Source organism: Sebastes umbrosus, chromosome 14 (genome assembly GCF_015220745.1).
Source record: "Sebastes umbrosus isolate fSebUmb1 chromosome 14, fSebUmb1.pri, whole genome shotgun sequence".
NCBI lineage: Eukaryota > Metazoa > Chordata > Actinopteri > Perciformes > Sebastidae > Sebastes > Sebastes umbrosus.
In genome coordinates, this window is record NC_051282.1 from 17,344,450 (window position 1) to 17,396,717 (window position 52,268).

Here is a 52,268-nt window from a genome sequence, read left to right on the forward strand (position 1 = left end):
GGCTTAGTGGACGGTTCCATGAGTGCTGCACCTGCCACCGTGGATCTGGACAAGAAGAGGGGACAGATTTTACATTTCTATAAATGAGAGGCCTCCATGGAAAAGCAGAAAAACTATTATTAGGGCGTTTCCACTGCAGGGGCCTTTCTGGGTTTCAACCAGAAGAACTAGGGACTACATTTATTTCCTGAATTTAAGTTCTTAACTCCAGTGCAAAGTAACACATCAACAGGGAGAGATGAGCAGCACTACTTTACAAGCATCCAAGCTTCCCAATACTCATTACTACAGATTGCATAAAAAATCTGCAACTAAATTAGTAGGGACTTTTCTCTCTGGAATATAGAGAAAGAAACAACTGCTTTTGTTTTTTTCCAGAACTTTTTACTTTCTTCTTTAGTTAACATTATACATACAAAAAGCATCACACATGTAAATAAAGTTCAATCTTAATAATTCGATGCTCTCTTATTCCTGCAATATTGACACATTACACCGGTGGGTGACAGCAAGAATAAACCACTTATAAAGGTAAGATTTGCCCTCAAAAAGTCATCATATTGCACGTGCACAGAGTTAAGTGGGCTTCCCTGGGCCATAAGCACACTTAACTCCAGCAAGCATTAAATGATCCCTCAGGTGCAATAGGATGACTGTCCTTTCGAGGGCAAGCCTACTGGATCTTATGCAATAATTACGTTTATTCTAGTGCAATAATTATATTCTGCACAACAATGTGGTGGCCAATGGACAGAGAAGTAAAAACAATAAGACAAAAAGGCAGGAATCTTCCAATCTAATATACTTTTATGATCAAGTAATAAAAGCCGAGTCAGTCTGCAGAGCAACTGAAAAGTACTCACTGGGTTTCCCTTCTCATACAGTTCTTTTCAGTTGAACATTCCCACATATGCAAATAGGTGGACCTCTACACCCAGCGGTGTAAGAAGAAGGCCAACAGGATTATTACAGACCCCAACCACCCCAGCCACACACTGTTCTGCCTGCTTCCGTCTGGCAGATGGTACCGCAGCATCCGGTCCCACACAACCAGGCTCAGGGACAGCTTCATCCCGCAGCCCATAAACACTGCTGAACTCTTGAGCTCCATGAGCTCATCACTTGTCACTTTACCTTTATTTACCTTTACATACTTTACATCCAGTACCGTTTTACAAACTGTTGCACCTCTACACTCCTGTCTACACCTCTGTATATATTTAGAACTTCTCATAAATAGGGATGCACCAATACCGATAATGGATCAGATATCGGACCAATACTGACTCAAACAGCAGGATCGTTTATCTGTGACAATGGGGACGATATATTGAATTCAATTCTATGTTTATATACTATATACATTATAGACTGGAAATGTAATTCCTGTTTAATTTTGACCAATGTGTTGCTATATTAAAAAAAGTTTACAATTGAATTATAATTCCTTTTAATTTTGAAGTTTTTTTAACCAAGTTGGTGTACGATTTATTATTTTAATAATAAAATATAAAACTCAATAAATGTATATCTATGTATTTATTTTTAACATTTTGTTTTAAAAAGTTAAGAAAGCGATATTGAAGTCAGGCCTGATGTTATCTTACACATAAAAGATTGATCCCAGTCACTTCCAGACATTGAGGCATACAGATTATTAATTAATTGGTATCTGATCGGTAGTTGTTATCAGCTGATACCTGAAGCCCAGGTATCACTATCGGTATCAGGACTGAAAAAGTTGGATCAGTGAGAGGCCTCCATGATATAGCAGAAAAACTATTAATAGGGCGTTTCCACTGCAGGGACCTTGTCTGGGTTTCAACCAGAAGAACTAGGGACTACATTTATTTCCTGAATTTAAGTTCTTAACTCCAGTGCAAAGTAACACATCAACAGGGAGAAATGAGCAGCAGTACTTTACAAGCATCCAAGCTTCCCGATGTTCATTACTACAGATTGCATGGAAAACCTGCAACTAAATTAGCAGGGACCTTTCTCTCTGGAATATAGAGAAAGAAACAACTGCTTTTGTTCCTTCCAGAACTTTTTATTTTCTTCTTTAGTTAACGTTATACATACAAAAAGCATCACACATGTAAATAAAGTTCAATCTTAATAATAATTCTCTCTATTAATTACTACATTCCTGTTACACCTCTGTGTACATATAATACTTCTCATCATGCGTATGCATACTACATCCTGTTTACACTCCCATCTGAAATATTGTCTTCCACAAAATTACAAATTACATTTACATTACTATTTTATATTTACTTCTGTTTATATTTATTTCAACTGCACTATTTTATGCCTTAGATTAATCATTTTGCTTTTACATTTACTTGTGTGATTTCCCCATTTATATATATATACATATTGTATGAGCATTAATGAAGGAACCTGAGACCAAAGGTTTCCATTGACAATGACTTTGCTTTGCTGGAATTCACATAATGACAAATAAAGAAAATTGCAACCCTACTCCTGAGTTACATGAAGACATGAAGCTACTCAAATGTGAAGGTAGGCCACTTGACTTATATGTCTTCGGAGATTGACAGGTATTTGTCCATATACTGCCTGGAAATTGATGAGGTTGGTTTTTTACAGCACTTATTCCAGCCTTTTAATATTCTTTATATATACATATTTTATGAGCATTGTTGAAGGAACCAAAGATTTCCATTGTGTTGAGTCTGGAAATCTCAAGCCTTGGGCCAGGAACGGCAGAGATTCCAGCTCAATGTTCTTCAATGTTCAATTTTAATGGTGTCAGAAAGTCAACACAGGTTACTCAAATGAATCACATGATGCTGTACAAGTATTTTGCAAGAAGCAGAGTTTTCATCGTGTTTAATATCAACAGACACAAACACAACCAAAACCCGAGAAGGTCCGGACACATCTGTCCAGACGCAACTGCCCGCGTTCTTTACATCATAACCTTATATACTTGGAACAAAGAACTCACCCCTCTTTTCCTGTCATCATAAATCGTAGTATTCCTCAATTCTACTGGTCTCTGTCTTACTAATCAGCATATACCCTCTGCCATACATATGACCTTGGTACCTCCTCTGCCAGATTCCCTGTTTTGGGCCCCCTGCAGCTGCGAGGTTGCTTGGAATTTACATGTCATCACTAGAGCTGTGAGTTACAGCACTGGGGTCAATACAGCACCACCATGATTATATGCTGTTTCAGTAGTAAAAACAGTGTTATAGGATTAATACTTTTATCATTGTTTATCACATTTTTATATAGTTAACAAGGGATTACTTCCACAATTGACTGCTGATTTGCTGGAATTGACATAATGACAAATAAAGAAAATTGAACCTTGATATAGCCTCCTCCTGTTGGGTGTTTGCTTCCACTTTCGTTTCTACAGTCTCATCCTGTTTACTGGGTTGCTCAACTGCAGCACTTCTAGTTAAAACATAGTAGTGGCAGATATTTCCTCTCTATGTGACCCGAGTTTCAACATCCCCTTTGGGGGTTCACTCAAGGCTACAGTTGTTCAGACAAGAGGTTGCATATAATAATAATAATAATTTAAATAATAATAAACTTTATTTGTTTAGCACCTTTCCAAACATAGTTACAAAGTTGTTTACATAAGTTAAAATAGTGCAAAAATCTAGATAAAATTAATACAGAATAAAAAAATAAAAACATAGGCCAAAATAAAATGTTGAATTTAAGACTTTTGTACAAAAAGTCAACAATAATGAAATTTAAAACAAGGGATTGCTATAAAAAAAAGGCCTTCCTGTAAAGGTAGGTTTTGAGGCATTATTTAAAAGAAGAAACAGAGTTTACTAGCCTGAGTAAAAGGGAGATTACATGGATAATGTTTAATAGTACACAATGACATAATGATATCACCATAACAACAACAGCTGAACTGCATAGAGTCAGTGCTAGCTAAACGCTCCAGATAAACGTCAGTGAGCGATTTAATCTTGTTAAAATAGCCTCAACTAGCTGCTATCTAGCTAGAAAGTGTGATGTGGACTGACCTGGTGGTTCACGGCAGCCAGTAGAATCGTGAGATCGCTCAGATAAACACAAATATGACGTTAAATGAGTTTGAAATGAACTCACAGCATGCTAACATAACCCATTTGTTGTATTTTGACGGAAGTGACGTATAAACAGCCCCGCCCACACACACAATGTGACGTCACGAACATTCTTCTTCGCCTTTTCCTTTTTGTGCAGTAGGAAACTCTCTGTGGCTCTGAGTGCTGCCTCCTACAGGTAAAAACATTGCAGTTATTATTTTATATATTGGTCCAGACAGAGCATCCAAACATTAAAAAAAAAATGTTTGTTCATGTTTGTTCATGTCACCAATTTATTATAATGTTGCAAGTAGGCTGAGGTAGATAGATAGATAGATTGATAGATAGATAGATAGATAGATAGTAACTTTATTGATCCCGAGGGAAATTCAAGTTTCCAGCATCACAGTTCCATAGTGCAAAACATGTTAGTAAAAAGGCAGTGAAAAAGTTAGAAGTGTAAAGTACAAAAAAATATACCAGATATAAAAATACAAGGAGATGAAGAAAACTGTTAAAACTGAATATAGTGCAGGGTAACAGCTGGGATACAAGACTATTAAAAAAATTAATATAGTGCAGAAGAGACTGTTAAAAATGAGTATAGTGCAGGGTAACTCCAGTAGCTTAGTCTATGAAAGTGCACTGTGTGCGTTATTATCTAGGTAAGTTCATTTGCACCTGTTAATTCACAGTGCTTTACATGAGATATAAAAAAAGACATCACATGAACACTAGATATACACAAAATACGATGGAAAATGGTAAAATATGATTTTAAAAGAATAAGACAAAACAGAAGATAAAAATGTGCTAAAACTGAATGAAATTGAATACTAATATTTAAATTTAATATAAAGATATAAATCACAGCCCCAAATAAAGGCAGTTGCACACAGAAAAGATTGGTAACACTTCATTTTACAATTCCGCAACTTTCAGGGTAATTAGGTGATAATTAGTAAGTGACCTATTTGAAATTGCATTTGAATTACTGCCAAATTACCCCAATATTTACCTCAAAACTTATCGAAAATGACTTTATTTAATAATTATATTCCGCTATTTCCAAATAGCTGGTAATTTATTTAATACTTTTCCAAGAAAAGAATACAAAGTTAATAGAAATGCTTATTTCCATGTCTGCTGGTAAACAGATGATAATAAGCAAATAACTTCTTTCAAATTTCTTTAAAAACTCCCTGAATCATTACATTAGCTACCAGGTTACATTTGTGTAGACAATAAGTCACACAATGGTGAGATTCTTGCCTGATCAGAAGTGTCTTCTATTAGGGCCCTATTTTAACCATTATATGCTATTTTATCATATAATAGTTAAATAATGTTTATAATAAAGTAATTTTCGATCAATTTTTAGTTAAATATTGGGGTAATTTGGCAGTAATTCCAAAGAAATTTCAAATAGGTTACTTGCTAATTATCACCTAATTACCATGAACTTTGGGAATGCAGGCCTCAAGAGGTCTGGACAGTTCATAACATTGCAGCCAGTTTGAAATGTATCAACCATTCACTGCTTTATCATCAAACAGTAGTATTGTAAATCAATTCTTTGGCACACAGGAAGCCAGCACAGAGATCTGAGCACAGTGATGTGAATGGACTTGTTATCTGATCGACTTGTCTGATCGACTTGTCTGATTGACTTTTTAGAGAGACCTGTAAAGACACCATTAGCAGTGTGAAGTCTGCCAAAGATAAGAGTTGTTCGAACTTTTTTGCTTCACAATATCTTTCAACAATTATGTTAGAAAACTAATTCATTGAATTACAAATGAATGTGCAGCCCTACTGTGAGATGACGGTTGCCTAATATTCTTTTAGCTAAACTGGTAGCTTTCTATTTATTCTTGTGCATCCAGTGAATTCAATTATTCCATTTCTGTGGCTGCACTCCTATGGTGCAAGCTGCTGGTGCTCACTATAAAACAAAGGCATCTAATAGATGCTCACATTGAGAGTAAATGAAGCTTGGAGGTATGAGGTCATCACTGGATGTTATCTTGGTATAAACCTTTTAACCTCACTCTTTGAAAGTGCTCCACCAGTGGCATTAGTCATGAGAAAGGTCATCTGTTATCGCATCTGCGTCAGATCCATCTAAAGGCCATCCTGAGGTAGACAGAGCCAGGGACCTTTTTTAAGTGTGAGAATCTACACAAGACTTTTAAAATCGTGACTCGCAAAGAACTAGCATTACACAATTAACCACTGACTTTTAAGATTACAATGACAGAGACATGATCATCAGTTTTGCTCTATAGATCAGCTCAAGATCATGATTTAACCGTGGAGCCAAGACTGGTCTGATGCTCAGTCTGGTGAGGACAGATTTAAAACCTAAACATGAACACGTTCCTGACATTATGTGGACAGCATTAGGAATGATACGGCTACAAGACTTACTAGACAACAGCCCTCACTGAATATTGACCTTGAGACAGTGAGGTGATGTCTGAAACCTGCCCCAAAGGATCAACCCGATCAATTCCCTGGAGTATGTTACAGTTTGGTAGAGGCCATGAGAAAATAATGCAAGATGTGTCGATTCGATGAAAGCAAAATTTAGACCCATGAAGTGTTGCAAAGAGTTGGAAAATTTCCAAGGGCAGTTAAGCTCAGAATTTTGACATTTTTGCACAATTTCAATATATAAATTGTACCTTTAAATAGTGAACTCATTTGGCATGGAAATACACATAAAAAACAATATGGCATGTTTTGGTTAAAAGTACCCTATGCCCAGTTAATTAAATTGTAACCATGCACTGCATTCAGCAGCACACTCTTCCATCACATGCAAGCATCTCATTAATTAGGAACCCTCTGCATGCACAGTGCATTCTCCCATCACATGTGAAGCCCACACTGCTGCCAACATTATACTGCACTGTGTGAGCCAAAGGAAGACATGCTTTCATGTAAGTTTTGATTATAGTACTGGAGTGAATATATTTTATATTTCTCATGATATATCAGTTAACCTGCAGATAGATATAGCTTGATTGAGCATGCTAATTGAGGAGTTTTGATTAATCTATTTCCACGCATTCTTCATTATGAAACATTTATTTTATAAATTTGCACATAGCCCACATTGTCAGCCTCCAATTTTCAAAGCACCTTTACCCATTAGTTAACTTGCTAACTCACCATATGGCACATATATAACATTTTTGACAAATTAATGGATTTAGTTGGGAAATTAAATGTCTGTTTACAAAATGGTAAAAGGTGTGTTTCTATTTGCACATGACATGGTAAATACAACCTGTGCAAACAACCCCTATATTTTATTCCCCTTATTTCCAATAAATTCCTGTTAATTCCCATGAAAAGTTTCTGCCTGATTATTCCCTGAATTTTGCACTGAGAGACATGAAGACATGAAGCTACTCAAATGTGAAGGTATAGGCCACTTGACTTATATGTCTTCGGAGATTTACAGGTATTTATCAAAATACTGCCTGGAAATTGATGAAGTTGTTTTTTTAGAGTACTTATTCCAGCCTTTTAATATTCGGCCCAAAACTTTATAGATGAATGAAAAAAAGGAAATATAGCCAGGTTTTCTCTCCTTTAATGTTTGAAACAGAGCTCTCTGCAAGAACACTGGTGATTTCTAAGTGCTGTTGACCCAGATCTCCAGAAGATGTCAGCAAATATCTAACAGTAAGTACAGTAGATGCCTAATCTTTATCAGAGGGACGAGGTTATAAATTGTAACTTAAAGGGCCTTGAGATGGTATATCTATAGTAGGCTATGTATAGTTATACTGAGTAAAGTTACATATAAGGACAATGGTGGAGTCACTGTCATTTCGTTGCTTAGAAAATATATCTTCCAACCATGATCTTAATGACATCTAAATGAACATCAAATATTGGTGATTTGATACTTGAAACACTGAACCTGGTTGTCAGGTTTAGCTGGTTTACGTGTCCATATTCTACCATGTAACCTCTTCCCCACAGCACTTGCCCAACCCCTCCGAAACCACAGAGCTGAAAACAGAAGCAGAGCCTAATTACTACAGCAGCAATCAGCATGCTAACCTGCTGTCAGATCAGCACAATGCACCAGCGGCTAACCTGTAGTTGTAACACACCGGCGCACTGTTTCTGTGGGTCCAACAATAGCATCTAGTCCCCTGTGGCACTGCCAGCTAGTCAGCTCAGCACAGTGTTCAGCAAAGGGCTTCAGAGCTCATCACACTCAAAACCTCCCACAGAAACAATGCTCCGTATCAATTTAACCCAAATTCTAGGGAGGGCAACAAGCTGTGGGCTCAAGCAGCTTTTCCATTTGGGCGTCAGTAAGCATGCAGGGCCGCTTCCGTTAACCTAAGAAAAGTTCATCTGAGGGAAGGTTTATGCCCAAGGCTACCCTGGGTGCAAAAATGAAACCTCTCATACACAGAGCTTTTTTTATTCTGACTGAGCAACGTGGCCAAATTAAACTGACAGGATGGCTTCGTGAATGTTTGCGTGTGTGTGAATGTGCATGCGTAGGCACCCTTTTACTTTGCAACTCTGATGCTTTCTGCCGCTCTGAGGGATATACTGTGCGTCTCGCTGCTTTGAACTTCAACACACACAACGCCAGCAGTTGCCAAGCAATTACAGAAAGCCTGCTCTCTGGGAGTGCCTTTTGGAAAACCAGACAATGTTTTCTGTTTTTTTATTTTGTTTGTTTTTTGGTCAGAGAATGACATAATAAAATATGAATGAGAAATATGGCCGGTGCCTTGGCTGCTCCATGTCTGCGAGGTCCAGGTGGCGTGGTAAAGACAATCCGTCTCCTGACCGTGGTACCCAGCTGGGACGCTGAGGGCCAGATGGTCTGCTCACAACAGGTAATCACAGCCAGCATGCTGATACACTGACATCCACACAAATGGGTTACCAGAGGTACCCAGAGCATTTGGGATGCCGCGATAGTACCCTCCTCTGCCCGTCTCTGGGGCTTTTTCTATCGAACCTGGCACCGATGCGGTGCAGTAGAAGTAGTGAGTAGTGAAAAGGGGCTCAAATATGGATTCTTACTTTAGCATTCCTTATCTGAGCAGCCATGATAGCAGAGGTGTAATGTCAAAGGATGTTTCACAGAAGTTTCTGTTTGTTAGGTGGATATCATTAAGTTCTTCCATGAATGCAGTTTATAGAGAAGGTCAGATCCTGGGGCCCAGCTCCTGTATTAAAACACTGCTCCCCTGCAGAGGCAAGCTACTTTAATACTCCCACTGGTTGAGGTTTCCACTTGCATGCATTCATTGAATTCATTATTTTGAAAGGTTTCGGGTATTATTTATAGTGTTGGAATAAAATGTTAAAAACTGTATACGTGGCATAATAAGTGGTCTTATAAAAAGGTCGGAGTCCCTTTGCGCAGTGCTTTTTAAATGAGAAAACAAAAGTTGGGAGCGCCAGTCACGAAAGGTTTTCAGCGAGTAAGTGGTGCAGGTAATGTCATGGTATAAAGTGAATTTTAAACATGTTACATAAAGATGTGATGACATAAAGAAACATGCAGATGGCAGATGTCAAGGCAAATGCCAAAGTATTACCCAAAGCTATTCTATTCGTCTTTAATGAAGCGAGGGAATTCATTATGATTATGGATAATAATCAGGTTTATTAGCAATAAGAGCTAATGCCTTGCTGTCAGCTTACTTTAGATAAATCCCTCCAGTGTGATACAAACAGCTCTATATTGCACACACCTCCCCCAGTCTCTAACTTGCTCCCCCTCCCTCTCTGCCTCTTTCAGCTCACTGAACTGAGTGAAATGTCTTTCCGACTAAATGATTTTTTTTTTTGCACGGTGGGAACGTTGCCATGGAGACAGCAGCCCCCTCCCAACCCCTCCTTCCACTTTTCTCTCTCAACAGTCTACAGCATTAAAGCTGTGCTAACTGGTGCGTTGTCACGTGTGAATGTGCACGTGTGTGTTTGTGTGTCTCGCTCTTCTTGAACTGTTAACACTGTCAGTATGCTGCAGGTGCCCCATGATGAGTGTGTCTATATATGGAGCTATCCTCCTCCACCTCCTGTCTCCACTTCTACACACATCCTGCATGCAGCTATCCCCTATCTTCTCCAGGTTTTCCCATTTGTGTCCTCCTCCTCCTCCTCCGCTCTGGCATTCTCCCGCTCTTCATCCTCCTTCATTTGTTTAATCCTCTCCTATACTCCTCCTTCTCTGTCATTCCCCTGCACATCTGAGATCGGTCTTCCTCCTCCCTCTGCTGAAGCGCTGGAGTTTCAGATTGCTACTGGTGTGGGTCTACGCTTTAACAAAAGATAATAACCACATGACAAATATAATATGAGTGTTTTAAAAATAAAAAGGCGACAAAATAGAAGTAGGGAGGCCAGATGGAGCAAAGCACACAGGGCAGGCAGCCGTGCTCTATTTTGCATTTAGGCAAAATGCGGCCACAATAAAGAATTCATGACAAAGTGGCTGAATAATTACACACGACTTAATGCACAGCAGAAACTCAAGAGAGCTTAGTGATAAAAAAAGTTAGGCTCAGGCTGCTTCTGTCCAGGTAAAGTGTCTTACCTCCCATGCTTGAGCCAAATATAGACTGTGTACATCGGAAATGCCCAGGGCCCTGCATATTATATATAGCACGCTGCCTGGGATGTGTGACAGCAGCTCCACCACCTCTCCTGCCTACCCAATGGATTAAAAGAAGTCAGAAACACCAAGCTGGATGATACATATCCTTTATTTCCATTATCATTGCTTCAGCCACACCGTTACTTACACATTCACCGATATCCTGCGACCTGGTACAGCTGTCCCGACTGAAACAATCGCCCTGACTGAACCCCTCACTCAAATTCTCAGCTTTAACCAATAAAAAAGTAAACCTCTTGAATAAATTATATATAAAAAAAACGATTGAAAATCAAAAAGAATACCAATTCGAGAAAGATAAATACAGCATAAACAATGTTATTTCATCATCGTTGTTTTTGACCACAGAGATAAACAATTGCTAGGTCTCCATTTAGTCGTCATTAGTAGTATTAGTATCAAGTTCATTGTCAGATTTTGCTTAAAGCATCACTTATATAATTTTTCATTGCATCAAGTTGACATCATTCATGTTAATATAAGCATGCAAACATGTTTCCCCATGACCATTCAGAACTGCACTAACACGAAGACAGCGAGAGAGAATAGAGAGGACGGAAGGGGGGCGTCGTACACAGAAAGAAAGAAAGAGGGCAAGATGGAGGGATGTGAGACAGCAGAGGGAGCTGGAAGGAAGGTGGGGGGGGAGAAAAAATAGAGCGAGAAATGGATAGGTGAGGGGGAAGGTGGAGGAGTGGAGCGGGAGGAAAGGTAAGGATTGCTGGAGGAGAGAATGAGTAATCAGACAGTAATCAGACAGACAGAAACAGAGGGAAGAAGAGAATAAGGGAATGTGCTGGTTGCACTATGAGCGTTGTAATCTATCACCAGGCAGTAACACAAGGGCTAAATAGGGTAGACACAAGCAGAGAGAGAGAGAGAGGCTGGGAAAGAGAGAATTATGGGGCCTCGAGACCAATGGATCAATACCATATCTACTTATACAAGCGGGTCGATAATCCCAACGCTGACAAACCACACGGAATACTTGCAGGTATGTTGCGGGATGTGTCACCTCCCATATACCTGAACAAGCAAGCCGGTGAGTCTCACTGCAATTGCACGGACCAAAGGTAAAGAGAAAGGAACTAGATCCCTAGCCTGAAACACGCACACACTCCTCCACAGACGTGTGTGTGAGTGAGAGAGGATGAGAGAGAAATGGCAACAATAGCAATACAAGTAGCTGTAGTGAGGTGTTGTACTGTTGTTTTGCTGAGGTTACAGTAGTAGTCGTAGTAGCGGTGACAGACATGGCTTTATAAGTCTGTATCGGTTTACACAGGAAGTGCAGAAATTCCAGGCGCTTGTTTTCTCACAACACCTCCTCCTTGTTGTCTTGCTTTAAGGGGATCTAAATTTGTCATGATCTGTAGGCCGCAACAAAATGAGTTTTTTCGCCTTCACTTTTTTTTGTGTTCCTTCTCGTAAACACACCCAACAATTCAGTTTTCAATCACTGTGCCATCTGGTTTTTCCCTCGGACATACGGTACACAAATTACTGAAAGAAGTACACAATCAACACAGTTACTTACATCAGGCAAAGGGTCAGAGAGGAGAGGAGGGTTGAATGATTGGCAGCTGATTTCAGAGACGACATAGACAATACAAACTAATGTCTATGAAAGACAGTGTTTCCCCACCTAGTGCAATGAGGCACGTATAGTACACACACACATTCTCTCACACACACACACGCACACACACCCAAAATGGCTCCTTGTAAAGACACGGGACAGAAGACACGTTTGGCTCCGAGACAAGCGTTTCTGTGTCTGTAGATGCCGGGATTTGAGGAGTGAGGGAAGCGAAGACAGAAAAAGGACGAGGGAGGGGGTGAGCACAGAAACGTGTCACACACAAGGTCACAGTGACACACAGGCATACGCACACACACAGACACGCACAAATACAAAACAAACACACCCACAAACACGGAAACACACACTAATAAAAGCAACACGCACGTGTGTGTCCTTCTAAAGTCTTGTCAGGGACATGATGTGGACTTGAAGATAAATAATTGTCTCAGTTGAAGCTGGACGATGACTTCTTGAGAAAAGAAAAAAAAAAAAGTCCTGGAGTGGTGATATCCTTCCCTGTGGGATACATCCTCTTGCGAGTGCACTCCAAACAGATGCTGGTCCGATCCTAAACGCAGGTTTCATTCAACCTGTGTAGTCCTACATTAGGAAACGTCTGCCAGTTTGGCCAGAAAGCAGAGGACGATCAAATAGTCCATGTCTCTTGGAAGCTCACACCATCGCATCCTCAGTGGACTGTAAAATGGCATGAATAAATTCCTTTCCTGATGGCTTTATGTGTACTTTATCACACAAACAACAGAGCAAAATAAAATAAAAAATTGATACTGATGAGCACCATGGTGGTGACAAAAAGCACGAGGAAGAGGGACACATTTCAAGGTTGCGTAACATGCTTAAACCAATGAGTTTGTCCTAATTTTTCACTCCTCTGACATCAATAAAGACCACTGGACGCTTTGTCGTCTTTCCTCTGGGGAAAATAAGCGAGTTAAGTCTGAAACGAGGATGCGGAGCCTGGAGAAGGCATCCAAAATGGCCGGGAGAATCCACCTCCAATGTTTTGTCCTGGAAAGTACTACATGAGATGTTTTCCCATACAGTACGGCATATACTGTACACCAATATTGCAAAGAAAAATATCGACATAGTGATTTTCTTCTTTTATAGTCTGTACAAGGGCATGAACCTTTGGTCCTGGTTGAAATGACCATTCTAGGATGGCTTTCTTTTTTTCTTCTTTTTTTTTTGGTTTCCAAGAGAGAAAAGTTTGTCACATCACACTCCTCCTAGATGAAATACTACACTAATCTGAAGCACACATGAACTACGCACATACTACAAACTCTGTGTTTATTCGTGTGTGCATGTGTGTGTGTGAGTTATGTGTTTGTTCCCTTGCTAGATCTCAAATTTACACCCGAAATCCGTCCTACTGTACTATTTAGTATCTGCGTGTGTTTGTAAATGTGTAGTCTGATGCTCAAAGTGTAGCTTGTGATGGATGTTGTTTGTTCGGCACAGGACTTGGAGGATTCATTAGCAGGAGCAAAACAGCACTAGCAGTTGGACACTAGCAGTGTCTCCGCGTCTCTCTTTCTTTGATGGAGAGAATTATTCACAGATGAGAGGAAAGAAAAGGAAAGTCTGGAGCTGGAGAGATGAGAATGACCTGAGGAAAGAGGGGATAAGGGAGAAGACGCAGATTAAGCAGAGAGAGACGGTAGGGGGTGAGAGAATACATAAACAGTATGCAGTACTGTAAGTGTGGAGGGAGGAGGGGGAGATGCATTGCATAACCCATAACATCTAGATTATACAGATGCTTCTGCCTTAGAGCTCTTACATCTGACAGCACCACAGCCTCCACTTTATCACACACTCGCAGTTAGGTCATGCCTTTAAAGACTTTCTGTGTAAATCTGACTTGAGAGCATCTGCTGCACAGTACGTGGATGTTCTTTAAGATTCCAGCACAGCGAGTCCTGTTTACAAGCAGAAATCAAGGAGGTATTGGATTGTATGTGGAATAGTGATATAAATTCCGATACACTGTTGCCTAGAAAATAATCCCACAGTATGTGTGAAAGCATGCTGATAAGATAAAAAAAAAAATATGTCAGATCTAAAGAAGGAGAGGCTCACAGTTTTAATCGGAGTGAGGACTGTCCACCACGATGTGCGGCTTAGGGGAGGACGCTGTAGCAGTCTTCGACACAAATGTACCGATTGCTTTTTCCTGCAGGGAAAGAGATTTTGCTTATGTTAATTATGCATAACAAAATAACCACTTTTTATACATTCAGTTGAAATAAATTAAATGCTAATTAAATATGCTATAATACTTAATGTTGATGTTACGCTAGAGTACCACCACTACATGTACTATTATTACTTCTGTACTTAGTGGTGGAAAGCAAGTAAGTATATTTACTCAAGTCCTGCACCTAAAAGAACAGTTCCATATTTGGACTGCTTATTCACTACCACTTTCATTTTTGTACGGTAAATATGAAGCTTAGCTTAGCACAAAGACTGGAAATGAGAGGAAAAAGCTAACCTGGCTCAGTCCAAAGATAACAAAATCAGCCTACCAGCACCTGTGAAGCTTATATAATTAACACATTATATCTCATTTGTTTAATCCGCACAAAAACAAGGGAAAAATGAAATGTTGTGGTGGATTATAAGATAAGCAGCTGCTGGCGGTCGCTTCATATTTATCCTACAGATACAGTATGAGAGTGGTATCGATGTTATCATCTAACTCGCTGCAATAAAAAGCAAATAAACACTAAGAACTATTCCTTTACATACAGTTTTGAGTAGCTCCACATTATGCTACAATATTTCAGAGGAAAATATAGTATTAATAACTCTTCTACAGCTAATTACCTTTCCTTTGATTAAGGTTTGGCATGCAAAACACAATTAGCTTTTAAAATATGATTAATCTTTATAGATTAATTACCCCAAAATATATAAAGTAATTAAAATGTGTTCCACATAACGGCCTATTCTCCTTATTGAGTACATTTAATTTGGAAAAATTAGTACATTTTTCTTTTAATCTGAGACTTTTACTTGTAATAGAATATTTAAAATTTTTGGAACTGCTTCTTTTTGTTATGTAAAACACCTGAATAATTAATTTATCACTGCTACTTTAAGGTTTCTGTACCATTACTTCTATACTATTATCACTACTGCTATTCTTCAGGTGTCACTATTGCTTCTACCACGACTTCTAATGATAACCATAATCATTTGATAAAATCATTTTGGTTATCAGGCCCAGAACCAACAGAAGAACTGAACATAACATATGTGGTAAGAGATCATACTCATGACACATGAATGCACATACACACTCACACACACACACACGAACAGACACACACATGAACACACGTGATCATATGCTCATTACCTCCACAAGCTGATGCCAGTGCTCTATTGGTTTGCGTGGATTGGCCAGCATGGCCGTCCAATGCTCCCTCCCTGGACCTTCAGCTTCGCTTCCCACACGACACATCCCTATAACCTCGTTATGACCAATACTGACATGCAGCAAGGGATGGAAGCAAGGACAGGAGAGACAGAGAGAGAGAGAGAGAGAGAGAGAGAGAGGATATAATAAAGCAGGGAGAGAGAAGGGGAGACAGAGCTTGTAAGAAACAGGCAGAGAGAGTCTCATTTATCAACCTTGAGTACTGGGAAAAGAGTACAGCGTCTGAGGAAGGATATTGAATAGCAGCTCACAAATACACACAGCCCTGCATAAAAGCTTGATGTCAGCGGGGAAGCAGGCACGAGCACAAACATACAAAAGCACGCACCTATGGAGATGCCAAATGGAGGGCAGACTACATAATAGGGAGGCGGTGCATCTATACACAAACACATCAACCAGCCAAGTGTTGCTGCAAGCGTCAGACAGACAAACACTGGCAGGGTTACACTTCTTCCATCACCATTAGCATAAATCATGCTTATTCATGAGGTGCCCGTCTATGTAAAACAGAGAACGTCCACCAGGAGGCTGACTCATGAGGGGGCCCTCGTCGTGTTCAACACAGCCGCAACACCATGAATGTGACGACCCAAAAGCAACAGCAAACATCACAGCGCTGTGTGCAAACACACATTCAATAAGCAGCACACTTCACAGTAATGATCAACTTCATCATTATAATAACACCTCAGCTTGCTCACCAGTCATAGTCCATCACGGCAATGATGATGGATACACTTTCTATATTTTCATTGGGAATGTCAAACACCAGCGCCTCGTTGTACGTGGGGTTCAGTGTGTTCTTCTTAATGGAAGTCTTCCTCTTTTTTAGCCTTCGCCCGTCACAGATCAAAGAGGCCTTCACGTACGGGTCTGAAGGAGAGACGAGAAACAGAGGGAGAGGAAGACAAGGAAGATGGGAGGCATGGGAAAAGAGGGAGGTAGATGAAAGGGAGTAGTGGGGGAGAAAAAAGGAAGGAAGAGAAGGAATGGAGATGAGGAGCAGTGAAGAAGAAGAAAGAGAGAGGGATATAGAGAAGGAGGGGGAGGAAGCAGAGAGAAAAAGATAAGGGGGGACTCCTGCAAACGCTGTTATGTATTATGCTCACAGGTATCCGCGTCTGTAACACATAAAAGGCATGAAAATCAAGTCACCTTGGCAAAGCTGGATTAAAAACACAAAGGGAGAAAAGCAGCACAGGTTGAATCACTTCGGTTATCCATTCAACATGTGCAGCTCAGTGACAGCAGCCAGGGAAAACACACACACCCACGACTCCATTTTTATGCTGTATTTTAAAGCATCTTTAAGGTACTGCAATCATCTCGGGATCACTGTGGCAATAATTACAGCGGGCAGTCATCATCATTTCAGATCTCATTTAATCGACGAGGGCTTTGCCGTTGGAAACAAGTCTTTAAGTGAAGGATAACTAAAGAATAAAACCTTTTATATTGCCTTTATTAATTTAGTATTAGCTTGAGCATTCACATTTCTTGACACCAGTCTCCCGGGTAAAACTATTATTGTTTTTGTCTATTTCTGCCGACGTAATTGGTGCTGCACCTGCAGCTGATTGTGCTCGCAACAAAACATATTGTAGCAAATTTTTACTGGTTGTTGTGTTTGTAAGTAATAAACTTTATAGCTTCGGGTAGTATATTCATAATGTATAAACTCCACCTCTACTTCTTGAAGGAAAAATCTAACTTCAGATTCTCTAACACAGTTAGAAACGATCAGTCTGGCAATGCTAGATGCACTTCAGGAATTATTTAGCAAAGATTTATGGTAATTTACTTTTTTGCATCTTCCCTTAACATGCTTCATCTACCTCTACTTCAGTTAGTGATTTATTCAGTTTGGAAAAATGTCTTTGCTAAACTTTTTTTGCGCAAACTTCAGAAAGAGGAAACAGTAATGATAATAAAAGTAAAAGCGAGAGAGTTTTACAGCAAAAGAGGGGTTGAAATCCTCAGTCAAAGTGCAACATACTATATCTTGCAGCTGAATTTCATTCTGGTTCGTTGAGGATGCTGTTGGTGGAGGAAACTCTGCATCATTTGGTGCTAAGAGTTTACTTGTGATGGGTACATATGAATCATAAAATTATCAATCAGAATAAAATATAATGAAATAACTCAAAGGAATCCACATACATCACCGGTGGCTGTTTATAGACAGTGTTAAAGGTGTTCTCTGTCATATTTTTCCTTTTAATGAGTTTCCAGTCAGACTGCTAGCTGGAGGTCTCGCAGCAGCATGACCTATGTGTGTGGGTGTGTGTGTGTTAATCCTTTACCTGAGAAGCCAGTCAGGTCCATGGCTTTGAGGTTGGTGGCCTTGATGACTGTAGCAGTGAGCCTGCCTGCAGTGGGCAGGTAACACAGCGAGAAATTAAGCTCCCCGAGATCAGCCTTCTCCTGTAGGTCACCACACACACAAACACAGACAGACAGGGGGATCAGAAATGGAGCAGGGACGCCGTGATCACACACACATGGCTTCAGATAAGAAAAAAAAAACACTAAGAGACAGATATGCTTTGGTGTGCAATGATTGTCTGTGGCCAGAAAAGAGCCAAGTCTGTGACGGACGGCGGCAGACAGCAGACATCCTAATGCGGACAGGCAGAGTGTTTAGGCAGGGGGGACGTGCCGTCACTGTAAATGAATCATATGCCAATCTGTCGATGTCCCCGAGTAGAGGAAAGTGTTAAGTAGAGGTGACGATTCTCTAGGCTTTTTATATCTCTCCCCCTCTCCCTCCATCTACTGATCTTCTCGCTGCCTGTGGTCTCAGTGGCACCACAGTAATGACACCGGTGGTATTCAGGGCACACTGTGGCATGATGGCTCCTTAGTGGCTTTGAGCCTCACTAATCAATATTTCCCTGGGTGAAACAGTGAAATACGTTGAGAGGCTGATGCTTTAAACTTATTTAATAAATGAAACATCCATGCCAAAACAATTTAAGACTTTGCTCTGTCTAATTTGCTAATAGCGTTCTATGAATATTTCATATAAATCTACTTGGACGCCGCGTGATAAAAAGTTTGGATGTGGCCAGCGGTGCCTTTCCAGTAATCTATCTGGACTCTCCTGAGCTGTGTTTTTACATTACCAGACTCTCAATGAATCTATACTGCAGACAATTTCCAGTCTGCAGTATTCTGTTCATCCCCTCCATACACTGTATATATAATTCAGACAATGATGTGCATGCTTCTCTGAGTCAGATGAAAGCAAAGAAAGATTGTAATCATTTAAATCCTGTAAGAAACTGAAAACTTAACCACAACAAAACGCTTAATCTCCAAAATGTAAATACCACTGAATTGATAGCATTGGAATATTTTAGTTCATAAACCATCTATCTGAATTTATGTGGTTTGAATTCTTATTTCTACAGAGCCTGAAAGTGACCACAGAGAGAAAAAATATATATATCGAGGCCACGATTTACCAATTCGTAAATCGTTCCCACGTTTTGATTAATACCTGGGTACAAATTAAATAATTAAATTGGTTTAGCAGTGCACAAGGCCAAGTCATTCATTCCAGCTGCCACCTGCTTAAGGCACTTGTCCTTGGTTGTAGATAGCTCTGGATAGAGACTCTTACTTTAGCTTTACTTTAGCCTGGGGATGAGTTATTATTGTTAATAAACAGCAGTTAACGAGGATATCCAGAGCTCGTGGATTATATCTTCTCCAATATGCTGATTTGGAAGATGCTATCGACTTTATAGTTGGTCAACAGGAAGACCCTAGAAAACTTCAAGGTTACCGGTGGATGCGTACTTAAAGCAGGTGCACTGCATTTCGTGCTTCGGGGAGGCTGGTCTGTGCTGGCTCTCTGTATATACACTTATCTCGGGTGCACGGATTAACCAACACATGGGAACGATTTAACTAAATTCAGGCCACGACTTACATCTTGTGCACTCAGATTAATAAATCGTGGCCTCAACTTATTTATTTTTTCTCTCTATGGCAACTCCCAGAAAGGACAGAGGTGCGACTGATTTCATTAAGGTTTGGTTGATTATCCTCGGTAGCCTGAATGTTCTATTTTTAATTGTTGGTGTCTGAATTTCATCAATCTACTCATCAATCTATTCATTCAATTGCTTATGAGATTCAAATTATTGTGGCCTTTCTTTGCCTACATAGAGTCACTGTTGCTATGATAGTATGAGGTGACCAGACTGTACGACACATATCAAAACCTGCACATTGTTTTCTGTCAACAGCATATTCACATATTTGTTTTATATTCTCATCACGTGTGCGCACTGCATATCTCTTTGTGTTTGTATTTACTATTTGACATACTGCAATATGATTTTTGGACATTTGTATCCTTATTTCTAATTTATTTTCTCTTCCCTTCAAGCTGTAATTCAGATTCATTTTCAAACCATGAGTGCATGCATTTGTACTTGAAATCTAGAATTGAAACTGTCACTCGTGTCATGTTTGATATGCTCTATTCCTGGTTCTATCTTATTTACCACTGCTCAGGTCCATAATTTGCAGCTGCAACGGCCTGATATTGCCACACGGCTCATTCAAATTTCATCTCATCTAATCTAACGTGGGCATCTCCTCTAACCGAAAGTGATTGCTTTGTGTTATTTCTGCAGCATCCTCACCGCGGTGCCCTCCACGATGTCCCTCCAGACGGGTTTGTCCCCGCTGCCCTCGCTGAAGTCCAGCAGGTTGTCCACCACTACCTGGCCGATCAGGTCGTGTCTGGAGAAGCGGTCGAAGTCGTACACGGAGAAATGCAGCTTCCTGGAATGTAGCTCATTCAGCGGCACGCCGAACTGAAACGTCTCGTTGAACACTGGGTTTAAGGTCTTTCTGTGGACCTGAGAGAGAGACAGACAGACAGAGTTAGAATTTATAGTAACATTTTACATTACAGCCCACAAATTACAATCATTATTTTGTACAGGTACCAATAGGTACAAGGGAATTAGTACACAGAATGAGGGGGGAACAAACATTATTTTACCCTGTAACAACACTATAATTACAATGAAAATGGGGTTAACATGGGACTACTTTCTTTTATAACCCACATACCCCAGACTTATAATAAAGGGTGCTCTGGCTCACATTTTCAATGCTTTGTTTTGATTGTAAAGTACAAAGAGTAATGGACATCACATCAGCTGGAATTACTCATGCATGCTTTTAAAAAACAGTTGGTAAAATGGTTGGAGAAAATAACATTTTATTTTTTCAATATATTAATAACTCGCCACAGTATCCTTACACTGTGCATTTTGTGGAAGCATTATGTATCCGGCTCCTTAATTTGTCATGATTTGATGGTTTAGGTTCTTCTGTCACAACAGTTTTGAGCATCAGATATATTTGACATTGGATCCCAAAACTGCATTACTGTTCCTGTAACTGTATTTCATTATTTATAAAACATAAAATAGCTAGTTATAGCTACACAGGTACACCCTTATTTTCAGATTAAGCCTGTTCCCCATCAACAAAAATAATGTACACTAAATTAATAAGAAGAATTATATATTTAAAAACTTTTTACACTGTAATTTCCTAAAATATATTTGTTAATAAGTCATGATTTTAAAATAAATTAAACTATAACTAATTTAACAGAAATATCAACAATGTTACCCAGTTTTCCTCATTTTTCCTGCCTTGTTACCCAGTAAAGCTCTTATTGCCAGGCCTCTTGTCTTCTTCTCTTAAACTTACATATTTGTCTCTGTATAAGTAATGTATTGATACCCTGTATACTGAATACTTACATAGTAATTTGTGTGCTGAAATTTAAAGTTAATTTATTTTCTGGCCAGGCTACAGATTTTGCCTTTCATGTACCACCATATTTACATCTGAGACTTTTCCATTGATGATTGCATTCCAGTCACAGACATGAGTCAAGATTTCTGTAAAGATAAATTCAAGACTGATTTTGACAACACATAATGATGTTTTGAAGATGCGTCCAGAATCAAAAGATAAATAATCCATCCGTTGCCGATTTGTTTCTGTACATTTTCAAAGTTGTTTACAAGATGCAACTCGATTTCACTGAGGATTCTGGACATGCCTTAAAAAAAAACACAGTAAGTGCTGTCAAACCAAGTTTGTCTTGTGTCTTATCTGTGACTCAAATGTAACCTTCACTGCAAAAGTCTCATATTTAAAAACTCTACTTATCTAAGTGACACAAAACTGGAGCTATATTTGGTTAAAAATGTTTTTCTAATTTACAAGATCCTCATTTTCTTTAAGTTTTTTTTCTTTGTTTTCCTTTTGCCTGTTTTTTGCTCCTGCAAACAGTTCTTCTTCCTAAACAAACTGGTAACATAAATGGCATCACTTCTTATGAACCAGTGTTTTTTTTTCCTCACAGAAGAACCAGAGACTTGTTGTGAATATAAAAGCTTTGATTAACTGCCTGTAGGATGAATGTAGATGTCATGAAAGCGTTTTAAATTGCTCTGCATTCTTACAGAAACAAGACAGAATATTCCAGAGGGGTTTGATTTGCCGTACTTGTCGAAATGACCTCGAGCAACATAATTAACCTCTACCACAGTGGCTGACCTTGTTCCTCAGCCAGAGGGAGAAAAGTGAATTTCTTCCTTTTCCTGTGGGATGAAGAATCAAATCAAACCTGCTGAAATGAAATAAAAGACCTAAAACTAAATTTAAAGCTCAATATGTTGTTTCCCAACATGTACGAGGTATAGGATTTCTTTTTTTTATGTTCACAACATACTTCCTATTGTATTTGCTCCAATCTAGTTCACCTCTATTTTGACTGTATGTTTTGTTTCCTGCCTTTTCCATCACCTCTATAACCAGTCTAATAAAACGTATCATTCTAAATGCAGTCTGATGGAAAGCGAGTGTTATTTCCTCCTCATCATGTTTTAACACATTGCAGATGACATTTAAATTTGTCTTCAATCTCATTCAATCTCCAACACAATTTCTTTTTTACTATTTGTTGATTTGCTGGAGGGATTTATATGCCATGAAAGCATTTGATATAAATGCTGTCATGCAATGAAGCGGGTGATAATTAAAATGTGACACACACTCGGTTTTCCAAATCCAACTTTTGTGACTGCGTGAGTGGGTCTGTCACTCGGGCTTATTAGCACTTGATGATTACTTGTTAGCTTTGGATCAAACATGCGGCTGATGGAGGCGCTGTGCCTTTAGAAACCAGAAACACAAAGCTCCAACATCGACTCGTAGGTGATGATCTGTTTCTCTTTTGAATTTAGTTGGAGGGATAAAAGCTTGGCAAAATATGAGTGGTGTAAAAATTCCATGTGATTGAAATGAAACAATCATCTGCACTCTAAACAAAAGAGGAACAGTATTATGCAAATGACTGAAGCATTCACTCTTTTCAATGGCTGAATGGGCTTTTGTGATATACGGGAGACAGTCACACAAAGGGGGAAATTTCAAACTGGTAGCTTCATTGTCGCTGAAAGCTTACTTTTCACTGGCTCTACAGTCAGTTCTGACCCTTTCCAGCTTTATGTTTTATCCCAATACTGTACAAAAGGATATTTAAGGATATAAAACTACAACTCACATTTGTGAGGCTCCTGAGCTCACAGGTATTGAGCTTCTCCACAGAGAATAAATTAGAAGAGAGGAGGATATTCGAGGGCTAAGGGTACATTTCCTGGTACAGACTGTCCCGAAATGTACTCAAATATTGACTCTACTGTCCTCAAATACCAGAATAACACACAGGAGTTGAGTAGCGGTGCCCTGTAATAGTCTGAAGCACATTATCTTGAATAAATGATGCCCTAGATTAGATTAGATTACATTAGTGAAACTGTAATGATGGAGGAGACTGGGTCATCAGAGCAGCAGGAGACAACAAGTCAGACCTGATGATGTTTAATGTTTGTTTTCACTGAGGGTACAAGTGAGTGTGGTGGGAGCGGGAGTCACCTTGGTCTGGTATTTCTTCTTCCTGTCTGGCAGTAGGTAGATCTTCACGTACGGGTCAGAGAAGCCGTTGGCGTCTTTCGCTGGCAGGTCCAGAGCTTTCAGGATCTTCACCACCAACTGCTCCGTACTGACACACAAACAGCAAACCCCATTAGACTTTCACATGCTCATAAAAAAGGCATAAAAAGGCAGGGGTCGTACAATTTTACACAAATAATCTATGAGACCCAGACAGGATCAACCCACGCACACACAAACACACACCTGTGCAGGCTTTCTACACACATACTGGTGTAGGAGGTTCTGTGTCTGAAGATAGGGATAACCAAAATAGCGTGTGTGTTTGTGTGTCATCCCTGCAGCTGTATCATGGCTGCACTATCAGCGATGTTAAATGTAAGCACAGTAAGCACAGATGTACAGCCAGTCAGAGAGAGTCTGGCTCATTAATAATCCTTAACACAGTACCCGTTATCCTACACTCACTTTGGGCCACATATACAGAGCAAGATCCACACTAAACCTAAACCTTCCACTATCAGTGTCATCAACGTTTGTTTGTATATTTCTTGTTCATTTTAATCAGTACTGCACTGGTTGTCTAAAGCAGCAGCCGCCAGATAATTGGTGGGGTAGAAAATGAAACGAAAAAAATACTGCTTCTACAAAAAAATATTTTGGGGATTTTCTTTGTGAAATACAACAAAATATTCAAAGGAAATAATCTGCAATCTGTAATGAGGGTTCACATATATACGGCTTTATATCATAGCCAAATAAAGTTGGTTTAAAAGAAGCCCTTAAGATAAAATGATTATATCGGAACATTTTCATTTGATTTCATGAAAGTACACAACAAATCATATATGTTTTATTTGCTTCTTATCCTTATTTATTTCAATAAAAAATCTGTAACCAGCTGTAAACCGAGGTTTAGCCCCAACACCAAAATCTAAAATACAAGTTTGGATGTGGCTAACACTCACACATTGATTGACAGGTATTTTAATTATTAGACAATAAATAAATCGAATTAATTAATGTTTACTGATGCTGCTACAGGTTGTTCAATAGCTGCTGTTCTCATTCTGTAAAATACACCTATATATTCAGTTATATTAGTAATGTATGGCTTTAACTAACTAATTATTTTTCATTAATCTGCTTAATTTTTTCCATTAATCATTTGGTCCTTAAAAATGAATAAAACTCCCAAAACTCAAAGATAATCAGATTACTTGGGTATAAAACAGAGAAAAGCAGCAAATATTAAAATGTGAGAAGCTGGGACCAAACACTTAATCAATTATCAAAATTGTTGCCGATATTTTTCCAACCAACTGGTCAATTAATCAATTTATTGTTTCAGCTTTTACAATAATGATAAGTCAAACTCATTCATTGTATGTATGCAAATATTTTATATTGTGGCCAAAAAATTACAGAAAAATTTTAGTGTCTCACTGAATAAAATGAATATTACATTGTACACCTGTGCTGTATTTTGTGGGATATGTGCTCCAAAAATAGCATTATTGGTCCTCATATCAGCAAACCAATCAAATACTCACTCACAAATGTAGGCACTGTAGCATGAGTCTGTATGTATGTATGTAAGCATAAACACACACGTGAGCACACATTATACACACGTCTTTACATTCATATGCTCCATCCAGAGTCATGGCTGCGACTCACGCACCGTTCATTATGTATTTAATTACCAGAAGAAGATGAAGACAGCTCGGAGGCCTTTAATCAGACCTCGTTAGACTGTGTCTCCCCGTGTTAACCAGTGTGTCAGCACTTCATTAGCTGCTTTAGGAGAGCAGCGTGAACTTTGGGGCTGAGGAATGATCAGCGGGGCAAACGCCAACAGTGACCCCGCCAGTTATAACGTCCTCTGTCCGTGTGTACCAATCACAAATAAGACACGCTTGTTGACAATACAACCGTGGCCAATCCGGACACGTGTTTACCTCTGAATCACATCCAATTAAGGCAATCGGATAAACATGCCCACTCTGCAATCACATCAAATCAGTGAGATGATATACAGGGCAAACTGCTGGAGGAAATTATATTTCCAGCTCTGTCAGATAAATATTTTAACGAGAAAACCCTGACCAATTTAAATATGTATCTAACGATCTTTAATCCAGTATGATTTTGAGACATGTTGGTGGTAGGGACTCTGCAGTCACCATGATTAGCCGGCATGATTCACGGCAATGCTCAGATGTACTATAATTGGAAACGACAGGAAGCGTGTGTCCAAAAAAAAACACCCCTCGTGAATTTTCCTGCATTTCTTGTTTGTCACAAAGACACGGTTGCAGTTTTTCCAGCACTCACGTGTCTTATTACAGAACAAGACATAAGCTTGAACCCAAACCAAGGTTTTTACACAATCCACAGGGCATGCTGCAGAGAATATACCTATTACTGTTCCAGCACAGAGGGAAATTCACGGCCTTATTCCTGGCAGACAATGCCCGAAAGCTATAGCTGCTATTCCCACAGTGGAAATGTGTCAGCTTTTAATGGGATTGTCAATAGAAATGCCTTTCCCAGAGGATCTGAGGAAGATTGACATTGTTGTTCTGACTGTAACACTCTAAACAGCTGGGTCTCACACATTAACATAGCAATTTTATCACAGTTCCAGTGCTAACACCTCTCTACACCTTTGTGTGCAGACATGCCCACACATTATAACCCCAGCCTTTCTTCTTTACTCCTCAGTCACACCCTCTATTCTACTCCTGTCACGAAAACTATTTCCCTCCAGTGTAATGACAGGCTACTACAGCACGACATAAATTATCTTGTGACTTTATATATGGGAAAAAAGGGACACATGAATAGTTATTTCATCATTAACCTCCCTGACCATCCAACTCCCTTGCTAATTCTCTGTAACGCCAGCTATAACACAGTCTGGTGTTATTATGTGTTGACAGTGGCTGCTGTTTAAAGTGGCTCGCCATATATAATTCATGACTGGAACGGCCTCTCGCTCCCTTTCTTTTCTGACCATCAGCACTTTCGCCTGTTGTAATGTTTCTACATGTCGGAGCAGGCAGAAATGGGGACTGCCAGCTGAGCCGCAGACAGACCGAGCTGCACACTCCACCCCACAACCCACAGCCACCCTGACTTACAGCACACACACACACACACACACACAATTCATACACACACTCTCCCATCACCCAGTCCTCACAGCATGGCACCCACCAATTACATACTAAGACAGAGAATATTCAACGGAGAATCGTCAAAGGAGCAAAAAGAAACAATCTGTGCCACACAGTACATGAAATACACTGCTTTGTCACTAACATTTAATGGTGCCACTTTCTTATTTTTCAACATTAATATTTCAGTATGATTATCATAAACCAAAGAGACCACAGTCGAGACAACAACTAGTAGCCTCTCACATCTCATGCTTAGTGGTATGTTGGCTGGTGTTTTTCCCATAAAAAAGAGACTCACTATCTCAAAACTCCATTTCCTACTTGAGTTGGAGGTTTTCTTTCTGTGTCTACTGAAGAGGATAAACACACTGAAAGATATTTTCCCAAGAAGCATCCTCTCTCTGTTCTGTGCCATGAAGAAATTCAGCAAACCCTTGTCTGTTTGCAGCCCTCTGACTTAGTATTTGAAGACCGCTGAGATCAAAGTGGTGCAAAAGCAGAAGCATCAACATTCACCAGAGACAAGAAAAACTACACTTTGGTAGTTCCACTCAGTGTTGGTGTCATCGAACAATGTTCACGTCTCATTTTTAAGGATTCAATTCTCTAAACTCTGCACGCCTATCACAAGCATCCACAGAATGCAAAATTGATGTATTTATTTATTCATCTATTGCTTTTAGCGATGTTAACGACATGGATGGCAATATCGGTAAGCCGGTCCACGTCTTTGGTCCAGACTGAAATATCTCAACAACTATTACTGGATTGCCATTAAATTTGATATTTTCACCTGCACTTTGTGTTTCAACGTATCATCATTCAACGGATTTGTATGATAGCTTATGAAAAGTTATTTCTGATTTTCGTGCATTCTCCTACGATTGTCCAGCCACACCAGCGTGCAGAACCTGTTTAGGCAACAAAACTACTTTCTAGGAAAAGATTGTGGTTTGGGTTCAAATAAGTACGTTTGTTACGTAACTTATGCAGGTGGCGTTAGTTCACTTCGTAAGTTACGTAACAAAAGCTTGGTAAAATAAGTCGATGTTGACATTTGGTTTCACAGGACACAAACAGCTGTCTCCTGGATGAAAGTCATGTGTTTGTTTGACCCATCCATCCACCCCAAACTCCGCCCAACACAGACTTTGTCGCTCTTTATACTACATCACCTGACTTCCTTAGAGGCCTTCCTTAGACATGGAAAAGAAGAACCACAGAAAGGTTTTGTATTTCGCAATATTTTGATCAAAGCAGGAGGTGAGTCAACGGGGCTCCCCACAGAATGCTGGTGCAGCATCTTCAGGCTAACCTGGTGGTGATGTAATGGCCTCATTGTTTACGGTTAAACTTTAGATCTTAAAATGATTGTGGCAATGATTAATTCATGTGAAATGTCTACACTTTTCACATAAAAGGACACTGACAGAGTGAGTAGGTTGTATTGATGTAAGCTCACTGACTTACTTGAAGGCGTAGCGCAAGAGGAAGCTGATCTTGCCGCAGTTGTCGCCCTGTTTGCCTTCGCCCTGGTCGCCCTTGGGCCTGTAGAGCTCCGGTTTGATCTGCCCAATGCTGGTTACCTGCTCCTTCTCCTCGCCGTGGAAATCAGGACTGGAGAGCTGGTGAGTCATGGGCTTGGGCCTAAACAGACACATAAGAGCTCAGAGGGTGAATATTAAGTGAAGAGTGCAGCACACAGATATACACACACTTTAAAAAAAACCTGTGCAACAGTGTGATTCAGCAGCTTAATCAGAGATGCAGCGGTGTGTGAACCATCTAAATGGAGTTTATTTGGATAAGAGTTTACACACCTTTACACATGGATGAATCATAGAACGTGTTATCAAATCAAGGCTACTTGTGTGACGATGGTGCTTCTGTTAAAAATAGTGAAAGGTTCTCTGTGGGTCTTTTCTATTTTTGTAGAATTAAATGCAGCTGTGCTTTGGAAGAATCCGTTAATATCAGCATCAGCTTAAAAAAAGATGTTTTTGGAGATGAAGCTTCATACAAAACTAATATAGAGAGGTCCAAAATAAAGCCCAAGATGATTTACAGATGCCTCAAAAGCCTTCATTAGATGCGGGCAAGATTAAAGCCAATGACGTACAACCAGTATGATCTTTATCAGTGTGCTCACAAAACAACATTTTAACAGGTGAAGCCCTTCTAATCTTCAAATATGTGTTTTCCAATAAATGTATCCTTTAATGATCTCTCCCTGGAGGTTAAGGTGAACTCCTATTTTTATTCCCCATATAATAATAAAAACACACAACTTGAAAAATGCACACACTCTTTTAAGCCCACACACAGGCTCAGTAGACTCATACACTGGGTACTTACCGGGAGGTGACCTGCTGCTGGGAATGAGCGTTGGGCAGGTCTTTATGGGGCTGGGCTCCAACCTCTGAGTTGGGGACATCTGGAGACGTCTGACTCAGCTTCAGAGTTCCTAACAGAGTGAGAAAATGGACAAAACAATCCTCCATGACTCACACGTCTCTTTTGTTAGTGCTATGTGGCCTTAGTCATTACAGCACCTCAGAACATGTCTTTTTTTTTGCAATGCAGGGTCCGCATCATTGATCTCATTGATTTAATTTCATTGATTTAACAGAGAGTGATTAACAGCTGAGAGAAGAGAAGAAATGAGCAGATATGTTTACAATAGCAGAATAAAAGCCAGCATGAAAGGTACATAACACAGAGATATGAGAGAACTGCAATAAAGGCAGCCAGCAAACATTTGACTGTGAATAATGATCAACAACCTGCACCTGACAGCCAGAATAAATAACAGCAGAATGAAAACTCATAGCTGTTAACTGAGCTGTTTCATCAAATCAAGTCCTAAACATCTCTCTGACATCAGTTTATAACGGTCTCTATCTTATTGTGAAAATTGCTTCTTGTTCTAATTGCTGCTTATTTAGGTTCCTGTTGAGCTTAACTGTCCGATTCCAACCACCTCACCATCACATGCTTTCCAGGAAGGATCTCTTAAAGCTACATTGATCAATACCTTTGTGTGTATTTGTGTAATTATTTGGTCTATGAAACATAAAAAAAACAGTGAAAAATGCAAGTTAAAAATGAATTTGATTATCAAAATAGTTGCCAATTCATTTACTGTTGATCATCTATATATCAATCGCCTAATTTCAACAAGCTCTGATAAAACTAGTTGGTAAAGAAAGTTGAACATTTAGCAGCTTAAAGAGAGAGATTTTCTTAGCGGTTTGAAGATGCCAAAACAGAGCTAAAAGAGTAAATAAAAAGTAAATAATATAGGAGTTATATTCACCAGGTGGCCAGAAACATGACTCCAATGGCAAAACAATGTCTGTGTGTTAACATGTTAGCAATGGGAACCTTAAAAGATGATTATGAGGCTCTGCACGATGTGCTGCTTTGAGAAACAAACAAATTAATCCTTTCACAAAAATCCGGTTGCAATTGAAACTTCATCTTAAAATCACAGACTAACTCTTTCTTCCTGTATAACCAAATATAATGTATGTATGTAATAAGAGACTGGGCCAGTAATGTGAAAAAATAATATTCCTTGAAGATAACACTACTGAAAGAAAACCAATTTATACAATAATGGTCAGCATTCATCACGCTGTTGCAGCACAGATAAATTATTTTTACTGTATGCAGGTAGATGTATTCAATTCAGTACCCTGTGAGTGTATTAAAATGAGAAGTTATTGACCGAGGCATTACATTACTCTGACAGTCAGACTGGGATTAAGAGTGTCTAATGTCTGTGAGCTTGCTCCCTCTCTTACCAGCATTGTTGGGGTAGGAGTCCATGTCCAGGTAGGAGGGCTCCTGGGTCTCCTGTGGCCCCCCAACCACACCTCCAACCTCCCCCCTCTCCAGCCCCACCAGGTCAGAGAAATGGGGGTGGTGCTGGCCCTGCTGGCCCAGGGAGGGATAGAGCGAGGACGAGGAGTGGCCCTCCTTCCTCTGCAGCAGGGGCGGTAAGAGTGACGAGCCCACGTTGCCTCCGAGGCTTCCGACACCGGCGCTTCCGGGCAGCAACCCCGATGTCAGGCTCAGGCCTCCGCCCTCTTTGTCCCTCCATGGCAGCCAGCAGAGCTTCCAGGAGACGAAGAGGGAGACGGAGAGGAGGACGATGCCACAGAATGTCACGATGACCGACAGCAGACTGACAGAGATCTCTACAGAAGACATGGAGGGGAGGAAGAAGAAAATAAAGAGATGGAAAAACAGATGATTCAACAAACAGAAGGGAGCCATAACTTCATCATTATAAAGTCTGTATTTACACAGAAAGAAAGAAATCTCAATTAAAAGAAGAGAATGTGGTTTTAACAAGACACGCAGGCACTGCAATGCTTTGAGCTAAATGCTCACATCACACCAATAATGCTTACATGATGACGTTTAGCAGGTATAATGTTTACCATGATCACCAGTTTAGCTAATTAGCACTAAACACAAACTACGGCTGAGGCTGACGGGAATACCAATAGTTTAACAGGTCGTCAACCAGAATATCAAATGATAACAATTTTAAAATTTGACCTGATGATGGTGCTAGATCAAAAGTAAGGGGATCACCAATTACAATCTGAATCTATACCATCGATTTTTCACTCTGGACCAAAGTGGTGGACTGACAAACAGACCTGCATTGCCATCCATAGAGCCATGCTGCTTAGCATGTGCACATGTGTACACCTCCTGTATTTATTTATTAACGTTATACATAAACCTAAAAAATCCACAGTAAGCCACTGCATGATCAACAATCCATACACCCCCTTCACACACACACACACACACACACACCATCACCACCAGCATCACGACAACATCTAAAAAAATCACAAATCACGGAGCAGGAGAAGGAACCCGCTGTAGGCGTAAATTGATGCAACCATCCCCTGAAGCTCATATCTCACATTTGAATCCTGAGCTTAAAATGGGGGCAAACGTTGGCAAAGTTGATATTCTTAGGGGAGGAGAGGAGATGAGGTGGCAAACAATTAAAAACCAAACACCAACACCCACAGTGATGTCTCTATGCAATGTCATCCTGCATTTCCTCATGGTTATGAGCTTTTTAATCTGTGACGGCTCAAGGATTGTGTTTGTGGGGAGGATGGGATTGGGGGGGGAAGGGTGCGGGGGGGGTTAGGGGTGGTAGCGGATGTGTGAGTTGGGGAGGGTGGAGTATGACTCATCCGAATGAAAAAGTGTACAGAATAAAAGAAAAGCGCAGTTTCAGCACCAGACGGCCGGACAGTTCCAGCAACAGCCTCTGTCAAAGAGAGCCGAAATGAAAGAGAGTCGATCAGCTACAGAACTAGGGGAACTTTGGTAGTTTTGTTACACAACTGCACATGTCTGAGCCTATGATACGTAAATTCATGAATTCATAAATTTGTAAATACCCTATAAATATTCCATGAATATTTATTAAAAAATAGACTAAATATACAATGAATATTCATAATTATCCTAAGCCATTTGAAGTCTAGATAAAAACAGAAAAATAGCATGTTTTGGGTCTGATGACTGTCTTGACTAAAGGACCAATCAGAGCGCACAATGATCTACAGGCTGAAAGCCCTGAACATGAATATTCATAGGTTGTAAGTAGACCGAGAAGACTCATTACGATAGTGTGCAGATTCCCCAAACCGAGTTCCCCAGTTGCAGCATCTAACTGGAATTTTTGCCTCTCGCCATCTTGGTCTTTCTCCAGATGAGGCCCACCAATTAACAGCCCTTCCTGTCTGCGGGCAGGCCAATCATCACCTTTGTGTGGAACAGCAATGTCTTACAGTCGGAGGGAAATGTTTCCTGAAACCCTGACCAGACCAGATCCACACATCCTTTTCCTTCAATTCCCTTCAATTCAGAGTGTCTTTATTGGCATGACAAAGACATAAACACTGTTAAATCACACCACAAAAGTGAATGAAATTTTATCTGTAACAGGCTGACAACAAGACTGAGAGCAAATGAGTGAAAACAAGACAACGGCAGCCAATCCTCGAGCCCCGGGGTACATCTTCTGGAATTTGGTTCGCCTTCTGTCTCCATCCGCCCTCCCTCTCTTTCTCTCTCACTCTCTCCTCTATATAATCCCCTCAAACTCCCCTCATTCCTCGCTGTCATTTCTTTTCCCATGCTGTCTGCCTCTGCACGCTTTGACTTTATTCCTCTCCTCAGCGACTGTCTCTTTGTTCGTCACCCCTACTTTCTCTGTCCCCCCCCCCTCTCTTCTCTGCCTCTCCTTCCTCGCTCTCTCTTTGGTGAATTATTCATCAGTCTGTGTATGTCATTAATCAGCACTTGTTCAAAAGATATGATTGGGGGGCCGCGAAGGTGGGGGATGGGCGAGGGGACATCGATCTGTCGCGGTGGTGAACAAGACGGGGTGGGAAGTAGAGGAAGAAGGGATCAGAAGGGAAGAGAGAGCAAGGCAAGAGAGAACATGACGATGGAGATCAGGAGACGGGAGGAGGGTAAAGTGATGGAGTGGGAGGAGAGGAAACGAGGGCAAAGGAAGGTAGGATTAAGTAGAAAAAACAGGACAGTAGTGATGAAGGGGAATGGAATGAAAGGAAAAACGATCCAAACCACAGAATGGCCGGCAGGACCTGGAAAGACAGGGAGAGGGCTGAAAACAGATTGGTGTACATGTTGAACAGACATATAAGCTGACTGGGTTTATTCCCCCTTTTCGTTTCCTCAGAGGAGGTAAGGGGAGGGGGAGGAAAGGAGGAGGGTTGATAAAGTCGATGCAACTACCACGCCATGTGTGAAAGAGTAGAAACCAAAGAGGCAATGGTAGAGAGAGAAAGAGAAAGCCTATGAACAGAGCGATGGAGGAAAACAACCTGACAATGATTTAGAGCGAAACCTAAAGAGGGGAGGGGTTTAAGAATGAGAAAGGTTAATGTATTGATCTGGAAGGGGAAAAACAAAGCGAGGAGGCAGCGGAGTAGGTTGTGTGTGGTTGGCAGATCAGGGTGCGCTGATAAGACACGGCTGTGATCAAACGTGCGCGGGGACTGTCGGGGGCCAAACCACTCTCCTCCATTTGTCTCTCTTTAGGGCAGTCGCTGTACCTTCACGAGCACTGATCCTGCCAAAGATCCATCGCTAATCCACGAAGCATAAAAAGCGAGTCAGCAGGCGGGTAGGTGGGTGGTTAGGAGGCCTCTGAAGTGCACCGTGAAGAGGGACTGAGACTCCCTGTCAATCAGCGACTGATGCAAGCCCACTGGGAGTCGTACATTGCTCCACATCAAACACATCTCCGCTGCTTACACAAGCCATTCGCTGACAGCTTTCGGCGGTCACCGTCCTGGGAGGGTTTGGAGACTTCCGTCAGCAAACACCGAAAAATCACAGCTGGTAAGCGAGGGGGCCAACGCCTAAAACCATGGTGTGACATTTCTTCACAGAGCCATCCAACTCTCCAGAGGCAACATGCAGCCAATCCAGGCTAATCTACACTGAGCCACAGATATCCACGCTAATCTGCATAACAGCGCATTGCACTTCCAAATGCTTCAATGAGAACCCACACACAATGCTGTGCACACAATACACTCCGCGGTGCAGCATGATGCACCTGCTCAGTTTTGTTAAAAAAAAAAAAAAGAAAGAATAAATAAATATATATTTGTAATCCAGCCAGAGATAACAATCACAGAATTCTACGGAGACTCTTTTGGGGCTCGTAAAAAAGAAATGGGATGGACTTGTACTGTTGCCATTTCAATCTAGCAGATGAATATTTCATGGTTTGTTGTTCTGAGTGCACACTACCTCTAACAGTCTCTAAACATGAGCACTCAATTTAACATTTACCTTCTCATACCTTAAAGTCTAACATATGTCACGATGCTGTACGTGTCTGCAACGGCAGAGGCAATACAGAAATGTTTCTGTTGAAGATTTTGAAACATAATATTTGGAGTCAGTATTCTTTTACCACTTTAATGACAAAACATACCATATTTTAAGCATCATTAGTCTGTTTTTTTGTTCTTGTCAGGGTGTAACAGCTTAATTCAGACCATGATTGGGTACTAAAAATCTTCAACGGAGCCCATATTAAGAGAATTCATTTTGAGTGGGTGATCAGTTCCTCAAAGCAATTCCCAAAATCTTTTCAGTATCAAAGACCCCCTGTAGGCTTGAAAGGTGTCTGTAAATTCAAAGAGTCCTCCTTCACAGAGTACAGCAGCTGTGGTCTACTTGGATACATTAAATTGAAAATCTAAGCCAATTGTAGTGGTTTTAAATGATGGGAAATACTGAGCATAGGGACGGACGGAGTGGTTTATTCTGCAGGAGATGCTTGAGAAGTTTCTGTTTCTGTGATGTTTAGACAATATTTCCATTTTAAAAGCTTTGGAGTACATTTGAGCTGAATGAATGAATCAAGCTGACCACAGCCTCTCTGTGTGAAGGTGTAAACTTGTGCAAGCCACCTTTCAAATGCACAGAGGGTGAGCCTTTGATACGAAAAGGGTACCTTTTGGGTGAAGTATTGATTTAAGGCAGGGTGAAGCAAATTTCACTGTGCGGTAAGGCTCTATAGGCAATGTTGGTCTGTCTATTGGATGGATTGCCATCATATTTCGTACCAACATTCATGCCTCCCTCAGGATGAACTGTAATCACTTTGGTGATCCCCTGACTTTTCAGCTAGCGCCATCATCGGGTCAAAATTTTAATTTGTCCAATACTTTATGGCATAGACTGACAACACCCATTGGTTTGTGGACTGTCGTTTTGAAGCCTCAAGTTCGGCATTTTGTCCATCGCCATCTTGTTTTTTTGCAACCAGATGTGATACAAGCTAAGTACAACCGAACTCTGAATAAGACGTTTTCAGGCAACCGAAATCGTTATAATGAACTTCCAAGAACTGAAAACACATTGTGAAAGGGTTTAAGTTCTAGACAACTCCCGGACAATGCCCTGGTAGCGATCTGTCAATCACAAGGTAGCCACGCCCTAAAGCATACCCTGCTTTATGGTCTATTTGACTCTAAATGGGACCATAATTTACTAAATGAATATCATGCTGTATCAAAGAAGACTTGAAACTAGTGATTGAGATCATAAACTCATATCTACAATGTTTACTGAGGTAATAAATCAAGTGAGAAGTAGGCTCATTTTCTCAAAGACTTCTATTCAATCAGTCTTCTTTTTGCAACCAAAGGAGTCGCCCCCTGCTGGCTATTAGAAAGAATGCAAGTTTAAAGCACTTCTGCATTGGCTTCACTTTTCAGACCCGGAGGTAGCCCACTGGTTTATGATAAAATACCTTACGAAACTAATGACAACCCCATCAGCTGTAGTTTGTATTTACTAATTAGCAAATCTTAGCATGCTAACATGCCAAACTAAGATGGTGAACCTGGCAAACATAACACCTGCTTGACATCAGCATATCAAAGCACTGCTGTGCCCACAATCTCTCAGAGCTGCTAGCATGGCTGTAGACTCTTTGTCTTGTTATAAACTGTTGAATCTTCTGAGAACAAAGAGGAGAAAAGCTTCCATCATACTGATATTTTGAAAAGGAGTCTTGACAAATGCAGACGTTGTAAAAAAAAATTGATGAGAAGCTCCAGGTGTGTCAGTTACCTGTATCCAGCCGATTGTTGCGACCTCTCAGCAGGTAGCTGAACTCCTGGCAGCGTTCACTCTGGCTGTAACCTCTTGGGGAGTTGAAGCACAGTTCTTCCACCAGCACCAGCGCCTTCTTACACAGGTCTTCATCCCAGTCCCCCGACATCCTCCAATCCGCATCGCACTCTCACCAGCAGTCAGCCAATGACAGTGCAGCCCTCGCCGCCCTCACCTATCGGACGGCGCTCGGGTAAGTAGAGTGTTGGCCCGTCCACCTTTTGCAACTGAGAAAGAGGAGGCAGAGGAAGCTGAGGGGGCAGCGGCAATAAAGGAAGAAAACAAGGGGCTCTGCAGGGTGCCTTGGTCTGGATCACAGAGACCAGACTGACGTGCCCATGTATGACTGAGCGACACCCACCCCTCTCACTGTCCCTGGAAGAGATAAAGGGAGAGAAACTGGCAACGTGAGTATAAGGACATAAAAGTGTACAAATCAAGTTTTTGGCAGATTGGTCACCTTACCCATTAAGTGAGAACACTGATGCCAAACCCATCAGTGTGTCCCTGATAGATCATTGGCTCTGGTACTACATAATATCACTTTAGCATACACACTATGAAGAATGGTACTAGATAACTGGCATCGTGTAAGAAGAAGTGAGAAAATGTGATCTTGTTGTGAGCACAGCTAAATGCTAAAGTCTGGCAGATTTGTGCTGAGACAAAAAACTTTGACAAAAGTTACATTAAAAGTTCGGTCATATTATGAAAAAACATATTTTCACTAGCCACTTACCACTTATCTAGTTATTAGCTGCACTGCCGCTACCACAACCCACAGGTCTTACTTTTGATTGTATTTAATGTTTGGTTTTTAAATACTAACTACAATTTACAGCGAGAACTCTGGATTATCATCATTTAGGGGGTAATTTCTTCAAGGGTATATTGCTGTTGCATTTTTCAAACATTACATTTTCAATGCTTTTGGGACCACGCATTAATTTCTATTTACCTCCATGGTAAAGGGATGGCAGCAGAAGGCACCAGGGCAAATAAAATCACCATACGGTCAATGTGTTGCCAGAAGAACCAGTTAGTTAATGAAAACAGTAAAACTGTAAAACAGTTAGACATGTCAGCTGGGATCGGCTCCAGCCCCCCTGCGACCCGGAATAGGATAAAGGATTACAGATAATGGATGGATGGATGGTTATGTCTTTCCACCCTGTTTATTTTGCTTGGTTTTATTTTCTTCTCTATATTCAAAATAGGTAGTTTGTTACTATTTCCTATAATTAATTAATGTTTAATTGTGCATTATGGACAAATTGTAAACAATTTTCTTAGCAGGTGTGATTTTGGTTTGGACCAGAATCCTAGCTTGAATGGTACAGAGTTTGTCACTGTACTTATTTTCTATGAGATATAAATAAAGTTGCTTTAAAAAAAAAAGAAAAGACTCTGGATGTTGTAGGTTGTCTATCGTTTGAGCAAAAGTTAATACCACAGTCCCTTTTCTCTGCTTTCTGGTCATGTAGCACCAAGTTAAAAAAATACTTGTGCCTTTCTACTGCATAGATAGTCCTAGTTTTATAAGAGGCCATCTTTCCAGTGGTGAAATACTTCTTTAACCTACCGTTGAAGTACGACTAAAGCATTTTGAATTGAATCAAAAAGCAGCTACAAGCTATGTGGAGCTGCATAGTTGTTCAGAAGGAATGATTGGCACTACGAGCAACCCCTTTCACAATACATTTACTTTCATTCCATGTCAATATCAAATGTATCACCTGATGTTGGATAAACTATAAATAAATGAACCCAGTTTTGAATTACAAAGTAGAACATTAGACATTTACTTCCTACTTTGGGAAGTTAAGGAGATAAATGATGGGTAACTTTGTACAGTACTATATTTGTGTAACTCAAAGTGTTCCCAAAACAAACTCTGCTAAAATGACTGTACTGAGTTTAGATTTTATTTTCAAAATATATAAATGGACACACAACATAGTAAATGCCTAATTTTCCATTTCTATTGTTAAATCTCAATCTCCTTACTTTGAATAATGCCAGATGCTTCAGTACTCACTCAGCATGGTGCATACTTAATTGAAAGGAGCCCAACTGTCAATTACCTCCTAGGGTAACAGTGATGATTTTGGTGTCTAAAACTGACCCATGGGTCAATCATCCTGAAACTCCATGTAGAATTTCAAGGCAAAACACTCTCTACTGTAATTATAGAGTAATTTAGATAATTATGAGCTGTCTTGTGTTGGGTCCCTAAAACACAAATATGCTGAAGGAACTACAAACACTGTGAGAGTGAAGGAGACTGAGTGCTGGTTTCTCTTTTATTTTTCAGAGTATGCTTTTCCGTTTTAATTATTCAACATATTCAATCTATTCCCTGGAAGAACCACCAGCTACCTCAGGTTTAGCTTCACATTTCATGATATAGATCCATTGTATTAAACATATTAAAAATCCAAATGAAAGCATTTCATTAGCTTTAAAGGCATAATGAGTAGGATTTGTAAGTTACGGTTTGTAAAAACACCATTCAAAGTTAGCCCCCAAACCAACCCCAGATTCACTCTCGTTTTGGAACAAGCTTTGTCTGATTGGCGTCTCGCCTCGCCATATTGGCCATCACTGGTCGCTACGTTTTTATAGAGGGTGACGCCCAGAAACGTCCCAAACAGCAACACGCCACACACTTCTAGTGGGTCATAGGTGATGATTGACAGGGATTATTTTTGTATTTTTAGTCTATACATTGTTTTTTAGGAGAACCCTACTCATTGTGCCTTTAATAATGTCATGAAGCCATGGTTTGTGTTTTTTTACCTTTATTGAACTTCACTCTTGAGTTTCTGGGTCATGTTGAATTTGCAAGCCAGAGCCGAGACACTCTACATCTAAAATTTCCTTTTTAAATAGATTTGGCCGAGGAATGCGGAGTTATGCCTCCAGTGCATGCAGAACCTTTAGCTTGTTATTTTCCTAATGTGTCCAAGAGCAGAAACGGGAGCCTGCAGACAAGTGGCTTTTTTTTCTTGACTTCAAGTTGGGAACAGAGTTGAGTTCTGAGTCATCTAGCTCCAACTGGAGTCGGTGGAACACATCAGATTTCGTGGTCTCTCCAACACATCAGCATGGATTTGAACCCACTGTCGGATTCGTGGAGACTCTTTTGAAGCTCTCCAACATCACCTGAAAAACAAATAGAATCAATCAGTCCATGAGGTGTAGGTATCAATATACTGCAAAACTACACCACGGTTTGGAGGACTACAAAATCTCCTAAAACATCAGATGGGGGTATAATTAAACGTATTTAGTCTGACTGCCTCGTGTGTGCTCCTTGTCCTTTCATCCCAGAGAAACTAGACTACTTTAGCATACTGTCTTTATTTTTGAACTCATTCTGTCTAAACAAAAGCAGGTCAATGCCCAAACTCCAGTTTCTCACAGTCTGTGAGTCTCCAGGGACTCTGACTGAGGAGAATGTATGCAAAGTTGTGTCTAATAATACAGATCCGTTGCAAAAACCCTGGTATTGAATATGTCTAGCCAAAAATCTTATACAAGCTTAGGTGTGGTTGGAAAATAAATCACTGGCAAAACAATGTTCATGGTGAGAGGTCAGCTCACTATTCCAGCGAGCTGTTTTGTCCTTGTGAAGCAGTGGACCTATTTCTCAAGCAAGGTGCCTCGTCGGACAGGGGAAGGACTATTGATCATTTGATGTATGTTGTTCTGTGAAATGTCAACGTCAGTCTTTGTGCATTGAGTGGCACCCCCGTAGCAAAGCGCTCCTTATGTGTCCATCCGTCTCCCACCCATCAATCAATCACCGCATTAGGCAAAGACATATTTCACACTGAACAAGTTCCGAAACAAGAAATGCTTCCACTCCCTATCTAGTTTTCTCCCTCTCCTCTTGAAGACAGAAACACCCTTTTCCTCTCTTGTTCGCTCTCTGTCCCTGTCTCTTTTGAGAAGCTGATTGTCACATTAGGATAGTCTGTCAGTCTAAAAGAAGCTCAGATAATGCAGAGTCTATTTATCTGTCCATCTCAGCTCAGCCTATTGCGGAAATGAATCAGAAATTAGCGAATTAAATCGCCATCCAGACCTTACATCCTACACCAGCCCTCCTCTCAGCCCCCCCACCACCACCACTCTCTCCCATTAAGATAGTAAATCTGTCTGAGTGACTTTAAAACCCAGGATATCTCAATCTGAGGAATGGCTGTCTGGCACAAAACTGGCCGCCTCAAATGCCAGTGAGAGCATCAGGAGGGAGGGAGAGGCGAAGAAGAAATGGAGGAGACAGACAGACAGAAAGAGCGATTGTGTAGCAAGACAGAGGAAGAGGGAGACGGAGAGAGAGGGATAGAAGAGATGCTGACATTAAATTGGAGGCGAGACAGATAAAGAGGGAGGATAAAAAACTGGAGCACAGAAGGGCAGGAAAAAAACATAGGAAGCTGGCGGCGAGGGGTGACACAGCAACAATGGTAATCAAGGGTTTGGGGATGCAATTTACAACAAGCAAAATATTTACAGAGACTGGTTATTCACGGATAAATATGCCTTCAGAAACATGTTGACGAATCATTCCACTCAGATAGCGCCATGCCCAGAGACGCACATTCCTACTGTTGTGAACAGAGCAACACTAAACCTCCCACAGACGCTCCATTGACTGCTATTCTGCCTGGGATCAATACTCTCAGGGAACGAATACACCACAACACAGACCAGTCGACCAGTGAGGTCACTGTCCGATTGGGCAAAGGAGACGGGACGGCATGCAAGGTCACAGTCTAATCACACTACAGAGAAAGGAGAATCAGTATACAGAGATATTGTCCAATCACATAACTGAAAGAAGACGGGAACTGGAGGAAGTCGGTGCCCAATCATAGGAGAAGCTGGTCAATCAGATCATGAGCTAAATCTGGGGGGAAAAGGGGCACCAGATAAAGGACCAATCACCCAGTAAGTGTCAATAGATTTAAACCCAAATTTATATCAGTCAGAAACAGACTGCGAGTTCAACCCTTCACAGGTGTCCTTGAGTAAGACACTGAGCCCCTGGCTGGCCCTTGCTGTTAATCACTAAGGATAAGAGCATCAGCTAAACGTCTCATTTTTAATGGCTCAGTCCAGCCATAACATCCTCAATCTAGCTTGTAGGCGATGAAGCAGATGAGGCGTTTATATTTGTATCCCCTTATAATGAAGGGATCATTCTCGTATTTGTACTGGAAGGACAGTTTTGGAGCCGCCCTCAGGTGCACAGAGAGCTGAGGGAGAAAAATCTAACAAACGCAATACAAATTTTTAGTGAGGAAGCACGTCCAAAATGTGAAGAATAAAACTACTCGACACAGTATTCCCACTTCTCATTGCTGGGGCATACACCAATAAATATTTATCTCATATCGAATGCACTTTTTTTAGTAGCTGTATTGGATTTCTTATTTTTTGGCTCAGCGCTCCTCCAACAAGAATTCCAGTGGTTTTCTCCCTTGCTCAGAAATTCCACCGAAAACAGCTACAAGCAAACAAAAATCCTCGAGCGGGGCGGATGTGAATTTGATAAAACCCAGGGGGCAGGTTTTTCAGTAACAAGGATCATGTTAGAGAGTGCGACTGAAATCTGTATGTGCAATCTGTCTCTGAGGGATGAATCACACACCTCAGCTGGGTTTGGGAATTACAGTGATAAGGCATTTGAAACGCTGCTGTCTGCTGAATCAGAAGTAGAAGACATTCAGCCTGTGATCTATTGCAACCCTATATCATCATTTGGGATTTCATTTTCAAGTCAAATGATATGTTTGTATTTGTACGGAATAAAATCTGTGAAATGTGAGGCTGCTAAAACCATAGCGTTACCAGTTCAGAGGCAACTGGATCAATATTATTAGTTGTAGCTGTGGAAACACTAGTAGCGGTAGTATTACCTTGAAGTTCTTCTGAATTTAATTTAAGAGTTCACCTAACAATTAGGTAGGTTTAAGATCATATCCTTATTCACTTAATAAAAGTCTCTTTCAGTCTCACCTCCTCTCTCTAATAGGAATTACCATTTATGCTAAAACGTCTAACTATTTTTATGGGGAGAAACTGAACACCTTCATAATTGGAAAAGAACAGTCAGACCCGTTTTGTGTGCTTCTATAGACAAAGGAGACTAATCCATTGGTTATACCTAACAGGATGTTTCAGTCGGATCTCATTGAACCTGCTTTCAAGTCCTCCGATCTGCTGTCACGCTCTTTCTTTTGTTTTTACCTGGAAGTCATCTTTTATTGAAACTCTCATCCTTGCCCTGAATGCTTTTGTTGTTGTTTTTTGTTGTTGTTTTAAAGTCTGCAAATTTGCTTAAGTGTTTAAGCGAATTTCACACTTCCCATGTCTGCGCTTTTACGGCAATTTTTGCATTAACAGTAATACTGTGTCATTTCCAGTTTGTTGTACTCGACAGACCGCGGACTTGGCCATGTGACCCGCTCCTCTCTGTTCCAGACTTTGATGCTGTCTGCTCTGCTGTACCCTGCTGGGCCGTATCATGTTGTGTACCATCTCAAATCGATGTACTCATGTACCCTTAGATCATCCGCCATTCGTCAGGACCATCCCTGATTCATAGAGGTCATGACCTCTCAGCGCCAACACTGGCATATCCTCCTTTTTGTTTTGCATCACTTCCTTTCGAGGCCACAGCGATGTCTGTCTGAGACAATGCTATCATCGCTCCTCTCTGCTCATTCGGCTGTGACAGAATGATGCACAGGGGTAAACAGATAGGGCTACTACAACACATCTTTTTGGTTACTCCAGTGGAGCGGTACTGTGTTTCGCCCGGAACAGAGACGGCGCCGTATAAGGCTAAGATTGAGCGTGGGGATATTAATGTCTATTGACTAGAGGTAATAGCTTTGCTGAGCCTCAGCCTCGAGGTTGTTCCTATAATAGCTCCTGGACACCCTTTCAGCTCCTGAGCACCCTTTCAGAAAATAAATAACAGGAGGAGGGAGAGAGAGGGCCTTAATATCTGCTTAAGACTATATATCTCTATAAACATACAATCAAGCATCCGTTCACAGCCAAGCAGACGCGGCCCCCTTTTATCTCTACCTATTTCCATCCCACATTCACACATATCAAAGGTTGCTGTTCAGGCGCTCACACCTTTCCACCACTCTGGGCATGTTGGAGCTGCAAGTGTCTGAATAGTCTATAACACAGGGCAGGAAATAGAGAGCAAGTGGCCAGCCAGGAACCCTGGGATATTTGGTGCTGCTCTTCCTGTCTCTTGCACAGCCAGTGGAGCTGCAGAGTGGGACCTATTTACAGACAGGGAGTGTAATAACACACACACACACAGACAGCGAGCCGCCCCTCACTTCATTTTTCACCTACAGCAGAGTCGGTGAGTCAGTGTGTCTCAGTGGTTGAGGCTTTTTTTGACCATTTGCATAAATATGGTTCTCTGTGGTGTGAAGCCAGAGCAACTGTGCCTTTGATGGTTGGGTGGGTGTGGGGTGGTGTGGGTGGTGGGGGGGGGGGAATTACGCACGTCTTACGCACGTCAACCTGTCTTGTGTTTTCTGCGTGCTCGTGCGCGTACACCCCCACTGTCTGTTCATCTTATATCTAATAGCGTTTTGCATGGAGAAAAAAAAAAAAAAAAAAGTTAAATCATCATCATCAGTGAGGATAGCTGCCATTTGATACAGTTAGAATACAGATAGGAGCCTGTTCTATGTTGCATAGGCTAGTACAGCCTCCATAGACAACATGCATCCCACTATAGGCTCGAAGCATATATACCTACTGGAAGGCAGAATGCAATATGGAAGAGCCTGGGTGATGCACAAATAATATACATTAAATATTGATGGAAAACAGACACATGCTGCTAGATTTAGGGCATATTCAGCAGTGCGGGATGCAGGATCAAAGGAGATATGATGCGCACACATATCGCAGATATCACAGACCTGAATGCATGCTGCTTTACTGGAGTAACAAAGGGAATATCAACCTACCTTGCCGTTTTTGCAGAAACCCACTGTCTCCTCTCTGTTTCAATTTCCGATTTACGAGCTTCTCTGCTGTTTTAGTCAGATGCGACGCTTGTAAAGGGGCATTCCGCCCTCTTTGGCTCAGTCCACCTCCTCCTCTCTCTCTCTCTCTCTCTCTCTCTTTTCTCGAAGACGCACCGAGCAATAAGGATGGCAGACTGAGAGAGAGAAATGAACAATATGCTATCTCTTCCCTCTCGTTTCCTGTGTTCTTCTCTTATATTTTCACCCCCTCCTTGTGTTTTTTTCCCTCCTCTCTATTTCACTATCCCCTCCCTCTCACTCTCTCACTCGGTTGCTCTCTCTCTCCTTTTTTTATCCCTCCCTGTGCTCTGAATACTAATACTCTGTCTCTCTCTCCTCTCACTGCCTGTACAGCCCAGGCCAGTGCTAAAGACATACTGATGTATGTGGGGCGTGTAGAGAGAAAGCCATAGAGATGGAGAGGTGTTGTGTTGTGTGTGTGTTGGTGTGTTTGTGCATGTTATTGGGAACCTGCACTGTAAACAATTGCTGTTAATTTACAGCAGGATTTCAACAGTATTAACCTGTTATTGCTATAAACAGTGCTTTACTGTTAATACAAAAGAAAACCTGTTAAATTACGCTAATTTTTTAACTGAACTATAATGCATTCTTAAAAAACAGCACTTTACTGCTGATCAACTGTCTAAAGTATCATCAGTAACAGTTTCATGCAGTATTTTTTTACTTCTGGGACCTGATCTGCTCATGTGAGGCTTGTACATTGTACATGATTGGAAAATCAGTGAATTAGCTTTATTGTTCTTCACTCACATGTTGTTATGGTTTGCATTCTGTGCTTGTAGCCAGCTATATTGACATTTTGGGAAAAGTGTCAACAAGTCTATTATAGCCTTTAATTGTATTTAGTGTACTATTCCTATGTCTGTAACCTGCTAAGTCTATTCATCTAGGCAAAAAATAATGTTTATTAAAATATATGTAAAAAATACAAGCTAAATAGTGCATTAAAACAAATCAGTAAGATAATGTAAAAGAAAGGTGAAAAACAGCTATATGATGTATCTTTAAACAGTAAATTAACTGTAAAATACTGTGAAATTAATTAAAAAAAACAGTTCAAACTGTATTTTTCATTAACAGTATAAAGCTGTAAAATTCAGCGACAGTATAATAATGTTAATTTTACAGTAACATAAAGGCAACCCTGCTGCCAGTTCTTTACTGTTATTTTACTGGGAAATTCTTAACAGTGTGGTGATGGTGTGGAGGGTAATGACCACTCTCAGCGTGGGTAAGAAGGGCCTAGGATCTTGTTTGGTCTTATTAGAGCAGTGATTAGATAATAATACTCCTGCAGATTCCCCTGGAGAGGTGGTGGTGGTGGTGGGTGGATTGTGGGGAGGGGGGGCACATAAAATGTTTCTCTTTTTTATGGTAGCATCCCTGGGATGAGAGGAGGAGGAGGTGGAAATGGAGGTGGGGATGAGGGAGTGTGAGGAGGAGGAGGAGGAGGAGGTGTTGCTTGTGTGTCAGGTGGTGGAGAGCAGAGATGGAATGGAGGGCCAAAGTTCGGCTCTGAGCCAAAAAAAGGACATGGCTTTTAGCCTGTTTGTATGCGTGCGGGTGATGGTGTGTGTGTGTGTGTGTGTGTGCGCACCATGGAAACCTCAACGAGAAGAGCAGCTGAGGTATACAGAGGCCATGATCTAGTTAGAATGAGACACAGTCTTATTGGAGTCATGATTAGATTATGATATTCTGGCCGGCCTCATATAAACAGGGAGGGGGGTCATAAAAATGTTTCTGTGTTTAACGTCACCGGTGTCAGGATAATGAGGACCCTCCACGTTCGAAACGGGAATAGATATTGTATCAAAGTGGTTGTTTTTTAAAGTGGTGTTCCTCAGGGCGCCCTTTGGGGTCCTTGACTTATTCCCAGAGGGGAGTCACCCAACACAATGAAGAAAGCTATGATTCAATTTTAATTGAACTTGTACGTGAAGCAGTGAGAGAATGTAATAGGAATGTAGTTTTGATATCCAGATGTCCGGTTCTTTATTAAATCACATCCATCAACAAAAATCTCATCAAATCTATCAGATAAAATAATTATAATATGGTTGACGTGTTCTCATTCCCAACTCGTCAAATACAGCAACTTGGTCAGTGGCCCTACGCTTCAAACTATAACGCTCTACGTACCCCTCTAGCATCAGTTTTGCACGTGTTAGTTTCCACTCGTTACATGCTTACATTTTCAGTTGCCGTATTTGACGACTTGGGAGTGAGAACGATCTGGATGGTCTGTGTGTAATCCTTCGGGTTACTGCGTTGAAAACATGTGTGAACCCCTGCATTAGGGCTGAGACTGTGCCAGCTTTAACAGTTATGTAAGGCAAGTCATCCCTCTGCCCCTCAAGACGTTCCTGCTGCCATAATAAATGAACATGGTGAACAGTGTGTGCTTTTGACTCTTGTTCTCTGTGTGATGTATAGATGAGTTTTTCAAGATTGCCAATACTGCATGTTACGCTGTTTAACTGCAGAAAAAAATAATCTGTGGTGATAGGGTTGAAGAGGAAGCTTGTGAATTAATCATTTTTAGTCAAAAAGGAAGTCCTCCTGCTGTGAGTTCTGTTGTCAAGATAGAGGTAGGCACCTTCATATTTAAAGACAGCACAGTGATGAATTAATCATTGTCACAGACTGTGCCCAAACATCACCTAATGGGCTACACAGCACAGAGAACATCCAGATCTTATCCTAAACTTTGGAAAGTATACATGCATTTGGCTCAAAGACTATTCTAAACGCACGCAATTTAAAAAATAGCTCTGATTAAACTTTTATTTATTCATAAAAATGCTAATTAGGCCAATTGAGGTTGGAGGGGCACTTAAATTACCTTAGCTTAAGTGAATCCAAATTTGATCTTGTGCTTTTTATTATGATAATGGAGAGCAAAGATCAAGATAAAGATTTAGAAAAAAACGTTTGAAATCCACATCTAAAAAGGGTCACATTACAGTGAGAGAGCATTCAAGACTAATGTTCCTGCTGAGCATTTAGTGATCTTCATCAAAGATTTTATGGCACTAATAAAATATTGTCACTCCATATATCTTACAATTCACCACATGGACAAAATAATAACTCGAGAGTCCCTTCATCTTCTTTATTACACTGACCACATAATAATGTATTCCCAGCAGCATTACTAATAACTTGTCACACTGACAAAAATAATAATATCTTGTCAATCATCACACATTCCCCTGAGAATTGGCAGAAATTGTATTAAATAATAAAAAGAAAAAACATATCCTACGTAGTGTAATGAATTATCACCCCATAAATATTTGTCATTGTCTTCGTCGTTGTTCTGGAAACAGCGATGGTAAAAGAAGGATGGAAAAATAGCTGTGTTTGGACCCCTGCAGCTGGCGATGATTGACTGATAAATGAGAGTAAACAGTGACCTCTGTTAACTGTCACAGCGGAGCACAGCGAGAGGCTGAGACACAAAACAGAAGAGGACAGGGACGCATAGCGAGGGAATCGGAATACAAACAGAGGAGAGGAGAGGAGCAGAGAGGAGAGGATTGGAGAGGAGAGGAGGAGAAAATTAAACAAATGTGATTGAGAGAAGAGAGAACTAATAGCTCGGCTGGCGGCGGGGACCTTGTTTGCTCTAAAACAGGCGCTGGCATGACAATATCTATATATGGGGCAAATTATCCACTCTTGCAAGTGCACATAAAACACACTGAGGCACTAGCTTTCACATATGGATACTACGTAAGCACTTTACTCAATGCATCTAAACATCACACATGTGCAGACATATTAAAGAAAGTAGACCGAGAGATGCTGGAGGGGAGAAGAGCCCACAGAGAGAGATTAAGAGTGACTAAGACCATGGGTGTTAACTCGCTACAGCAAAATGAGTCCAAATTTTAATGTCATGTTTTGAAGAATAACATTAAGAGCAAATTCACAAAATGTATTAGAAGTTACTTTGCCAAACGTAAAAGAAAAATAGTGTTAAAGGAAGCTAGTTTCCTCCAAGCTTTGTACCCTAGAAATGCATCACATTGACCACATAATACATTTCCCTGAGTCTTGAGTCATTTTTCACTTTGTTCCAAGAAACTTTGTTGATAAAAGCAGGTTTGACTAATTCTGGTTACAAACGATATTGAATGTTTTTAATTGCCAGGGAGGGATGCCACAGTGTAGATGTCACGCTGACATTGATTAAGGACCTCAAGCACGTCCTGAATTGAAGTGGGATCATGGGAGGGCCTCTCATGTCCTGACCCTCCTATTCTAGATAAATAGACACATTAGACCCAAACACAGAGGTCAGACCTGGTTTCTTGTTGAGGTGACAGTGGTCAACAACACTTGTGAACCCCCGCTGTGCCGCAACTAATGTTACGTCCTTTTTCTTTCTAGAGATGTTTCTCCCTCTGGCTTGAGGCTGTCCACCAAGCTTGTGGGTCAAGGAACAATATCAAACTCTATTTCCAAAGTTTATCCTTAAAACCGCAATGCTGCCTTGGCTTGATGTCATTTTAGGACAGTATTTCCATTGAAGAGACTCTTGGACCGCTAATCTGCAAGGCGATGGTCACGTGGCGGAGCTAGCACTATCACTGTTGAGCTAATCTGCTCGCAGTTTTACTTTTGGCTGACCACTGCTGGCTGTGCAGCTATTACACTGTAACCTAACTGACCACACTGACTGTGGGGTTGGCAATGATGTTTTATAGATTTTATTTGAGAAAACGGTCCAATGGATAGTCTACATTTCAATCAATTCATTAATGAAAAGTACATGTATTGTCTGGATAATGGCTCTGGGCTCATTATCTGATATTTCTTTAGGGATTATGAACATTATGAGTCACTTTTGCTATGAGTCAGACATTAAAAAAATGAAGAAAAGTCTGTGTTAATAGAACTGTAATACAGAAACTGAAAAGTGATTTATTTTGAAGGCATCTAAGAATGTGGTTTTCAAAATCGAAATAACTTTGAATATTCATAATGGCTATAATGTCATATTTGGAGGAAGGTTAGTTTGCTACAAGTCTCCAATTTTGCCTCTCTCCTAATGCATTGTTGTAATCACAATTTGTCAAAACTAAACAGAAATGAAAGTAAATGAAAGAAACACAGGTTGATTAACAACCTTGTGCGTTTTTTCATTTGCTGTGGAAAGATTTACTAATTTTCCATTTCCATTGCCTGATGGATGCACCGCCTCAAAGGCTAAACTCTGTGGTAAACGCCACAGAACTGCTTCACCTTAAGTAAGCAGCAGAAAGCCACGGCCCATGTAAAAAAAACAACAGGGAGATGTCAGTTAGGCTTTTCCGATTTTCACTGGTCTCTGCTATGACTCATGTCAGGCGGGTTGCCTGTGAGTTTCGAGAGGTTTAGTCCATAGTGACAGCGATTGGTGTCTTTTAGTTGTTTAGTTTAGTTGCCCTAGGAGCTTTCTGTGAAGATAAAGATCCATGGCAGCTCAAGCTGACACTTGTTGTTATCTTAAAGGAGCTGGTTTTCGGATTTTCGTTTGCAGTATAAGTAGGGTGAATAATGCATCATCGTTGACAAAAGTTGAAACATCATGATGATCTAACTCCTTAAATCCAGGTTTTCTCAAATCACCATTCATCATATGTGATGGGTGACATCAGCCCAGGGACTCACTGTTACCCCTATTACCTCACCTCAGCAGGGTCAGTGGGGACAGGTTCTGTTCTTGAATAATAAGCCTTTCCCGTAGGCCTTTGTGCACTGGATCCTGTCTCTTTCTACTCTTCACTTTATCTTCTCTTACTCTCTTCGACTTCCAACTCTACTGTTGAGCAATAAAAGGGTAAAAAAAAAGAAAACCATTGATTGACATACACTGTATAATAAGAGACAGTATATCCATAAAAACCCATTGTAACATAAGGAATAACTGCAGCCAAGATGAAACCAGGCTTTGAAAAACCAAGAGGTTTTTATTATCTGAGTTCTGGCTGGTATGCGTATACCTAATCGGTTCTCCAAAGTCCTCACATTCTGAGCACTTTGAGACCTGCTTTCTGTTCTTCAATCACAAGCAATAGAGACAGAAAATCAGTCCACTCATCCTCTTCTCTGACTTAACTCTTTTGCAGGTTTGTTGCCTGTTGTCGTCATTTGGAACTGCTAATATGAACCACAATTCAGTCCGCTCAACCAGTTGCCTCTGTTGGTTGGGTAAATTTCCATACCCTTCTGCACTAGTTTAAGCCCATAATTCAGCCATGTTCCCATACTCAAGGCTATGGGTGCATTCTAATACCCATACTATTATACTATTTAGTATGCTAGAAAAAATGTAGCATGTCCCAATACATAGTATGTCAAATGAAGTATGCCAAAAATACCAGAATGTCCTACTACATCCAGACGCATTTTGCAGTATGCAAGCCAGCATGGTTTTCTGGCTATTCTGACACGCTATCCTTTGCGCAGCGGGAGATACGTCACATCAACCGAGTCGCAAAGACCGATGACAGCCTGATGACAGCTCATTGACAGAAGCTGCAATGACAGATGACAGTTCAAGACGCAATGTTCTGACGAAGTCGTATGTCCCAATTGTATGCTTATACTGCATGCAACAGTACTTACTTTGTAAGGGCCGCTGCAGTACGTACTAAAAGTAAAAAGAAAAAGTGTGCGATTTGGAACGTAACCTATGTCGCTCACCAGAAGAAGAGGGAGGTTGTCCCTATTGGCAAGGCAAGACAGAGCGGACAGACAGAGACATCACTTAAAAAGCAGTGTCTCTGTCTGTCTGCTCAGTCTTGTTTTGCCAAAGGGGACAAACATTCAACGTTGCCCATAGCTCACTACGCTTTACTTTCTCAGCAGCACCAGCAAAACAGGACAGAGTTTAACTTCTGCCAAACAAAGTCCTGCGGCAAAACAATAGGACAAGGTGCTGTCCAACAACGAGTTAAGGGCAAGCAACACTTTCGTTGGGTATTGTTTCTATCGGTTATGATAACACTGGAGGCTACTCACCGAAGTTGTTGCTGACATCTTAGAACGAGGCAACATCACTAAAAAAAGGTCCAACAGGGCAAGAAACACAAACGGTCAGATGATTAAGGTAGTAAATAAGATGCCAGATTAGCTACCTTGTTGTGATTGGTTGTAAATGTCAAGTGCATGGGACACAAACATAAACATTTATTTCATTTCATTCATTCATTATATAACTGTATTGTTGAAGAGACAGTGGTGGTGGGGATTTTTTAGGGATTGTGCAATTTTGTGTACGGCCTCAATGACATACAGGAAGTTAAAGCATTTCGCCTCGTAGTTCATGAAATTAATGTATAGTGAATTTTGGACTGTGAGGGAACGAACTGGCAGGTATGAGGAAACAAAGGTGGATTTTCAAAAAAGAGGGTTTTATTTACCCAAAAATTAAGCAAACAATTTACAAAATATGCCACAAATTCTGG

The 52,268-nt window shown here is 40.6% G+C and overlaps 2 protein-coding genes across 8 annotated transcripts in view; both read right to left on the reverse strand.

Moving 5' to 3' along the window:
* The window catches only part of med25 (mediator complex subunit 25), a 21,719-nt gene extending 17,535 nt beyond the window's left edge, over nucleotides 1–4,184 (reverse strand). For 5 of the 6 annotated variants that reach the window (XM_037792483.1, XM_037792485.1, XM_037792482.1 and 2 more), the window contains exons 1-2: nucleotides 4,029–4,184; nucleotides 1–45 (exon numbers count right to left, since the gene is read on the reverse strand). The exon at nucleotides 1–45 is cut by the window's left edge and continues 105 nt beyond it. In XM_037792483.1, coding sequence (XP_037648411.1) covers nucleotides 1–20 — 20 coding nt within the window. In that variant the 5' untranslated portion in view covers nucleotides 21–45; nucleotides 4,029–4,184. Of the gene's footprint in view, nucleotides 46–3,345; nucleotides 3,499–4,028 lie in introns of those variants that run through there. The other variant, XM_037792481.1, reaches the window with a different exon arrangement.
* Nucleotides 4,185–10,816: 6,632 nt separating this feature from the next.
* Nucleotides 10,817–45,097, reverse strand: syt3 (synaptotagmin III). Of its 2 annotated transcripts, none has more exons than XM_037792732.1 (13): nucleotides 44,725–45,097; nucleotides 39,503–39,868; nucleotides 36,662–36,930; nucleotides 30,799–31,194; nucleotides 29,348–29,456; nucleotides 28,463–28,639; nucleotides 23,790–23,916; nucleotides 20,465–20,683; nucleotides 18,110–18,230; nucleotides 16,508–16,679; nucleotides 15,723–15,852; nucleotides 14,438–14,531; nucleotides 10,817–13,964 (listed from the first exon to the last, which is right to left on the reverse strand). In XM_037792732.1, the coding sequence occupies exons 3-12, from the start codon at nucleotides 36,810–36,812 to the stop codon at nucleotides 14,442–14,444; spliced, it is 1,692 nt and encodes a 563-aa protein (XP_037648660.1). In that variant the 5' UTR covers nucleotides 36,813–36,930; nucleotides 39,503–39,868; nucleotides 44,725–45,097; the 3' UTR covers nucleotides 10,817–13,964; nucleotides 14,438–14,441. The 2 variants fall into 2 exon arrangements, with proteins under 2 accessions (XP_037648660.1, XP_037648661.1); XM_037792733.1 differs by having other exon boundaries at nucleotides 36,662–37,078.
* Nucleotides 45,098–52,268: the final 7,171 nt, after the last annotated feature.

What these genes read in the sequence shown, in the direction of transcription:
- syt3 (XM_037792732.1), bottom strand. Translation starts at nt 36,812, where the DNA reads ATGTCGGGGGACTGGGATGAAGACCTGTGTAAGAAGGCGCTGGTGCTG. An exon ending in CTCCTACCCCAACAATGCTG is followed by an intron (nt 29,457 to 30,798) that starts GTAAGAGAGGGA and finishes TCACTCTGTTAG; the next exon opens with GAACTCTGAAGCTGAGTCAG. An exon ending in ACTGGCATCAGCTTGTGGAG is followed by an intron (nt 14,532 to 15,722) that starts GTAATGAGCATA and finishes CTTTCCCTGCAG; the next exon opens with GAAAAAGCAATCGGTACATT.